The sequence below is a fragment of the Triticum urartu genome, chromosome 2 (assembly GCF_003073215.2).
Source record: "Triticum urartu cultivar G1812 chromosome 2, Tu2.1, whole genome shotgun sequence".
NCBI classification, from domain to species: Eukaryota; Viridiplantae; Streptophyta; class Magnoliopsida; order Poales; family Poaceae; genus Triticum; species Triticum urartu.
In genome coordinates, this window is record NC_053023.1 from 742586397 (window position 1) to 742658485 (window position 72089).

The following is a 72089-nucleotide window of genomic DNA, read 5'->3' on the forward strand; positions in this document are numbered from 1 at the left end:
CGGTTAAGCAAGTTAGGAGTTTCCTTGGCCTAGCCAGTTATTGTCGACGCTTTGTTGAAAACTTCTCCAAAGTGGCCAAACCTCTCACGGAACTTCTCAAGAAAGATAAAAAGTTTGAGTGGTCCCCATAGTGTGAGCACAGTTTTCAGGAACTGAAAAGACGCCTGACTTCTGCTCCCATACTTGTGCCACCGGATTTCACTAAAGACTTTGTTATCTACTGCGACGCCTCACGACAGGGACTAGGTTGCATTCTTATGCAAGATCGCCATGTGATTGCCTATGCATCTCGACAGTTGCATCCACATGAGGAGAATTATCCTACACATGATCTAGAGCTTGCAGCCGTAGTCTATGCACTTAAGACCTGGCGACATTACCTTCTTGGTAAACGTTGCGAGATTTACACCGATCATCAGAGTCTCAAGTATATCTTCACCCAACCTGATTTAAACCTTAGGCAAAGACGTTGGTTGGAGTTGATCTCAGATTACGACTTAGGGATTACCTACACCCCAGGCAAGGGCAATGTCATGGCTGATGCGCTAAGTCGTAAGTCCTATTGCAACAATCTCATGTTGCAACAGGGCCAACCACTTCTCCATAAGGAGTTATGTAAGCTCAACCTTCACCTTGCTCCTCACGGATTCCTTTCTACCTTGGTGGCGAAACCTACCCTTGAGGATCAGATCATTTCTGACCAGAAGTTTGATAGGGGTGTTATCCGCATCAAGAGAAACATTAAGAAGGGAGTTGGTGCATGTTTCTCTATGGATGATCGAGGTGTTGTTTTCTTTGAGAATCGCTTGGTGGTTACCAAGAATCAACATCTGCGACAACTGATTCTTAAGGAGGCTCATGAATCTCCTCTCACGATTCATCCCGGTAGTACTAAGATGTATCAGGACCTACGCCAGAGGTTCTGGTGGACTAGGATGAAGAGAGAAATCGCTGAGTTCATTGCTAACTGTGACGTTTGTCGTCGCGTTAAGGCAGAACATCAAAGACCTGCTGGCACCCTTCAGCCTTTAGTTATTCCTGAGTGGAAATGGGATAAAGTTGGTATGGACTTCATCACCGGCTTTCCCAGGACCAAGAAAGGGAATAATGCTATCTTCGTAGTCATTGATCGTCTTTCCAAAGTGGCTCACTTCCTACCTGTTCGAGAGAGTATCACTGCTAGTCAGCTCGCTGACTTATATATTTCTTGAATAGTGTCACTTCATGGTGTTCCACTAGAGATCAATTCAGACCGTGGTAGTCTTTTCACTTCTCATTTCTGGGAGAGTTTCCAAACTGCCATGGGCACCCATCTTTCCTTCAGTACCGCTTTCCACCCTCAATCAAGTGGTCAGGTGGAAAGGGTCAACCAAATTCTCGAAGACATGCTTAGAGCTTGTGTTATGTCATTCGGTATGGATTGGGAGAAGTGTCTTCCCTTCGCCGAGTTTTCTTATAACAATAGCTGCCAATCCAGCCTCAAGAAAGCTCCTTTTGAGGTTCTGTATGGACGAAGATGTCGAACACCTTTGAACTGGTCAGAAACCGGTGAAAGACAATTCTTTGGACCGGATATGATCTAGGAGGCAGAAGAGCAAGTTCGCATCATTCGTGAGAATTTGAAAACAGCCCAATCTCGTCAAAAGAGCAAGTATGACCGTAGTCATAAGGAAGTGGCTTATGAAGCTGGCGACAAAGCTTACCTTCGGGTTACTCCTTTGAAGGGTACCCATCGTTTCGGTATCAAGGGCAAGTTGGCTCCTCGTTATATTGGTCCCTTTCTCATTCTTGCTAAACGAGGAGAGGTTGCCTACCAGTTGGAACTACCCCCACATCTTTCTCGAGTTCATGATGTCTTCCACGTCTCTCAACTCAGGCGTTGCTTCTCGGATCCCATCCGCGGAGTGGACCACGAAACGCTTGATCTCCAAGATAACCTCACTTATCGAGAGTACCCCGTCCGCATTCTGGATCAAGCAGAGCGTGTCACTCGATGTCATAACATCAAGTTTCTCAAGGTTCAGTGGTCTCATCATTCCAAGAGAGAAGCTACCTGGGAGCGTGAAGATCGTCTTCGACTTGAGTACCCCGCTTTCTTTCCGCCAACCCCTGAATCTCGGGACAAGATTCTTTTGAGTGGGGGCGAGTTGTCACATCCCTAGTTCTGGTATGACCTAGGCTAGCCTTCATGTTTGCATCATGTTTAAATTTCATTTAAATTTGAAATGAGGATTTGTGAAACCCTCAGAATCATCTCTGGAAATGACCCAAGTAAAAAAATTGCTCCAAAAGGGTCCAAGAAAATGCTCATGTTGCTCTCTGAAAATACTGGACACAGATAAAAATCAAACCAATATTTTTAAGATCTCATAAGTATTTATTTTGGGCATTTGGAATTAATCCAGTAATTATTTTCTTTGGATATATATTTGCTATATATATAATATATGTCCAAAAATTCTGAATTTTGGTGAGGGGCTTTGGATTAATCCGTTAGGTCCCTGCAAAATTTGACAGAATTAAATAAAACGATTTAGTATTTTACTAAATCAGAAACAAATGTCAGAAAATAGAAAAGAAAACAAAAATGGAAAAAAACTTACCTGTGCAGCCTGGCCTGGCCCAGTGACCCAACAGGCCGGCCCAGCCGACTGGCAGCGCCAGTCGTCGTCCTCCTGGCGCCAAGAGGACGAGAGGCACGCGCTCGCCGCCCGCGCGCATGGGCGCCACGCCTCCTGCCTGCCTGTCCTTCCCCCCCGTCGCCTGGATGCCCCGCGCGACGCCACGCGCCGCCCCGCACCTCTCTCTCGCTCTCCCGTGGTCTCCCCTCCTCTCCCTCACTCTCTCCCAGTGACCGAGCGCGTTCGTCACCGCCGTTCGCCGTTGCCGCAGCCACCGTCACTGCCTCGCCTCTCCGACAAGCCCGTTAGCTCCGCACTGTCCTCCTCGACCTCTCCGATGACTCACGCAAGCTGGGACGCCCTGCAGAGCTGCCCTCGACATCGTCTTCCTCGTCGGTGCCACAGATCATCGCTGTTGGACCTCCCCCGAGCTCTCTGACGCCTCCACCAGATCTGCGGTGAGCCCCGCCACCGTTCCCCCCTCTCCGCTTAGTCGCTCGCGCGCCGTAGCATCATTCCCCCGCCATGGCCGTAGCGCCTCGCCGCCGTCCATGTCGCCGTCGTCGTCTTGGCCCGCCTCCGCCCAAACCGAGCACCCTATCGTGCTCCTGGTGCCACGAGGGTGCCGCGGAGCCCCTTGGGTGGCCTCCCCGTGCCCCGCAGCCCGTTTTCGCCCGGAGCCGAACTCGGGCCGCCGCCTCGAGCCTCGCTCCGGCGAGCTCCGGCACCCCCGCAGCCTCCCACCAGCTCCCCTGGATGCGGACGACGACGGGCTACGCCCCGGTGGTCTTCGGGCGTCTAGACGCCGCTCGTAGCGCAAGTCCGACGAGTCGCCGCCGCGCTATTGGTCGCCGCTGGCCAGAACTCCGGCGGGCTGATGTGGCATCTTAGTTAGGCACTAACTACCCCCCTAGAGACACTGACACTGGGCCCCAGCGCCACTAATCTAAATTAGATTAGAAATAACCCCTCTGTTAAACTAACTATGACACTGACGTGTGGCCCCACACGTCAGGTTTGACTCGGGTTGACTGCTGACGCAGTGCTGACCTCAAGCTGACGCAATAAATGATTTCTGGAATTATTCTAAAGCAGGAAATTCCAGAAATTAGCCAAAACTTCAAAAATTCATATAAAGTCAACAGTAGCTCAGATTGAAATAATTTATATATGAAAAATTATCAGAAAAATTCAATCTATCCATCTGTACCATTTTCATGCATGACAAACCAACCTATACATGCTGTATATATGAAAACATATAAATGACATATTTAAGAGCTTAATTTGGAGTTGCATTTGAACCCTTGGTTCAAATGGACTTCAACCAAATAAATGCTAGATGCATTAACTCAAACAACATCACATACTCATGCCATGTTCATGCATCATATTATTGTATATGCTTGTGTATTGATTGCCGACACCGTTCCTTCTCGATAGGTCCTGCTCCGGAGAGTGTTCGAGAGTACCTGTCTGAGGAGCAGTGCCCCCTTGTTGATCTACCAGGCAAGCAACCCCCCTTGTTCATTCTGATACAATCCTACTCTCTCGCTCCTGCTCTCATTTGTTGCATTAGGACAACAACGATTCAGCAGCTACTTTATGATGCGGTAGTTGAACCCATTCCTCTGCATGACCTGTCATTGCCACAGTAAATAGTTAAAACCCACTAGCATGTGTAGGAGTTGATTGAGCCATGTTGTGTTCCTACCATGCCATGCCTGCTATTGCTTAGAGTTGTGTCAGGTCTGATTCATTGGGAATGAATTGGAATGTAATGCTATGTTCTGATGTTGAGAGTTAAGTGTATGAACATGATTTGGTAAAGGTAGCGGTGAGAGGCCATGTAGGAGTACATGGTGGGTTGTCTCACTGGAACCGTCCTTAAGCACTGAGTTCCGTGTATGTCGTCCAATGACTAGCTACTACCACACATTGGAATGCTTAAGTGCCCCTCTCGACTTATTAACCAACTTGATCTCTGTCCAGGAGTTGCAAATAGTTTCTGGTGTTTGTAGGTAGTGCTATTTTTCTACCGAGTGGCACCCGGCAGGGTGGACTTGGGACAGACTAGGCACCGTGGCCCGGTGTACCGAGTGGCACCCGGATGGTGGGCTCGGGAATCCTGTACACATCGTTTGGGGCCGTGAGCGAAACCCTGGCCGGATCTCCTTGCGGATGGAACCCGAATAGGCGATAAACCTGGACTAGAGTATTGAGTGGTTAGTCACACCCTCGCCAGGCTTCCGCTTGAAGGTTGCCGAGATACATGACGTGTATATGGTGATAAGTGGTGAGTGCGTGTGTGAAGAAGTACACCCCTGCAGGGTTATCGTGATCTATTCGAATAGCCGTGTCCTCGGTTATGGACTTCTTGGATGCTTACGTGGTACATAGACAACTTAAAGTGGATACTCTAAAATGCTCTAGACAAGTGTGAGTGCTATGGATGGCCTTCTCATAAGGAGACGAGGATGAATCCATAGTAGTGTATTGATGTGGTGATTAGTGGACTCATGTGCGCTGCCTCACCTCAAAGAAGTTTCTCGTTATCGTAGAACAGGATAGCCACTGAGTCAAAGCTGGCTTGCTGCAACTAAACCCCACATTACCTTCTTGATGCAAATGCATGTATGATAGGATCTGATGTAAGTCTTGCTGAGTACCTTTGTACTCACGTTTGCTTTATTTATGTTTTGCAGGTGAGACATCTGTCTCACTAGTAGTACCGCTTGGACTTCGACGTGTAGCTTGTTACCTCAGCTACGATCTTGTACCCTTGGGAGGGACTTGTAGATAGTCAGGCTTCTCAGCCTTTTTCTTTTGTAGTTGTCTGTACTCAGACATGTAATGCTTCCGTTGCTTGTATGCTCTGAATGATGGGTCATGTGACCCCTGTTTGTATTAATTAATGCTATGTGGCTCTTCTGAGCCTTTATCTATATGAGTTTGCGTTATGTTGTGATGCCATGTTGTACAGCACATACTTGCATGTTATGCGTACGTGTGACGTGTATTACTATGTGTGGGATCCGACAATCTAGTTGTTTATCCTTGGCAGCCTCTCTTATGGGGAAATATAGTCTAGTCCTTCCTTGAGCCATAGTAGTCCACTACAGCCCGGTTCACCGGAGTCCTGCTAGCCCAGCACTACTGCTCAGAACACTTGACTGGCCGGCATGTGTTTCACTTCGTTCCTGTGTCTGTCCCTTCGGGGAAATGTCACGCGGTGACATCCGGAGTCCTGCCTAGCCTGCTACAGCCCGGGTTCCCCGGAGTCCTGTTAGCCCAGTGCTACAGCCCGGATTCACACGCTGCTGACCGACATGCTCGATGTGAATCATGTATGCCTGTCCCCATAGGTTAGTGCCGCTTTGGGTTCACGACTAGCCATGTCGGCCCGGGTTCTCTGTCACATGGATGCTAGCGACACAATCATATACGTGAGCCAAAAGGCGCAAACGGTCCCGGGCCAGGGTAAGGCGACACCCGTGGGGATACCGTGTGTGAGGCCGCAAAGTGATATGAGGTGTTACCGGCTAGATCGATGTGACTTGGAATCGGGGTCCCGACAGTTCCTAGAGAAAAATAAGTTGAAAGATGATAGTAGGAATGATGCAGACTTGGTCAGTGATGTGAGGATTATCCTCATTACTGCACAGAAGAATTATGTCCTGGATGCACCGCTAGGTGACAGACCTATTGCAGGAGCAGATGCAGACGTTATGAACGTTTAACAAAGCAAGGTATGATGACTACTTGATAGTTTAGTGCACCATGCTTTACGGCTTAGAACCGGGACTTCAAAAATGTTTTGAATGCCACAGAGCATATGAGATGTTCCAAGAGCTGGAGTTGGTATTTCAGACTCATGCCTTAGCTGAGAGGTATGAGACCTCAGACAAAGTACTTAGCCTACAAAATGGAGGAGAATAGCTCAACTAGTGAGCACGTGCTTAGAATGTCTGAGTACTACAATCGCTTGAATCAAGTGGGAGTTAATCTTCCGGATAAGATAGTGATTGACAAAATTCTCTAGTCACTATCACCAAGTTACTCGAACTTTGTGATGAACTATAATATGCAATGGATGACGAAAATAATCCCCGAGCTCTTCGTGATGCTGAAATCAACGAAGGTAGAAATCAAGAAAGAGCATCAATTGTTGATGGTTAACAAAACCAATAGTTTCAAGAAAAGGGCAAAGGAAAAGAAAGGGAACTTCAAGAAGAATGACAAGCAAGTTGTCACTCCCATGAAGAATTCCAAAGCTAGACCCAAACCTGAAACTGAGTGTTTCTACTGCAAAGGAAATGGTCACTGGAAGCGGAACTGCCCCAAATACTTGGCGGATAAGAAGGATGGCAAAGTGAACAAAAGTATATATGATATACATTTTTTGATGTGTACTTTACTAGTCTTCATAGTAGCCCCTGGGTATTTGATACTCGTTCAGTTGCTATGATTAGTAACTCGAAACAGGAGTTACAAAATGAACAAAGACTAGTTGAGGACGAGGTGACGATGTGTGTTGGAAATGATTCCAAAGGTTGATAAGATCACCATCGCACACTCCCTTTACCTTCGGGATTAGTGTTGAACCTAAAATAAATGTTATTTGGTGTTTGCGTTGAGCATAATATGATTGGATCATGTTTATTGCAATACAGTTATTCATTTAAGTCAAAGAATAATTGTTATTCTGTTTACATGAATAAAACCTTCTGTGGTCGTACACCCAACGTGAATGGTTTATTAAATCTCGATCGTAGTGATACACATATTCATGATATTGATGCCAAAAGATGCAAAGTTAATAATGATAGTGCAACATACTAGTGGCACTGCCGTTTAGGTCATATTGATGTAAAGCGCATGAAGAAACTCCATGCATATGGACTTTTGAAATCACTTGATTATGAATCATTTGATGCTTGCGAACCATGCCTCATGGGAAAGATGACTAAGACTCTATTCTCCGGAACAATGGAGCGAGCCACTGACTTATTGGAAATAATACATACCGATGTATGCGGTCTGATGAGTGTTGAGGCTCACGGCGGGTATCATTGTTTTCTGACATGCACAGATGATTTGAGCAGATATGTGTATATCTACTTAATGGAACATAAATTCTGAAAAATTTGAATAGTTCAAAGAATTTCAGAGTGAAGTGGAAAATCATTGTAACAAGAAAATAAAGTTTATACGATCTGATCGTGGAGGTGAATATTTGAGTTATGAGTTTGGTATTCATTTGAAACAATGTGGAATAGTTTCACAACTCACGCCACCTGGAACACCATGATAACCCACAAGTATAGGGGATCGCAACAGCTTTCAAGGGTAGAGTATTCAACCCAAATTTATTGATTCGACACAAGGGGAGCCAAAGAATATTCTCAAGTATTAGCAGCTGAGTTGTCAATTCAACCACACCTGGAAACTTAGTATCTGCAGCAAGTGTTTAGTAGCACAGTAATATGATAGTGGTGGTAGCAGCAACAAAAGTAAAGACAGCAAAAGTAATGTTTTTGGTATTTTGTAGTGATTGTAACAGTAGCAACGGGAAAGTAAATAAGCGAGAACCAGTATGTGGAAAACTCGTAGGCACCGGATCAGTGATGGATAATTATGCCGGATGCGGTTCATCATGTAACAGTCATAACATAGGGTGACATAGAACTAGCTCCAATTCATCAATGTAATGTAGGCATGTATTCCGTATATAGTCATACGTGCTTATGGAAAAGAACTTGCATGACATCTTTTGTCCTACCCTCCCGTGGCAGCGGGGTCCTATTGGAAACTAAGGGATATTAAGGCCTCCTTTTAATAGAGAACCGGAACAAAGCATTAGCACATAGTGAATACATGAACTCCTCAAACTATGGTCATTACCGGGAGTGGTCCCGATTATTGTCACTTCGGGGTTGCCGGATCATAACACATAGTAGGTGACTATAGACTTGCAAGATAGGATCAAGAACTCACATATATTCATGAAAACATAATAGGTTCAGATTGAAATCATGGCACTCGGGCCCTAGTGACAAGCATTAAGCATAGCAAATTCATAGCAACATCAATCTCAGAACATAGTGGATACTAGGGATCAAACCCTAACAAAACTAACTCGATTACATGATAAATCTCATCCAACCCATCACTGTACAGCAAGCCTACGATGGAATTACTCACGCACGGCGGTGAGCATCATGAAATTGGTGATGGAGGATGGTTGATGATGACGACGGCGACGAATCCCCCTCTCCGGAGCCCTGAACGGACTCCAGATCAGCCCTCCCGAGAGGTTTTAGGGCTTGGCGGCGGCTCCGTATCGTAAAACGCGATGATTTCTTCTCTATGATTTTTTTCTCTCCGAAAGCAAATATATAGAGTTGGAGTTGGCGTCGGAGGGCATCTAGGGGGCCCAGGAGGTAGGGGGCGCGCCCTGGGGGGGGGCGCCCCCCACCCTCGTGAGAAGGGTGTGGGCCCCCTGGTCTTCATCTTTGGCGAGGATTTTTTATTATTTTTTCTAAGATGTTCCGTGGAGTTTCAGGTCATTCCAAGAATATTTGTTTTCTGCACATAAAACAATATCATGGCAATTCTGCTGAAAACAGCGTCAGTCCGAGTTAGTTCCATTCAAATCATACAAGTTAGAGTCCAAAACAAGGGCAAAAGTGTTTGGAAAAGTAGATACGACGGAGACGTATCACACCACAGCGTAATGGTGTGTCCGAACGTTGTAACCGTACTTTCTTGGATATGGTGCGATCTATGATGTCTCTTACCGATTTACCACTATCGTTTTGGGGTTATGCATTAGAGGCAGCTGCAATCACATTAAATAGGGCACCATCTAAATCCTTTGAGGCGACACCGTATGAACTGTGGTTTGGTAAGAAACCTAAGTTGTCGTTTCTTAAAGTTTGGGGCTGCGATGCTTATGTGAAAAAGCTTCAACCTGATAAGCTCCAACCCAAATCAGGGAAATGTGTCTTCATAGGATAGCCAAAGCCCAAAGGAGATTGTTGCGTACACCTTCTATCACAGATCCGAAGGCAAGATATTCGTTGCTAAGAATGGATCCTTTCTAGAGAAGGAGTTTCTCTCGAAAGAAGTGAGTGGGAGGAAAGTAGAACTTGATGAGGTAATTGTACCTGCTCCCGAATTGGAAAGTAGTTCATCACAAAAATCAGTTCCAGTGATTCCTACACCAATTAGTGAGGAAGCTAATGATGATGATCATGAAACTTTAGATCAAGTTACTACGGAACCTCGTAGGTCAACCAGAATATGGTCCGCACTAGAGTCGTACGGTAATCCTGTTCGGGAAGTCATGTTACTTGACCATGACGAACCTACGAACTATGAGGAAGCGATGATGAGTCCAGATTCCACGAAATGGCTTGAGGCCATAAAATCTGAGATGGGATCCATGTATGAGAACAAAGTATGGACTTTGGTTGACTTGCCCGATGATCGGCAAGCCATTGAGAATAAATCGATCTTCAAGAGGAAGATGAACGCTGATAATAGTGTTACTATCTACAAAGCTCAAATTGTCACGAAAAGTTTTCGACAAGTTCAAGGTGTTGACTACGATGAGATTTTCTCACTCGTAGCGATGCTTAAGTATGTCCGAATCATGTTAGCAATTGCCACATTTTATGAAATCTGGCAAATGGATGTCAAAACTGCATTCCTTAATGGATTTATTAAAGAAGAGTTGTATATAGTACAACAAGAAGGTTTTGTCAATCTTAAAGGTGCTAACAAAGTGTGCAAGCTCCAGCGATCCATCTATGGACTGGTGCAAGCATCTCGGAGTTGGAATATACGCTTTGATGAGTTGATCAAAGCATATAGTTTTATAGAGACTTGCGGTGAAACCTGTATTTACAAGAAAGTGAGTGGGAGCACTACAACATTTCTATAAGTATATGTGAATGACATATTGTTGATGGAAATAATGTAGAATTTTTTGGAAAGCATAAAGGAGTGTTTGAAAAGAGTTTTTCAAAGAAAGACCTCGGTGAAGCTGCTTACATATTGAGCATCAAGATCTATAGAGATAGATCAAGACGATTGATAGATTTTTTCAATGAGTACATACCTTGACAAGTTTTTGAAGTAGTTCAAAATGGAACAGTCAAAGAAGGAGTTCTTGCCTGTGTTGCGAGGTGTGAAGTTGAGTAAAGACTAAAAACCCGACCACGGCAGAAAATAGAAAGAGAATGAAAAGTCATTCCCTATGCCTCAGACATAGGTTCTATAAAGTATGCTATGCTGTGTACCAGACCTATTGTGTACCTCACCATGAGTTTGGCAAGAGGGTACAATAGTGATCCAGGAGTGGATCACTGGACAATGGTCAAAATTATCCTTAGTGGAACAAGGAAATGTTTCTTAGTTATGGAGGTGACAAAGATTTCATCGTAAAGAGTTACGTCGATGCAAGCTTTGACACCTATCTGGATGACTCTAAGTCTCGATCTAGATACATATTGAAAGTGGGAGCAATTAGCTAGAGTAGCTCCATGCAGAGTATTGTAGACATAGAAATTTGCAAAATATATACATATCTGAATGTTGCAGACCCATAGACTAAAATTTCTCTCACAGACAAAACATGATCATACCTTATTACTCTTGGGTGTTAATCACATAGCGATGTGAACTAGATTATTGACTCTAGTAAACCTTTTGAGTCTTGGTCACATGGCAATGTGAACTATGGGTGTTAATCACATAAAGATGTGAATTATTGGTGTTAAATCACATGGCGATATGAACTAGATTATTGACTCTAGTGCAAGTGGGAGACTGAAAGAAATATGCCCTAGAGGCAATAATAAAGTTGTTATTTATATTTCCTTATATCATGATAAATGTTTATTATTCATGCTAGAATTGTATTAACCAGAAACTTGATACATGTGTGAATACATAGACAAAACAAAGTGTCCCTAGTACGTCTCTACTAGACTAGCTCGTTAATCAAAGATGGTTAAGTTTCCTGACCATAGACATGTTTTGTCATTTGATGAACAGGATCACATCATTAGAGAATGATGTGATGGACAAGACCCATCCGTTAGCTTAGCATAATGATCGTTTAGTTTTATTGCTATTGCTTTCATCATGACTTATACATGTTCCTCTGACTATGAGATTATGCAACTCCCGAATACCGGAGGAACACTTAGTGTGCTATCAAACGTCACAACGTAACTGGGTGATTATAAATATGCTCTACAGGTGTCTCCGATGGTGTTTGTTGAGTTGGCATAGATCGAGATTAGGATTTTGTCACTCCATGTATCGGAGAGGTATCTCTGGGCCCTCTCGGTAATGCTCATCACTATAAGCCTTGCAAGCAATGTGACTAATGAGTTAGTTGCGAGATGATGCATTACGGAATGAGTAAAGAGACTTGCCAGTAATGAGATTGAACTAGGTATGATGATACCGACGATCGAATCTTGGGCAAGTAACATACCGATGACAAAGGGAACAACATATGTTGTTATGCGGTTTGACCAATAAAGATCTTCGTAGAATATGTAAGAGCCAATATGAGCATCCAGGTTCGGCTATTGGTTATTGACTGGATATGTGTCGCGGTCATGCCTACATAGTTCTCGAACCTGTAGGGTCCGCACGCTTAACGTTTGATGACGATTTGTATTATGAGTTATGTGATTTGACGACCGAAGCTTTTTGGGAGTCCCGGATGAGATCACGGACATGACGGGGAGTCTCAAAATGATCGAGAGGTAAAGATTCATATATTGAAAGGTTGCATTTGGACATCAGAATGGTCTCGAGTGGCTTGGGCATTTTTCCGGAGTACCTGGAGGTTACCGGAAACCCCCGGGAGAAGTTATGGGCCTTATGGGCCATAAGAGGGAAGCACACCAACCCACAAGGCGCTGGTGCGCCCCCCCTTGGGCAGGAGGCCGATTAGGACTATGAGAAGGGGGCGCCCCCCTTTCCTTCTCCTTCTCCCTTCCCTCTTCCTACTTCGTGTGGGAGGTGGAATACTATTAGGACTAGGGAGTCCTAGTAGGACTCCACACCTTGGCGCGCCCCCCTATGGCCGACTGCCTCTCCCTCTCCCTCCTTTATATACGGAGGCAGGGGCACCCCAAAGACACATAAGTTGATCTTTTAGCCGTGTGCGGTGCCCCCCTCCACAATTACAGACCTCGGTCATATTGTCGTAGTGCTTAGGCGAAGCCCTGCGCTGGTAACTTCATCATCACCGTCACCACGCTGTCGTGCTAACGAAACTCTCCCTCGGCCTCAATTGGATCAAGAGTTCGAGGGACGTCACCGAGCTGAATGTGTGCTGATCGCGGAGGTGCCGTGCATTCGGTACTTGGATCGGTTGGATCGCGAAGACGTTCGACTACATCAACCGCGTTACTAAACGCTTCCGCTTTCGGTCTACGAGGGTATGTGGACACACTCTCCCCACTCGTTGCTATGCTTCTCCTAGATAGATCTTGCGTGATCATAGGTAAATTTTTAGAAATACTACGTTCCCCAACACTATTTCACTCATTTCAAACCATAGATACTTTCTAAATCATTGATTTCACTAAATTCAAAACACTAATTCCAGTCAACTAAAAATCACTTATTTTAGAGAAGTGGTTTCACTAATTTCACAAGATTCAAGAAAAAGTTTTCACTCATTTAGCAAAACTTATCCATTCAATTCAAATAACTCTTTTCACTCATTTCAAAATACTTATTTCACTCATTTTAGATAGGAAATTTCACTCATTTTTTTAAAAAAGACCTAGTCTTCTGAAAAAAAAATCTATTTCACTTATTTTGGAAAACTTATTTTGCTCATTAAAAACACAAAGTTCACTCATTTTTTAAAAACCAGGAGTGTGAGATATATTCGAAACACTTATTTCACTCATTTTTTTTAAAAAAAATCACTCGTTATTAGAAAGACCAGTTTCACTCGTTCAAAATGATATATTTCACTCATTTTGGAAACTAGATTTTATTATTTTTTGAATCATTTATTTCACTTAAAGTAAACACTGAATTCATTCAACTCACAAAATAGTTTCAATTATGTCAAAGAAGTGTTTCACTTATTTCACGCAATTAAAAAAGTTTCCAACCATTTCAAAAAACTGATCTTAGTCATTTCAAAAAACTAATTTAACTTAATTTAAAAAATTACTTGTTTCAAAGAAAAAAATGATTTCACTCAATTTACATTTTAGGTAGCAGATTTCACAAATTTAAAAGGAGTGATTTCACTAATTTCACAAGATTCAAGAAAAGGGTTTCACTCATTTCACAAAAATGATTCCTGTCAATTCAAAAAACTCATTTCACTCATTTAAAAAAGGCCACACTTCTAAAAAAATATCATTTCACTCATTTTGAAAACATTATTTGCTCATTTTATAGAAAAAATAGAGTTCACTCATTTCTTAAAAGCCGAGACTGTGAAATACATTAAATATTGTGGTTTCACCCATTTCACAGGAATTGTTTCACTCAGTTCAAAAAAGAAATTCACTCATTATGAGAAATGCCAATTTCAGTCTTGTAAAACAACATATTTCACTCATTTCAAAAAATAGATTTCATAATTTTTCCGAATCCCTGATTTCACTTAATTCAAAGCACCTATTTCACTCAACTCAAACAATAATTTCAATTTTTTCAAAGAAGTGGTTTAACTTATTTCACACAATTAAAAAAATCATTCATTTCAAAAAATCCGATCTCAGACATTTCAAAAAATGGATTTAACTGAATTTGAAAAATCAATCATTTTAAAGAAAACCAATTTCGCTCATTTTACATGTTAGGTAGCAGATTTCAACCATTTCAAAAAATTGATTTCACTCATATGAAAATATTAAATCTCCTGAAATGAAAACTAATTCCACCAAAAAAAACTTTCTCTCATTTTCGAAAATTAGGTTCCGCTCATCTCAAAAGAATAATTTCACTAAACTCAAAAACACTTTTCACTCATTGGTCTTGTTCCTGGCAGTTTCGCACACTGAAATAGACTGAGTGAAACAAGTGGATTGAAACATTGAAGTTTAAACATGTTTGAAATATATCCAAGATTGATCTTGTTTTAAAGGTCTTGCACCATGAGTTGAAATAAATATTCTTAAAAAAATGAGATTATGATTAATAAGATATTCATAATTTAATTAGGTTAACATGAAATAAAGTCCATTTTATTTGTGTGTATGTGTGTGTGTGTGAGAGAGAGAGAGAGAGGAGAGATGCTGCATGCGTACTACGTCATCCCAGTTGCAGGCACGAAGACATACTGATTGTCATCGACAAGGTCAAACTGGCTTCGGTAGGGGAGCGACGACACGGCACATCGGCGGCTCTTTCTAGTGGCAATAGTGGTCGTTCCATAATATTGAAATCTAGATGTAATTTTTATTATGTTTGAGATGTTATGTACTTCCAATGAACTTTTATAAAAGATCTTATTGTTTTCGCAAAAAAGAATGATACTTTGTGACATATATCAAAGGGAGCATCTATTTAATAGGCACCTCATTTTTTGAAACAATAACTTTTCTCTTATCCGGCCCAACAATCCAACATGTGTGTGTTGTTCTTCTTCCACATCTCGTTCTCGTGCAACGATTCCTCCTCCATCAAGCCCTACCGAGCCGTCATGATGGGCATCACTCCGGCCATCTCTCTAAGCCCCCTCCCCTACCTTGACCTGTAGAAACTCCGTCAACCCTTGCGCGAGCCCTGGGATCCGGCGAGGTCCTGGTAAGACCTTGGGGCACCTGACGCTCGTCACTATCGCTCATTATGCCGTCCCTATCTTCGGCCTCGGGCCAAGCAAAAATTGACTGACGCTAAAATATTTTTGGGTTTGTCTAGGGTAGGGCACATCTAGATATGCCCTAGTTGTTGCACATCTAAGTGACTCAATCAAGTATAAGAATGAAGAGAGAGAAAAAAAAGAAAATATCACACGAATCTCCATGTAAAATTAATGACTTAGGACTTAGATGTGCTTTGCACATCTAAATGTGATTTAGCAAAACTGAATAGCAAACGTGTTAAATCAAAATACATGCCAACTCAAAAAGGAAATTCAAAATACATGTAATATTAGTGTCATGAACTTTTCAATATATATAATTAATATTTTTACAATATATGTCTAAAGAAACTTTCAAATACCTTTTCCCCCAAACTTCTTCCTCCTCGGCCCCCGCCTTATCCTCGGCCGCGATTGCGTTGGCATCGTCCTTCTTCCCGGGCCATTCGAACTCCCCGCCGCACCAACTCAGCAATGCCGATGCAGTTCCTCTCGCTGCCCACCGCCCCCGCCGCCTCCCCGGCGCCCCACCTCCTCCCACCCAAGCCCTTCTTCCTCAAGCCCCTCTCCTCCTCCTCCTCCGCCGCCGCCTCCTTCCGCCGCCCCTTCCAGCCCCCGCCACCGCCCCCCAAACCCTCCCCTCCGCCCCCGCCCCCACCGACTCCTCCCCCTCTCCCCAACCCGCTCTCCTCCAAGCTATGGCTCTCCAGCAAGCTCTCCCCGCCCCCGCCTCCCCCTCCCCCACCCCCAACGCGGCAACACCACCCTCCCCCGCCTCCGCCAGTGGAGCCGGAGCCCGAGGAAGAGGAGGATGTGGAGGACGCGGAGGGGGATTTCCGGCAGAAGGGGAAGGTGTTCGTCGGGAACCTGCCGCCGCGGGCTCGGAAGGCGGAGGTGGCCGACTTCTTCCGCCAGTTCGGGCCGCTCCACAAGGTGGAGCTCGTGCGCGCCCACGACGACCCGGAGCGCAACGCCGGCTTCTGCTTCCTCTACTACGCCGACGCCGAGGGCCAGGGCGCCGACGCCGCCGCGGAGCGCGCGGCGGAGGTCGACGGGGTGGACTTCCGGGGCAGGTCGCTCACGGTGCGGCTCGACGACGGGAGGAAGGGGCGGGCCAGGGCGGAGGACCGGGCGCGCTGGGTGGACCACGGCCAAGGGAAGGAGGCGCCGTCGCCGTGGCACCACGGCAGGGACGAGGCCTGCCGCGAGTTCCGCAGGGTGGTGGAGTCGCGGCCCGAGGACTGGCAGGCCGTCGTCTCCGCCTTCGAGAGGATCCCCAAGGTGGGCGGCTCCTCTCCTCGTACCACCTCGCCCTTGTTATCTGCCACTCCTAGTTGCAGTGCTCCTCCACTTATATAACATGCCAATTGCATATATCATCTTAACATGTGGTAATACTGATATGGTACTGAATAGTTCCTCTAGGATGCGAATTGCACACTGAATAGTTCCTCTAGGATGCGAATTGCACGATAACGCGAGGATGGTCTAGTTGTCCATTCAATGGCAGATGATCTGTGATTGCACACACTGAAAATTCACCTTCTGTAAATCCTCATTTGCCTAATGTAGTTGCTGCACAGCTTGCCTCTGTAATTTCAATCTGCTGTTTACTTTGACGTCACCTGCAATTTCAATCAAAGTTCAAGTTCCCAAATATTTGGCCAGTTGACTGTTGAAAAATTAGCTGCTCAACAAGGTGTTCTTCATTTACACGAACAATTATTGTACTCATTCTGCATTTTCTGTATATTTTGTAAGCTGTAACCATGTGCAGGAATAGATATTATATGAGTTGATTAAGAGTTAGCGACCCTATATTTTTGTGTGTGCAAGCGACTGTGTTTCAACTCATATCGTTCCTTTCTTATTCGAAAGCCTGGATATTGATATTTATGCACCCAAGACCTCCTATGGAAGTTGCACAGCAATTTACTTGATACGCAGGGCCGAAAAAGTAAAATAATGTTGGTTTAGTTGATGCTTGCTGCTTTTTTTATTGCGCAGAAGATAGAATCGCCTGAGTCTCATTGTGATTGAATTCTTTTGATATGATCCATTTATATTCGTTGTTTTGATTGTTTCAGCCATCAAGGAGAGAATTTGGTCTGATGATTGTGTATTATGCCAAGCGGGGTGATAAGCATCATGCTCGTGCAACCTTTGAGAACATGAGAGCAAGAGGAATAGAACCCAATGCCTTTGTCTTCACAAGGTAGGCGCATTTTAGCTGTTACTTACATTTTTTAGGCCGTTTCTTTCCCGTGATAGACAGACTAATGTAGGATAAAATAAAAGCCAGAGGTCTTGTGCAAACAACTTTATGAAATAGACAAACTGCAAAACTTATTACATGTAAATTGACTGATTGAGCATGAACATGTTTCTGCATGGTACCAGAATGAAAGGTGACTGAGGAAATATTAGTAGTGAACCGACCCAGAAACAGAATAGGCTGCCACCTTAATGCCAGTTTGCCAATGTGAAATAAAGATGTTTATCGATGCAGATAGTGAGATACAAAGGCAGGTGGTTCTCAAGGTCACATCTAGAAAAAAATTGCTTTGCATAGATAGTGTGCTCCCGTCATAATTCTCTTTAAACATAAAATAGCAATCCTTGAATAATGTGTTGTAGTCACATTGCTATTATACTTCTACATTTGCGGTGTTGCTAGATATAATCTTCATGGTTGCTTCACTTTGCTGGCTTCTCCCCTGCATTAAATTTTATTCATTTCATGCAGCCTTGTTCACGCTTATGCAGTTGCTAGAGATATGCGTGGAGCGCTGTCATGTGTTGAAGAAATGAAAGCTGAGGGCATTGAGCTGACAATTGTTACTTACAGTATCCTTATTTCAGGATTCGGCAAAATCAATGATGCTCAGTGAGTAGCCAACCCCCTACCCTCTCCTCCCTCAAGCAATGGAGCCATGCTCTATGTGCTCCTTATGTCCTTCATTCAGAACTTCTGATATTTATAACAATACTTTTGCATTTGACAGATTCAGACATTTTCTTTATGTACCATGTCACTTGACTTCTCATGTCTCTATTTCTCAGCCCAAGACGGCTTCTTGCTAATATCTTTTCTCTTGTTTCGGAAGATCTGCAGACAACTTGTTCAAAGAGGCTAAGACCAACCTAGGGGATCTCAATGGGATCATATATAGCAACATCATACATGCCCACTGGTTAGTGTTACCAGATTCATCAGGCCCTTCAAAATTCAAATGGAGATAACTATTATATGGGAAATGATTATGATGCTAATATGTTACCTATTTGGCGATGTAGTAATATCAGCTTGTAGCTCATATAGTATTGATCTAGCACTCAAGTATATGTACTTTCTGCAGCCAGTCTGGCAATATGGATAGAGCTGAAGAGCTGGTCCGTGAAATGGAAGAGGATGGGATAGACGCTCCCATAGATGCATATCACAGTATGATGCATGGATATACTATCATTCAAGATGAAAAGAAATGTCTAATTGTGTTTGAAAGGCTGAAGGTATAGTCTATAGTGGGAAATGACATCTCATGGCTAATTGAGCTGGCTGGCATTCTTACATTATTGTTTTCTCCTTCCTGAACCTACAATACATTTTGAAGCTCTTGGGTTTGGGGTGGATTAAGTATTGTGTGTCACATCCTTTTTGATCTGGTTATTTACTTTTCATTTTGCAGGAATGTTGCTTTACACCATCAATAATTTCTTATGGATGCCTTATTAATTTGTATGTCAAGGTAAAATTCTAGCTTATACCTTTCCAGTTTTTTCATTGCCTGCGTGGGTCGCTGCCTGGCTGCCTTGCGGAATAGCCTTTTACTTCCCCGCAAAAAAAGCCTTTTACTATCTTTTTCCCTTTGTGTTAAATGTGTAAAACTAGCTGATTTAGGGTTTTCTCTTTTGCTTTCTATTGCTCTTTGTTCTTTATACTAGTGTCTGGCAGCTTTAATGGAAGAAAGATTTCTTATATAAGATATTTGAAGTGCAACTGTTGTTCAGATACTGTGCAAGTGATGCTATCTGAGGATTGTCCCAGGCTGGGGCCGTAAAGTTGATAAAGCTATTACGTGCTTGATAGTTATTGATGAACTTATCTGCTTCATAATGTCTTATACATCCAGTACTCTCTAGCATGTTCACAAATCATAGTTTCAACTTCCAAGTAGGTAAATGAAACAAAAATAAAAAGAAAACAAATATCTAGCCCTACAGTATAGACCAACAATATATGAGCATCATTTTTGTGCATGTTGCATTGCACTCTATGATGACAGTCGCTGATGCCACTTTTTGGTGTGTTTTCTTACAGATTGGTAAGGTCGCTAAAGCTATAGCTATTAGCAAAGAAATGGAGTCATATGGAATCAAGCATAACAACAAAACTTACTCTATGCTGATAAGTGGATTTATCCATTTACACGACTTCACAAATGCTTTCCACATATTTGAGGAAATGCTAAAATCTGGTCTTCAGCCTGATCGTGCCATATACAATTTGCTGATAGAAGCATTTTGTAAGATGGGAAATATGGATCGAGCTATTCGCATTCTGGAAAAAATGCAGAAGGAACGAATGCAACCATCAAATAGGGCATTTAGGCCAATCATAGAGGGGTTTGCGGTTGCTGGAGATATGAAAAGGGCTCTGGATATTCTTGATCTGATGCGACGAAGTGGTTGTGCTCCCACTATAATGACCTACAATGCTCTTATTCATGGGCTAATTAGAAAGAACCAGGTATTTTTCAAATACGTCGTGGCTCTTCAAACTTAAACCATGCACTGTTATCATTTCCTTTATTTGTCTTTGTAGGTTGAAAGGGCCGTTTCTGTGCTTAACAAGATGTATATTGCTGGTATTACGCCAAATGAACATACATACACAATCATTATGAGAGGTTATGCTGCTACTGGGGATATCGCAAAGGCATTTGAATATTTCACGAAGATCAAAGAGGGTGGTCTAAAACTTGATGTCTACATTTACGAGACGCTGCTAAGGGCCTGTTGCAAATCAGGGAGAATGCAGAGTGCTTTAGCAGTCACCCGTGAGATGAGCTCTCAGAAGATATCAAGGAATACATTTGTATATAACATTCTGATTGATGGGTAGGTACTCTATATAAGCCCTTAATTTGACCAATATCCGTTAACCTTGTTCTCCTACAGTTCTGCTGGGTTATTATTTGTGGGCTGTCTCAGTAACTCAGGTACACCTGTATTCATTTCATGACTAGTGGAGCTTGTAGAACTAGTAAGCCAAGTTCTAATTCAGAGAGATGAAGAAACTATCATGATAGGTCTTTATTGAATTAGTTCTACAGTATTTTGCAAGGGCATACTGCAGAATAATTTATGGTCTGTTTCACAAAGTATTTTAGGCAATTCCTTTTGCTTGTCTATAATCATTGATCTTTTTCTCTAGGTGGGCTCGGAGGGGAGATGTTTGGGAGGCAGCAGACTTGATGAAGCAAATGAAAGAAGATGGAGTCCCACCGAACATTCATACATATACCTCCTACATAAATGCATGCTGCAAAGCAGGAGACATGCAGGTACAATTTTTTTGCATTATTTAATTTGTAGCCTATTGTTACTGGATGCTGGAGATAGACCGACAAGGATAGTACAATTCCTTGTGACAATCATGACTACATATTTTCTAGTACAATGAGCTTTATCCTGCATGGCTTCATCTCATTAGAATTAGAAATTTGCGAATGGAGAAATATTTCTCTTGGGCATTTCATTGCACACTATCCATTGATATATCTTAATTAAATGATTTATTTGTAGAGGGCACAAACGGTGATAGAAGAAATGGCAGATGTCGGACTGAAACCTAATCTCAAGACATATACTACCTTGATTAAAGGTTGGGCAAGGGCGTCACTTCCAGACAGAGCATTGAAATGTTTTGAAGAGATGAAGCTGGCGGGGCTGAAGCCTGATGAGGCCGCTTATCATTGCTTGGTAACTTCACTTCTCTCCAGGGCAACTGTGATGGAGGGAAGCACCTACACAGGAATCTTGAGTGTTTGTAGAGAAATGTTTGAGAATGATTTGACTGTTGATATGCGCACTGCTGTTCACTGGTCAAGATGGCTTCACAAGATTGAGATGACGGGTGGCGCACTAACTGAAGCACTTCAGAGAATATTTCCTCCTGATTGGAATTCATTAGAAGTTCTAGGAGAGGTTTCTGATTCTGTAAGCACTGGGGACTCAGATTATTCCAGTGATTCTGATTTTAGCGATGGTGACGAGAATCAAGAAGCTGATGACAGCTGACAATCTGTAAACAACTTTCGACGGTATGCACTCCCAAGCTGCTTTTGCGTGAGCTGTGCCAGAGTTTACCTAACAAGGTATGTGTATGCTTGTGGGAAATATACCACTACCTTCTGTGGATGCTAATAAATACACAAACATTATGTTTATATTTCTATCATTAATTGTCTGTCCAAAATTTTATCTAGAATGATTTAATAGGAAAAGGAAGTTTGCAATGATCTTTAGTAATGATAATTATTATAGTTTCTGAAAGCAGTGTTCCAGAGAAACTAATATTCTTTTGTCTGAAACGACAGCATCGTTAACAAACCCTGTTCTTGAATTACAGGTCGGCAGTTTGTGGACGACCCAAAAGTTGGGTTTGGAATCTTACAGTGCAGTAAGCATGGGCTGTCTGTCTTCTGCTGTATTTTTTCAAGAGCTGCCGACAGTCAGCAACAGTTCTACTGGCGCTAAGGACTCAGTCTGTCATTGCAAGTTAGCAGCAGACCAAGCTTGCTCAGTTATGTGTGTTCCTGTACAGAACAGTGACTGCCGTAGGTAAATATTCGTGAGGTATGGGCAAGTTTGTTTTTGTTATGCTATCCTTGACTAGAGTCCAACTTGTTTATACTCGTAAATGAAGTTTAAAGCCAGACATTTGCATAATTTTTTTAGCGTATTAGTCACCCACAACCAATTTTTAGCTTGCTTTTGATTTGCTATGGGAAAATCTGGGTGCTCACTTCACAGCATTCAAATGTTAGGAATCGGACGCAAGGAGCTCATATATCTATGTTTCTCTGTAGGACTTTTAGGCCTATGGCTGAGTAGTGAGTACCACTGCTTTGACGGGCATTTAGTAAAGCATTTCATAGCACATGACTCCTAACTGGTGTAAGGCAGTACATTATTTGTACTACCCCCGTCTCGGTGAATAAGTCATTCGCGAAATTCTAGGTCGACGATTTAACTATCTAAATATGTATCATATGTGACAAAAAATATATATTTAGAAACTACATCCGTGTAGAAATCTACTGATATACTTTTTATGACATATAACACATATTTGATTTCTCAAATCGATGACCTAGAACTACGCGAATGACTTATTCACCTAGACAGAGGTAGTACAATTGTTCTGTAATCTCAGCACTTGACAAGCCGTGGGCAGCTTATTAGCTGAATACCACACAAAGCAACTGTGGTGTAGTACTGGCTGTACGCCTATAAAATGCGAGATAATCTGAATACTGATAATATGTCGCGGAATGAAGCTTCTCATTGCCTCCATGAGGAGATATTAATTTTATTGTTTTGATAAATAGGAGCATAGATTGTTGTCTCGTCGGTGTCTTAGAGTAGTATACATTATTGTGGTTTTGGGCAGATTCAATGGAGGAATTCCCCTCTTAGAGTTTGAAGTACAGGTCCAAGTCCAATCAAGTGCTAGATGATGGCTGCTCTCTCATTAAAGATTTGGCATCTTCCAGTACAGCAGCTTCAATAAAACGAGCCTTAACTTGGCACAGCCCGGCTCAGCATCACTTGGAAATGCACGCCCCTGAGTCCAAGCTGGGCTGAACTGAATGCCTGCACAAGCCGGCATTAATACGGTTCTTATGAGCCCAGTTTCTTGAGATTGGCGTGTGTCTGTAAACTCGTAGCTGGCTGGTAGGAGTAGTCCATCTTTCTTCATTGATTCAAGCAAGAGTGGTCTCCATCCCACCCCCCATTCAAGTCCTGCCCACAATATAACACAGTGCTCCATTTATGCCACGTGAATAGTAAAATCAGAAAGAAAAAAAAAACTAGAATATTAATAAAAAAAATTCTAAAATTTTGGGGTATCAAACTTGATCGACCATTCTACTCATGTGTGAAGTTTTGTGAAGTAATGATACCCGTGGTATCCTTATTGAAGAAAATACAATCAGGGCCTTACCATTCATCAAACTGTGTTTCTTAGTATATAGCTTTGAGTTTGTCAGTTTTGCCCAGAATACGACGGATGTCATATCTTCATGAAACTTCATATGCGAGTATACGGTAGACTATGTATGTTACAAAAGAAATATCATTATTTTATTTTTCCTAGTATTTTTTTTCTTTCGAATTTACTGTTCTATCGGGTGCGCGTGGAACCATGTTCCAAAAATTCCTGTCCTCCATTTAAGCCCGTTATTTAAGCTTGCCTATTTAAGCTGCATTCATCTCCATTCATGCGCACCATAAATTCCGGCTAGGAAACCTTAATGTGGCTGCAGTATTTTGTATTCAGTGTGCCACTTAATGTTCTTTGAATGATAAGGATGTACCGGAGTACTGTACAGAATATTTTTAGACCACCAATACTGCTAAGAATTTCTTTCTCCTTGCACATTTTTCTGAATATTTTTTCTTTTGGCATTGCAGCCTCTTCCTTGTGAGACAGTTAAGGTGGCAAAGGCTTGAGGCTGTGTCTAGTTTCGTGAAGTTGTTAGATGTTGCCCTATCCTAATGAGCGGAAGATGGAAGGGCCTGGAAATATGTTTGTTCATATAGGGCCAGTAACTGGAAATGGCACCACAGGTGGGCAACAATCAAAATCTCCCTTCTTGTTTTAATTTCCTTTGGAAATAGACTTTTGGAATCTCTACTTGGATTGTAACTGCGATCCAGAAGGTAGCCACAGTGGCGGCAGTGCTGTACAAAGACTTGTCTGCTATAGTGATATATTTGAACAGATAAAATATATATCTGTTTCCTCTGTTCTGATGAATTTGAAAGTTCAGATAGAGCGTGCGAATCGTTAGTTGGCTCTTACTTTGGCATGACTCAGCTGTTGTATAACTAAATCTATTTTGAGTGATTCCGAGAGCACAAGCCAGTAAATATCATTTACTCCCTCCGTCCCATAATGTAAGAGCATTTTTGACACCGTTACGCTCTTATGAGGGAGTAGTTATCTCTAGTTCTGTTCTGTGGCCAACTACTCCTGCAGTGACACTAATTATGACCACCTCTGTTGTGAAGTGTCAACTGTATATCTTTGCGGGTATTTTTGGTTCTTCACCCTTAATTTTAGTGAAGGGAAACACATAGCGGTACATGTATCTCTAGTTCAATTTCGTTTTCAGTGCTCTGTTTTATTTCCGCATTTCCATTTTATCCACTTGTTTGGAGAAGAAAAGAAAAAGAGCAAGGAGAAGTACACGTATTTGAACCAAAGTCGAGCGGGACAGGGAAGGACGCAAACATTCAAGCCGTTCGCTGTTGATGCATTCAAGTGACCCCCTCTTCTTGATGCACAACAGAAGCACTATATATATACCGCAAGGTGGCACACCATTCTTCCGCAGCACAAGCACGGACGCACGCACTCATCTCCCCTTTCTCCCTGTTAGTGGTCGCCAGTACACAGCACCCACCTACCTAACCTAGATAGATAGATAGGCAGGAGCTGATATCCATGGCCAGCATGGCACCGTCGCCGGCGAGCTCCTGCGTGTCCTCCGACGAGGAGGAGGCCGCGGCGGCCAAGGCGATGGTGGTGGCGGGGTGCCCGCGGTGCCTCATGTACGTGATGCTCTCGTCGGAGCCGCCTCGGTGCCCTCGCTGCAACAGCCCCGTGCTCCTGCAATTCCTCCACGGCGCCGACGCCAACACCGCCAACGCCAACGCCGACGCCAACACCAACATGCACGGCGGCAAGAGCTAGCCTGCCTGCTTGCTACTCCTTTCTTACCCACTGTAGCCGTGATGATCTGCATGGGATTTTCAGGTCGTAGTCAGGAAGTAGCTAGCTTTCGAATCGACTTGCAGCATCGTTGACCAACCAAATCTAGAATTTGAGCGGACTGCGAGAAAGAGCGTTTGCAATGTGGCTTGTGACCAATCACCGTGTGGCTGGATGATTGGATTGCACGACTATTTCTGCTTTGTTTTGATTCTAGTATTGAAGATGGGTTCGTGACCGATCAACCTCCAGCTAATTATATAGCACAGCAGTATAGCCAGCCCGGATGCTGACTGGGAATGATCAAAGTCAGGATGCCTTATTATGAGGGATGGACGACAGAAGTCGGGATCGATCGATAATCCGTGACGGTTTTAATGAGGGATCACCAAGTAGTAGTACTAGCAGATGGAATGAATACGAGTTACAATTGAATCGGGATCGGTGGTTGACAAGAGGTGTTTGTTAACACCATCTAAACGCATGAACTAACCCATAATGTGTTGTTACTTGAACAAACAACATACTTATGATAATAATAACATCTACTATGTAATTAAGCATCCGCGGATACATGAAAGTAATTAAGATAACATCCAACCATAGCAATAAATCTAGAGTTGCAACACCCCTCATGCAACAGTTCATAAACTTATAGTATACACTATACAGGAGAACCGTAGGAGATGCAGGATAACATCTAACCATAGCAATAAAACATGGTTATTTTCCTACTGCTGCCTTCAAAAAAGTTAAGGTTGTGTCATGGAAGAAGAAAGAGTTTGAAGATTTCCTCGTTTCTTTTAGACTTTATTTTGTAATAGATTCATACGAATACGATGGTATCAAGTGTACGACACGCACAGATTTAAATGAGTCATAGGGTTTCAATAGGGTTAAACTTGACTTAATTATTTCTTAATGCCCATCATGCCTTTAATTATAAAGGGGTACAAGCCGGTCTCAACCGTTGATGTGTTTAGGGGGTGTGGTAAAGCAGAAGTGTTATCGTTGTATGTCGTTAGCAGACACACAAGGCAAATGTAAATGCAAAACGAACATGGTCACTTCCACATAGTTCACGAGAAACATCCTTCAAATAGTTCACATAAATCCTTGGTTGCATTTGTTTTCTGTCCCTTTGTGGATCATTCATAAAAATATGTTGTTCGTAAGGTGCTTCGCTTCTTGGCTGCAATTGGTCTTTGCGCCAATGACGTGACTACACAGAAGTGCATGGCGCATGCCTTTGTGTATGAATGGACCGTATCTGAATTCCAGGAATTCATTCGTCATATTGTTTCATGTAACAAGCTTACCTTCTTTGTTGTAGCTAGCCTCGCCTCAAACGGCTAGTGGGTCACTGATAAGTTTGAGTAAAAACATTCTAACTTGGTACCAAATGTTTGATATTGTTACCACAAGCTTGCCTCACGTCTGCATTGTTACTAATTGCGGGTCATCACTTATCAGATATTTTTTCATGTAGCATACTTACCACAAACATTCTTATTAGTAATGTTGAGGCGAGGCGAGCTTGTTTCATTACGCAGCGAGTTATTAACAAGTTTGAGTAAAAACATTCTTCAAATAGTCATTGATCAAACGCAATGCAAACGTCGGGCTTCCTTTTGCTTGTGTTCTAATAAGTGGGGTGTGCGTGTTTTGCCAAGTTTGCCCGGATTTTGATCGTTGCGGCTGCCGTGTGGTGTATTCTCCAAGCTATTCCACTTTGACCGGTGTGGCGGGCCAAATGGCGTGTTTTGGCTTTTCAACTGGCTTTTCACTGCTGTGATTGGCCGGATGGCGTGTTTTGCCATCTCTCCTAGCTTTCATCCCCTGCGGCATGGCCGGATGCCGTGTTTTCTCACCTCTCCCAGCTTTTTATCACTGCTCATGTGATTCTGGGAGGGGATCAATTTTCAGTTTCGATGCTTTAGCTCATTTGGCTTGGAGGGTGTGGTTGGGTTTTCTATCATCCTGGCTGGAGTATGAAAAAAAAACTTAGAATCGATTTGGTTTTTCAATCAAACGGCTTATGTATCACCAAAGAAATAGATAGGCAACGATCATCGTCGTTTGTCATTACTAAGTACAAGGCAAATATAAAATGGAATACAAACATAATCACTTGTAGATAATTCATGAAAAACGTCCTTCAAATAGTTCATGTAAGTCCCCACTTGTCTTTTTCTGCATGTTCATAAGTTGCTTCGTTTCTTGGCTCCAGTTGAGCTTTGCGCCAATGACACAATGGTCATCTGGTGAACATAAAGAGAAGAAGCATAAATGGACGTTGACACGCTCCGTCCCACGTCTCATCGACTATATTATGTTCCAAGTGTTGTATAAAAATATGATTAATTTCCTTCCATCCGAATTGGTCCGAGTTTGATTCGTTGAGAACCGTCGATCCAGTCTCCGTCCACGTCTGAGAGCCTCCCCTTGGTCCCTCTGCCCACAAATCCAGCCTCCTACAGATCCGTGCCGTACATTACTTGAACCAAATCGAGGTCTCGATCGCCCGTTCTCGTTTGGGAGCGGTTGTGTGCCGCCTGCGGCGAAACACAAGCTCGCCTCACCTCAGCATTGTTCCTAATGGACCGGCCCAAGTAGCTTCATGAAGGTTAATTCATTTTCCTTCTCTGTTTTCTTACTTGTTTGTTTTTTAATATTTTTCACATTATAAAAATGTTTTAAATTCATATATTTAAAGAACTAAATTACTTAACAAAAACTTAAACTATGAATTTTAGAAATGTTAACACAGTGTAAAAAATTGTTAGAGTAATCTTAGAAAATATTGATAGCATTAAGTTTTTAATGACATTTGAAAATATTCACACATTTCAAAAATGGATGTGATAATTAAAAAATTGGTTATACAATGTAAAAAATGTTTTTGTGATTCACATAAATATTTTGTGCAATTCAAAGAAAATATATGATACATCGCACGTTCCAAAATATGTTTATGACATTTAAATAAATGTTTATACAATGTAGCAAATATTCACATAGTTCAAGAAAATGTTTCATATCATTAAAAAAAATCACATATATTTGAAATTTTTTAACACGTATTTAAAAATGTTCAAAAAACATGTGTTGAAATTTTTTAATCATGTGCTTCAAAATGTTAAACATGAATTCATATGTACAATGTGTATAAAAAAGTAGACATTAAAAGATATATTTTTAAAAGTGTTATGATGTATTCGAACAATGTTTAATGTGCATAGAAATGTTCTTGATGCATGCAAAAATGCACAATGTGTATGAAATAAGTAGGCATGTATTGAAAAAACAAAAAGAAAAAAGGGAAAATAACCGAAAAACAAAAATTCAGTGAAGAAGCACATAAAAGTGAAACCCAACCGAAAACCGTTAAACACCGATACACAAAAAAGGTGTATAAAAACACAGAAGAAGAAAGAAGATAAATACAATGAAAATCATAAAGAAAGCCACAGAAAAAGAAAGATGTGTTTGTGTGTCTACAGGTTGGATCCTTCTTATTTACGATTGTTTTCATCAACGATGATTGATATTCTGGTGTGTTTGTCCTTTGGGTGTTAGCACGACGACTTCCTGAGGGAGGGGGGCCATCCTTTGGCTCGCTTCAGTGCTTGTAGTCGTCGTTAGGTGGTATATGAATCTGAATATATTTTATTTTATTTTTGGTGTTCTTTGTACTATCATGATGTTTGATGAATAAATTGGTATTTTTTTCAAAAAAAGAAAATAGGCTGAAAGGATGGAGAGGAAACAAGGGATTTAGGCCTGTTAAATAACCCGGCTCCACTTGACCAACATGCCAGCCGCCGCAGCGTTGAACAAGGGAACGATGGCACGGCGGTTCGTGAACGTGGCGACGAAGAATCTCGGCGGCGGCGGCTTGTACTCGGTGCGCCGCATCAAGCCCGATGAGCACCTCTTCTACCCATCCACGTCGGAAGCACAAGCGGCGGCGGCTCGACAGGCGCCATGGCTGGAGACCTTGCCGCGGCTCCCCGCGCCCAAGATCAAGCTCCAGGCGTACCGCTCCAAGGACACGCGGCTCGACTTCCTGCCCATCTACGGCGCCGGCGGTGGCAGTGGCGGCACGGAGAGCAGGATGGTCTGCACCGACCGGGCGGGCAGCAGCATCCTCTGCGACGCCGGGATCCGCTCCGTCGAGCCGGTGCCCTCCCTCAACTGGCCCAAAGGCCCCAGCCCCGTCTCCTTCTCCGTCGCCCTCGCCGACGCCGCCGACCCCAGGCGCGCCCGCGCTCTCTACGTGCTCGACAGGTTCCCCGCGAGCCGCAGCCCGTGCAACTTCGAGGCACTCGTCTACGCGTACGGCGAGGTGCCGGGACTTGGCTACGGCGAGAAGTGCTGGCGGTGGCAGTGGCAGCGGCTCCCGCAGCCGCCCTTCGTCAGCGATACCAACTACGAATGCACGGACATCCGGTCCTACGCGCTGCTCGACGGCGGCTCCACCGTCTGCATCTCTGGGGCCGCCGCCGCCGTCGGCACCTACTGCTTCGACACGGCCAGTGGCGAGTGGGACAAGGCCGGCCGCTGGACGCTGCCGTTCCACGGCCGCGCCGAGCACGTCCCCGAGCTCCACAACCTCTGGTTCGGCCTCGCCTGCGGCAACGCTCACCACCGCGTGTGCGCGCTTGACCTTGACGGGGTCCGCCGCGCTCGGCCGAGACTGCTGCACGAGTGGCAAGACCTCGAGCCGCCGGAGGGCTGGCTGCAGGTCAAGCAGTGGCGGTGCCAGGAATCCAATCGTGTGTAGTCAATTGAATGTTGTGTGGTCAGATGTATGTATTTATAAGATTGTTTGGCATGAATTCTACTTGAGGTATGTAGTTTTTGGAAAAAGTTGTGTAGTCAATTGACTACCCAGCTCAAGTGTGGCTTCGCCACTGAGGTCAAGGGCAGTCTACTGTACCTGGGAGGCGGCAGGTTCTGCGTCACCAGAATCTTCGATGTCGGGCACCAAGAGACGCAGATCGCGGCGGTGATCACCGGCGTGGAGGTCGTGCGCGGCGGCGGAGGGCCAACGGAGCTCCAAATGATCAAGCACAAGTCATTTATCAGCAATGAGATCCCGTGTGTCGTCTAAATAAATATAGATGGCATACAGACATACTCACATTAACACAATAACACTACAAATTATATATATGAACCCAAAGCTTTCTGTTTTAGGTGCATATAATAACAGTAATATTGATGAAAAGTGGAACACCAGAAAGTCTGATATCAGTCCGGTGTAACATCACATTGCTGCTTGCCTTTCAGTAAAAACCTTGGCATTCCCATACAAATCAAACGATTTTCTCAAAGAAATTAAAGTTTAGTTCAGTGTTTCAGATTTGTAACTGCATGCTCTCATTTCACTAGATCGAAATATGTCAACATACATTGGTGTTTCTCCGAATTAAGCTTCCCAAACGGAGTGGTTGGTTTGGGAATGATTCAACTCCATCGATCGGATCTCTCTCTCTCTCTCTAGTCGGTAAGGTTGTATAATCCTTTGACAAAAGAAACAAGGTTACATGGATTTTAAAATAAATGGGTCCATCAATAACAGATTTATTCGCCTATGTTGGCATGATTTACTTCTGTGCATTGCAAATTAGATGATATATATGTTCGACTTATATACTCAAACTAGCTGCATTACATACTTTTTGGTACATTTCTGATCATAATTCTTGGATTTTTAGTCTCATAGAAATTTTGTATAATTATGCATGAAGACATTAATAATGTAACAATGGACTAGAATTAAAATGGATGATATATAGACACACACCATGCATAAACATTATCTCCTTGGTTCGAGCATCCTAGCCCTTCCTCTATCCAACCCCCTAACCTTCCTAGCACCCTAAACTTAACTCCTCAACTAAGCTTGACCCCACATGGAAGTCTCTCTATGTTCTTCCTTCCATATGGCCAACAACTATTTCTGGTTAGTAGATGATATCTAGGAGCTAGTTTGGGCCTAGGTTAGATGATCTACAAGTAATTTGATTAAGGCTTGCCGAGCGTGGCGTGCGCGTGCGAGGAAGGAGTCGAGAACGTTAACGAAATTCGTCGTTCACAGGACATGGTTTGGGCACATCTTCGTATCAATGGGTTCTCCTCCTCCTCGTTCTATTCGTGGCACGATAGCGTGGTCTAAGACGAAAAGATTTGTCAGGATCGGCAACGCTGGATGTTGGCCATGTGTTTCATTGTAAGTGCTTCTCTTTTTAGATGATTCTATCTCTGCCATGTACATCATCATGATCAAAACAACGTCCTTGTCTTCATCCATCTCATATTCTTCGGAGGAAAAGGAATTATCCCACTGAGAGGATTCAAACAAACTCATCTACAACATAATACTTTCCATTACAATTTACTCCTATATAGCAAAAAAAGATAAACATATTTTTTACCTTTGAGGCTTTTCGTCGAACACCTAGTGCGCAAGGAGGAGAAATCCGGTTGGTTGATCACCGAGGCCGAGTGACAGTGTCATACACCGGGGGTGGCTCACCCAAGGGAGTCTGGCCTCAGGCTTGACAAGATGCCCACGAGGCCCAGGGTTAAAGGAAACCCTAAAAAGGGCGCCAGAGGCCTTCTTGCCCTCCAAGTCAAGGGCGGCGACATCAAAGATCGCATCCACCTTCGTGTAAACCCTAGCCTCCTCTGTGTATATAAGAAGAGGCTAAGGGACTCTCATTCACATCTATACTCGTTAGCAATCTCATACACCATTGTAAACCCTTTGCATGAGGCATCCCTTCATGAATAACAAAAGCAAGCAGGATGTAGGGTATTACTCTCCGGTGGCCTGAACCTAGGTAAAACCCTCGTGTGATATCCGATCTAAGACTTCCAGCTGCGCTTGGACCCCAACCGATGGATATGATGGTATTTGACAGTATCATCGATGTGGTCGGGCACCAGCTAGGAATGGCCTAGAGGAGGTCTTCTCGACACCTCCACCCTTGCAGCGTAATATGAAATTCATCATCGCGTCGTCCGAAAACCAAACGCTTCGAACGAGAAGCAGCTCGGCTCGGCCGCGACAATCAAGTAGTGGTCGAGGTGGACGCTAATCGACCTCCTCGGCAAGTAGTGGTGCCGCGGTGGCCATTAAGGGCGGCAAAGGGGCGGTGAATGGCCGAAATCAGCACAGTTCAAGGTAGCGATGGATCCCGAATTGGCAGCGGCACCGAGGCTGTTATGGGCATCTCGAGCGGCGGGATTCAACAGCGAAGTCGTGTCTGGGCCATGGGAGGATGGAGGATTAGCAGTGGTGGTGTAGAACAACGAGATTCCGCTGACGATATGATCGCATTGGAGAGGCGAGTGCGGCGGTGAGAAACTTCCGGGTGGTAGTTGGGTTGCACGCGTCAGCTGTTATATTTTGTGGCCGTAGGTTGGAGTGTTTTAAATATGCAACACTTGACCGCAAAATATGGGGCTGCCCTAAAAAAATCATATCAAGATTTAAAGATACATCATCAGCTGGAACACTTATCAGGGCTTGCGCATGTCAACTGGAATAGCAGCTATTTTCATTTTTACAGACTTTCTCTACTACTCATGAGAATATGATACCAACTAAATCAAATGGATTTGTATTACTAAAAAACGAATGACCTAACATAAATGAGATGGACGAGGATTGGAGTATGAACTAGCAAGGATATGACATACATGGAATGAAGATGACATCTATAATGTGAATTTCATAACATTGAGGCCCTCATAATGACATAAGAAGACATGGACAAAATATACAAGATCACACCTCATAATTTTGTGTGTAATATCCCATATGTGTTGCACCATCTCACCTTTGTGTCAAGCCCGTGTAAATTCTAAATACACGACAATAGACAATTTTGAAGGTCGTATTAGTGGAGAAAACCGATTTAGGGTGGATTTTGGCTCCCCTTCATGTGCAGACCGAATTTCCCCTATGACCCTCGATAAGCTCCACTCATATGGCATTTGGCTTTTGTTTAAATAAAAGTTAGCATAATGCATGTCTTACATGGGCGAAGAAAGACATTCAGTGACCTAGTAACCAAGCTACTATATAAGCTAACTAAGTGGCTATAGTCTCACTACAACCAAATAAGTAAGTGTTATTAATTTCGCGGGTACTGGCGAGATATTTCATCCAAATATATCAATATTTGATCAACTTTTTTAGTCTCGTCGTAGGTAATTCAACGGCGAAAACAAAGCGTTAATCGGATTGATGTTTAACAGATAAGTATTTTGAAGATTCAAAACTTAAAATATCTTCATTGATACCATGTTTACATATATTGTCTACAAGTTCATTTAGTTGCACGTGTATGTGCGAGAGAGACGGGGGGGGGGGGGGGGGGGGGGGGGGGGGGGGGGGGGGGAGGAAATAGGAGCCACACCGTAAAACACTAATATGAAGTGTGGCTATATATGAAGTTGCCATCCTCACGTCAGTAAACTTGCCATAAAAAACGTTAAGAGTTGCCACATGTTCGTGCCACACGTGTAGCACTTATCAGGATCCTTGATTAAAACAACACTGGTTGTTCGATCCCGTACCTTATCCCCTCATACACTTTGCACGTCTTCCTTGCAAAAGCCAAGCAGCGAACGCAACTTATCTCGATCCCTGCATAAAAAATTCCATGCCGAAGAGGCCCCCCACTACTAGGAAAAAGCCTAGTAATAGAGCGGGTTAAAAGCTAGTAGTAGCGCGGGTGCCTGCGCTACTACTACGGCGCTACAGCTAACTAGTAGTAGTGTAGTAGCGCGGTGCATCCCGCGCTACTACTACTGACTATCTGTAGCGCGTGTGTATGACCTGCGCTACTACTATTAATTTGAAAAACCAAAAAAACATATCGACCCCGTGCGTGCTGTCAATGGTGTCAATGGTTCGGTCGACGGCGCCGACAACCATGGCGACGGGGCGGCGGACGGCGGCGACGCGCACGTTGGTCGGGAGCAGGGAGATCTCGGCCATGACGCGCGCCTCGTGGAGGCCGCGGAGGCCAGCCCGGCATGGGCCGGGAGCTGGAGGACCTGGACATTAGCGTCGTGCGTGAGGAGCAGCACCTCACGGCGGCCCTCGTGCTGTCCAAGGAGGAGGGGGATGGGTCAGCTAGGGTTCCAGATCGAATCAGAGAGGGGGGGAGGAGGAGGGCTGACCTGGAGCGAGAAGAAGACGGCGAAGGCGGCAAAGAGGAGGATGCTGAGGTCGTGCTTCCGCATCTTGGCGGCGACGAGGAGCTCCAGCAACCTCCCACCGGAGGGATCTCGGAGAGGGAGGGGGAAGAAAGCAGAGTGTACCAGCGGCGGCCACCGCTGGAGTACGAGGGAGAGAGGAGGAAAGTGAGAGAGGGGGAAAGTGAGGGAGAGAGGAGGGATTCGGCCGAGGATATGGGGATTTCACCTACCTCGTACTTAGTAGTAGCGAGGGGTATAAAACCGCGCTACTACTATCAACTTAGTAGTAGCGCGGTTTTGTACCCCTCACTACTACTATGGCATGTCCCGGGAGGGCACGGTAGAGACCGCTTAGTAGTAGCGCGGGGTAAAAACCCGCGCTACTAGTATCAACTTAGTAGTAGCGAGGGGTAAAAACCCGCGCTACTAGTAAGTAGCAGTAGTAAGCGTCTGCCTATAAGCTTTTCCCTGGTAGTGCCCAAGCACCTCTCAACTGCTTGGAGAATCGTCGGAGCAACCGCCAGGAGCTGCCCCTCAACACCCTCACGCCCCCTTGATCCTAGCATCGTCTCCGGCTTGTAACACCTATGTCAGCGGCTTCAGAATGCGTCCATCTTGGCAGCAGCTCATCGTTGCCACGCTACACACGGGCACCACCATTGCAGCTTCAGACCGCCGGTTGCTGGTGAACTCCCCATGGTTGCAACACATCGCCTCATGCAAAAAAGCTCATTGTACCATCGGCTGTCGCCAGTCCTGGCAAATCGACTCCCCGGTCACAACTTTCCATCTCGTTGGTCACAGAAAAAATCATACCTTGTGTAGAAGGCTGTCATCTCGCTCGGTCCCAACAAAAAGAACTAAGCGAAATGGTTGTAGCATTTACAAATGCAGGTCGCAGCTTTCCCAGCCGCCGGTCACAGTCGTCTTCTCGCTGCTTGTAGTTTTTGTTGTCGTAGATCGTAGGAGGCACATATTAAATCTTTTTGCTTCTTCGATCACAACTTTCAGCACTGACGATTGAAACATTCAGTGGTTGGCTACTCTTGCCTCATCTTGCACCGCCGCTGGTTGCAACTTTCGTTGTCATCAGTCGTAGCTTCACCATTGCTGATTGTAGTACCCATAGTCATTGGCTCCATCAAACACAAAACCCACGGTCACCGCCGTTGTAGCTTCTCCCAGCCATTGCTGGTAGTAGATCCCCCAACATCGAGTGATACTGTTTGCAGCACTGGTGGTCGTTGTTTCTAGCACCGACAGATGCTGGTTACAACATCGAGCTTCGGAGCCGCTTCCAGCGGCAGCATCAATGTTGCAACATGACACATCCTAGCCATGATTTCGCAGCATCAGCAGTGCCTCGGCTCGTGCCGTCGCCGGTATGACTAAGTACCAACGGTTTTCTCTCGGTGTCACCAGTGACGTAGTGGCGGCGTGTGGTGCAGGCCCATCCTCATCATCTTGTGCGACAGTGTGGGGAGTAGAGGAAAAAGCTAGCAATGCGCCTCGAGATGGTGAATTGGTGAGGAAGAAAGAGATGGATACGATCGAGGGTGAGAGGAAAGAGTGGATGAGGATGGTGCGTGGATCCCAGCCACATGGCACATCGTGTGCGAATGTCATTTCATGATGAAAGTTTACAAAAAAATAAAAAATTATCAATGTTTGGCACAAAAAGTCAGTATTTTTTATATAGTTTGCAACACGCAATGTTGTCGCGGCTGCGAAATTTTTATTTTGGCCATGCAACCATTTCAGTGGCGGGCGTTGCGAAAGGCCCGCCCCTGAAACTGATTACATGAGTAGTGGGCGCCCTGCCCACCACTGATGTCATGTTACCAATGGCGGGCGTCCCTGAGAGCCTCGCCCGCCACTGGTAGGCATTCCCGCAGTAGTGTGTGCATGGGATAGAGTTGGAGGCTTTACACAAAGATCAAAAGTACTATTATTTATACATGCATTAGGGTCGAATCTCGACCCCTTTTGTCAAATAGCATTTCACCATGGAGAGTGGTCTTTCTTTCATTCCATGCACCTGGCCTAGAGCATTTACAATCGGGTGCCTCAAAACCCCCATACACCCAGACGGTCCGCCACATCGAGCTGACCCCAAGGACCCACGTGGAAACACTCAAAAACCCATCTGTCCGACGGGCATCTTCTTCGATTCTTGATGGAGCCTCATGGCACCACTCGGACGCGTTGCTCGAGGGCCCTGGCCCTGATATATAAGCAGGATGTCGGCACCCAAACCCTATCCCATCCCATTCCAATCCACTGGTTGTCTGCTAGCCATGCCCCGAAGCCGGATCACTACGCGCACCATGTTCACGCCGGAGCGGCAGCTCGAGCTCCTTGAGTAGATCCGGGCTAGGTGCGAAGCTCGGATCACAACCAGCCTACCTCCTAACTCGTTGGAGCCAAAGGAGGGGGAGGTGGAGGAGGAGCAGGACATGGACATGGAGAACGCGGAGCAGGGGAAGCAGATCTGGCACCTCCAGCTGTAGGCTTCACCATGCCTAAGATGCTGGCGAAGTTCGAGGTGGCCTAAGCGGAGGAGGCGCACTAGTGCAAAATCAGGCTATAGTCCCGGTTTGTAAGGACCTTTAGTCCCGGTTTTGCAACCGGCACTAAAGGGTGGGGACTGAAGGTCCCCTCCTTTAGTCCCGGTTCAACACGAACTGGGACCAAAGGCCCACCATGTGTGCCGGGGGCTGTGGGACCTTTAGTCCCGGTTGGTAACACCAAGCGGGACTAAAAGAATTTTTTATTTTTTCTTCGGATTTTCAAATTTCTGAAATATTTAACAATTTAATCTTTAATCACCCTCACTGCTCAAGTGTGGAGCACTCATTATTTCAAATCATCTAACTTACCGTCCGGTCACCCATCCCTCTCACTACTCCAGCCTAAGCACGCTTAACTTTCGAGTTTTATTCCCCCTAGTTTCCAACTCTGCACTTGTTGTTTTCCTGATAATAGCAAGCTGTCAATCCTATTAACCCTTAGGAGTTTAGCTTGAGTATGAAGTCACACATTTCACCATTTGAGTTTGAAACTATTATTGTAAAAAACAATAATTATTTATTAACACTAATATTTCTTGAATAAGTAGTTTGACCATAGTTAGACCAAATTAAAAAAACTAAAAATTTGAGCATAACTTTTTTTCCTTTCAGAATTTCAGGATTCTAAAAATTTGCAACACGGTCTACGGCCGTCGAAATCGGAACCGGATTTTTGTGCTGAACATTTTGATATATTATACATTTTTTCCACATCGTATGCAAAAGTTATGGTCTTTTTACTTTTTCATAACACTTTTTTGCAAAACATGTCGAAATTTATGTTTTTAAATTTCCCTAACTAGTAGATGTAGTAACATAACTACATCTCAAAGGATTTTAATGTTTGAAGTTTTTATCATTTTGTTTTTTTTTCAAAACTGAAAAGGCGATGTGGGGGGGTAGAGTTTGAAAATTGCAGAACCCCTTTAGTCCGGGTTGGAGCCACCAACCGGGACTACACCCCTTTAGTCCCGGTTGGTGGCTCCAACCCGGACTAAAGGTCTAACCTATAGTCTCGGTTTGTGTCACAAACCGGGACTAAAGGGGTTGCCACCACCCCTTTAGTCCCGGTTTGTGACACAAACCAGGACTAATGATGCCGTAATTGAACTAGGACTAATGGTCACATTAGTACCGGTCTATAACTGAACCGGGACTAATGTGCTGAACATTAGGTCGTTTTTCTACTAGTGGCAGTGGAGCAGCAGGCCATCCTCAACTCCATCCAGCTGGAGGCGGAGGTGGAGGTGGAGGCCAATCACCCATTCCTCCGCTAGGGGAACGTGGAGCTCGATGATATCTTCTCCGAGATTTAGTTCTACGAGGATCTGGAGGTGCGGCAGGCGACCATCCACCCGGAGGCAGGTCCGTCTGGCACTGCCGGTACAAAGGTGGTTGACATCTCCGTCGACGTGTAGTCTAGTCTAGTTTTAGGTTATCTACGTAGTACATAGATTTTGTGATCCATGCTATTGTATGCATTCAGGTATGAAATATGAGAGGTAGTTGGCTGCAATGGAGGAAAAATGCGGGGTGGTCGAACACTGGGCGCGCTGCCCGGGTGCGTCCATGGACTTATAGGGTGTTCGATTTGCCAAGTTCGTCTGTAGATGCTCTTAGCCCATGGATTACTTTGAAGGGGGCCTTCTCGTTTTTTCAGTTCCCATGTAAATTTGAATCTATTATATCTTTTGAACTGAAAGTCCAGTTTTATGATGCATTTGCTGTTGGGTTCTATGGTAGGGTGCGTCGACTGCAAATTAAAATTTTCCTACGTGCAGAACAACCAAGAACATGCTACGGGAGATGGATCACAGATCATTACCACTAGACGCGCAGTGCCGTGCAGCGGAAGAAGAGTTGGGGTAGCGCGTCCGCGCGACTCGTCTCCTCCTCGTTCGATCTCCCTCGAACAACCGGTTGTCGGATCCCACATACAAGTTCGCCGGAGCGGCGCAGGTGCACCGCCTCTAACGGTATCCGCGCGTGCAGGAGGAACGTCGTGCGCGGACTGCTAGGTCCAATCACACAACCAGCGGCGAGTGGAGGTGTCTATTCGCAACACATGCAAACCCTAGTGACAGCGCCAAAGCGATCAATCGCATGAGTGTGCCGCACCCCACTTTATGTACGCGTCCGTCGCGGACTCAACACTTGGGCCTCGCACGGACCCTAAAGCCCATAGTCTACTCGGCCACAATCCGAATACAGCTCGGATCACATCCGACCAGTGTCCCCGGATCCGACCTCGTAGGTCCCTTCTCTTAAGCGCGCAGCCCCTTAGGTTCAAGCCGGCTTGGTCACAGTTCAGATCACCTCCAAACTGCACGGTTGGTAGCGGCCCCTAGCAAGGCATGCCGAACACCAAGCAGACTATGAAGCTGGTTAGGCGAACCTGTACATTATACTTCCATTCCTTTTTCCACACGATATATGTTGTCGGGCTCAAGGCGAGTTTGTCATCCTTGTGCTAGCCCAACATCTTTCTCGTTCCAGTGATGCCGACCACAAACCAGATTATCTCATAATCCTTGTCGCATGGCCATGCTTATCCTGGTCGGATCACACGAGGGGCCCAGAGCATATCTCTCCTGATTGGAGGGGCAAATCCCATTTTGCTCGACCATGTCTCGCAGCATGGGTCTGGACAAGCCCGAAACCTACCTTTGTAACTACCCAGTCACGGAGTAGCGTTTGGTTGGCCCAAAGCAAGCCCGCCACCATCCCGAGTACATGCGCCAGCTCAGGTCTTAGGACATAGAACGTATGTTATACTAGAGACTCACATATGACATATCGCTGCGTCTCATAGTTGGGTCTGTCCGACTCGGACCTTATCTCAACTCGGATCCGACTACGTCGAATCCGACCAGATCCTTCCGAGTCCATATTACCCGGTTAGTATTCAATGCTCCATGGCTAGTGAGACCAGACCATCGACCGTGTCATATGCTAGTCTAGTCGGCTGCGCGTCCACACAGCCCCTTCGACTAGGGACCTTTAAGGACGTTCATCATACAATGCATAGTCCCACAAACAAGTCACGTACTTGTTGATACACATCATTGATAATGTCCAAAGACTATCTTTATTCATAAACACATAGGAAATATCATTATACATGATTGCCTCTAGGGCATATCTCCAACATTTGCATATTTGTTTTCCTTGTGATGAGGTGTTTCAAATATGGCCACTTTTAAACCCATTTGAAAAAATTCATCTTGTCTCAATTGTTAAACTTGTAAAGAAAGGGATAAATTCACCAAGTTTCAAATACTAAAACCCTAAACCTAGACTACTAAAACTCTAAACCCTAATCCTAAGGCCTAAACCCTAAGAGCATATGGAACTTCGTGAAACTTGGCAAAAACTTAATATTACTATTATCAAGTTTGAATATTGGTAAAATTTGCATCTGTCAAAATGTATTCATGTGTGATCTTGTTTCAAAGCCCTCGTCGCCAGGAACATGAATATGAAAACAAAATATAAATTGGACTTTTGGTTCATAAAGATATAATAAAATTCAAATTAAAAGTCAAAAGAAAAGGCATGGGAAATGAGATGGGTGGACCATGCAATCTCTGAAGAAGAAAAACATCCATACATGGGACACCCCAAACATAATGACAAAGGTATGCAGTCCACACAGTCCGGCCATTTAGTAGTGTTTTGATGCACGTCGTCGAAGTTGACCCACATCCACATGGGAGCTGCGCTTAAGGTTGACCCGTCGGATCCGAGCGGCTGCTCCTAATTGGCGCCTTATGCCCCAGTTAGGGATACTGGCGCTCACATCCTCCCGCTCATGGGCCTGCCCAATCAACCTTTCGAGCTTAGGCTCAGTTACTGGATCGATCATTAAAAGAAGAAAAAAGTTCCTGGTTCGTTCGGTTTTTTATTTCCTAGTTCGGTTGGTTCCTAGTTGACCGGGCGCTGTTCACCATTGAGTAGGGGCTACGTTGATAGTTGACTATTCAGAAAAGTTCACAAAATAAAAAAATCAGGAAAGTAAAAAAAATCATGAATTGGAAAAAAGTTCATCGATTTCGAAAATGGTTCATGGATTTTGAAAAAAGTTCATAGATTTTTAAAAATAAAGATAATCGATTTTGGAAAAAGTTCATCGATTTTGAAAAAAGTTCATCGATTGGAACAAAAGTTCACAAATTTTTAAAAAGTTCATTGATTTTTTTAAAAAATTACGAATATATGAAAAAAACTTCACACATTTGCAACAGAAAAAGAAAACAAAAAGGAAACAGAAAAATAAAATAAAAAACCAAACAAAACCATCCGAAAAAGTTAAAAAAAAACTGGTTTAGGAAGTTTCCCAAAACCGGGGGATTCGCGAACTGGAGAAAGAGAATTGAAGGCATAAAACAAAGTTAGTACGCACAAGTAGTGTGATAGCGTAGTTTTTTGTTTTTGTTTGAGGGGTTGTGTGCTAGCCAAGTGGTTGGTGAGTTACCCTGTGAAGGTTAAAGTCCCAGGAGAAAGTGAAAATTTTGAAATGGGCCAGCCCAAGCGCACAGGGGGTTGTTTGCCGGTTTATAATGAAATTACTAATTAAGGAGTACTCGTTGTAAAGAACACTTCACTTTCCCAGGTTGCGACAAGTGGCGCGCTGTCGCAATCTGGAAGTTTTCCCTTTTTTGTAGATTCGTTTATTCAAAACGTTTTATCTCTTAAACCGTGCGTCCAAATCTCGAACCGTTTTCATCATTGAATTCCTCGCGTCGAGATCTTCAAAACTAGATTCCATATTGATAGGTTTTGACGATTTTTTTTTTACGAAAAAAATCCAGACAAAAAATACCGGGCGAAAAAACCGAACCGGGAACATGATTTTTTCCCTTTCCGAAAGAGGCATGCCCGTGCCTCTCGCGAAATCACAACCGTGCCTCTCGTGAAAGCAAAACCGTGACTCTCGTGGAAGGAAAAAAATACAGAAAACGCGTTTTTTTTTCGTTTCCGAGAGGCATGGCCGTGACTCTCGCGAAGGCACAACCATGCCTCTCGTGAAAGCAAACCGTGACTCTCGCGAAAGAAAAAAAACAAAAAACACGTATTTTTTCCCTTTCCTAGAGGCACGGTCGTGACTTTCGCGAAAGTACAACCATGCCTCTCGCGGAAGCAAAACCGTGACTCTCATGAAAGAAAGAAAAACAGAAAACGCGTTTTTTTTCCCTTTCCTAGAGACACGGCCATGACTTTCGCGAAAGCACAACCGTGCCTCTCGCTTAAGCAAAACCGTGACTCTCACGAAAGAAAAAAAAACAGAAAACGCGTTTTATTTTTTCCTTTTCCGAGAGGCACGGCCATGACTCTCGCAAAAGCACAACCGTGCCTCTCGCGGAAGCAAAACCGTGACTCTCGCGAAAGAAAAAAAAACCAGAAAACGCGTTTTTTTTCGTTTCCGAAAGGCACAACCGTGACTCTCGCTAAAGCACAACCGTGCCTCTCGCGGAAGAAAACCGTGACTTTCGCGAAAGGAAAATAAAAGAAAACGCGTTTTTTCACCCAAAAATTTTTTTTTGGATTTTTTTTGAACGAAAAGCTAAGAAAGACCGGGGGAAAAATCAAAACGTCGAAAAAACCTAGAAAAAAAAACCGTTTAAAAAGCCGAAAACGCGTGCGGAAAAATAAAAAAATCCGAAGGGAGCGTCCAGAGCGCGACACGTGGCGAATGGCTGAGAGCGCGCCAAGTGACACTAATCGTTGCGAGGCTCCCGAAGGAGCGCTCGTTAACTAGTTGCTCCCGGTTAGGATTCATCTAGATGAGATATAATTTGGTCTCATTCACCTGAAAACAAAAACAGATAAAAATAGTACTACAAACCACATTAGCACACACGCATCTTATAATATCAATCCAATGGCTATAAAAATGAATGAGACATAACTAAAACTCAGCTAGATGATTTCTAGCAAAGCCGTTGAACAAATCCAGCTTCCACCCCGTTCGGTCTTCCTCCCTGCCAGAGCCCAGAGGTAAGCTTGGATCCGACATGCTCGCCTGCCGCATGTTTACATTTGTGGATTTAAGTGGAAGGGGTTTCTACGATTCATTTTTGTTATCTCGTTCGATCACGAGGGCGAAGTGAGAAGTATATAATCTTGTGTTATTTTTTGTTTTTCTGAGCAGAATTTCTAATCTTTCGCTGAAAATTCTAATCCTTGTTTTCTCGTATGATTCGATAGGCCATGTTCTCCCGGCAGTTCATCAACCTGGTGGTGAAGGATTTTCGAGTCGGCGGCTCGTATTGGCTTAGCCGCTTGATGCCCGAGGAGAATATCTTCTACCCCTCAGCGGCAGAGGCAATTACGGCGCGCGCGGAAACCAATACGATGTCCCTTCCGTATCGGAGCACCCTGGATCTCACGCCGCCGGTTGTCAGTTTCAAAACATCCCGCACAGATTGTTCGACGCTAGAGTTCATGCCTTTCTATGGACGAGGTGGTGGCCAAGGCAAGATCGTCGCGGTCGACATGGCTGGGCAAAGCGTGCTGTATGACGCCGATGCTCCTGGCGGCTCCATTGAGATGTTGCCCCGCCTCAACGCCTCCAAGTGGCGGAGTCCCATCTCCCTCTGCGTCAAGGCCAACGCTAATGGTGACCAGGACTCTCTCTACGCCATCAACAGGGCCTACCCCAGCGAATTTGAGACTCTTGTCCATTGCAACCCATATGGGCTTGGGAGGCGTGATGAAAATAAGGCTTGGCACTGGCGGAAGCTCCCGCTGCCGCCCTACCTTGACCATCCAGACTGCGAAGACCGCACCATCCAGTCATACACGCTGCTTGAAGACGGCAAGACCATCTGCTTCTCTTCAGTCCGTGACAAAGGTGGCTTTGGCACCTACTTCTTCGACACGTCCAACCACCAGTGGGCCAAGGCAGGCGGCTGGGTGCTGCCCTTCTATGGTCGTGCTCTGCAAGTCCCAGAGCTCCATCGCCTCTGGTTTGGCATCGGTGACAACCAGCATGAGCTCTGTGCCGCTGACCTATCTTCTCTAGACTGTGCTCCCGAGGTGCTGCACAGGTGGCAAAGCTCCAACCCTCCCAAGCACTGGCTCTTGATTGGTAGCAGCATGGTGTACCTGGGGGCCAACAGGTTTTGCGTGGCCAAAACCTTTGGCGTTTATAGCAAACCCCAGAAGCATGATGAAGAACTAGCACCTCATACGGCTGCTATCCTCACTGGCGTGGAGATTGTGAATGGAGAAGCAAATAAAGGCAAGCTGCGCATGGTCGAGCACAAGAGCAGAACATACATCTTTGAGCGCTGTGGCATTATGTCTGTGTTCTAGCTGTCTGCTTCTATCCTCATCAGTGTGGAGACTGTGAACGGGGGAAAAAGAAAATAAAGACTTGCTGACCGTATGGTCGAGCACAAGAGCAGAACCCTGATAGGAAGGTTAAAGTTCCACCTCCATCAATGTAATATGAAACTTTCTTCTAGTAGTATTTATCATGATTTTTCTTTTACATCTTCATAAATGTTAGTATATCATCGCTGTAACTTGAAAATTTTATAAAGAGTCTGTCCACCATGTATTATCATTACTCAGTTGACCATTATTTTCCTAGAAAGAAACTACTAGTAGTTTTGAGTATAGCCTGTGGTTGTGGTACATAGCTTTTGCCTCTGGCCAGATTGAGCTGACCTCAACCATCTTACCGATCAAGGATTTAGAGTGCAAGCATCTGAGCCTGGTGCTGTCCAATTCTCACCCTCGGTTCATTGTTTTTATAGGTTGGGTTGGCTATCATGCAGTTCGCTTTTTTTTTGAAAGGATCCAGCTTTAGGCTGGTTTCATTGATTCATAAGCAGGGAGCAGGTGGACAAATGACAAGGGCGATGATCCAAGGATCAAGGATGTAAGAAAAGGAAAGAAAAGGGAAGTGCCCAACAGGCACGGCCTCAAGACTAACTACTCAGGGCGGGTCCCCGAAGGGGCTCTGCAAGGATCGACCGCCGCACTGTTGCCAGAGGTTTAGGTTGCGCCGGATTGCGTTTATGATCTCCCTAACATCAGCTTCCTTGTCTCTGAAGGTGCAGTTGTTTCTTTCTCGCCAGACTTCCCAGAGAGCTAGCATTGCTAGCGATTTCAAACCCTTTCTGAAAGCTGGTTGTGTTGATTTTATCATGGTAGCCATCCTCTCTAGCGAGTTGTTGCAGTTGCTCCAGGTTGCTGGGTGATATGCCTGGCAGTGCTGCCAAGATGCCAATTCGTTCCAGACGGCCTTTGTGGTGCTGCATTCCCAGAACAGGTGTTCTGCACTCTCCAGGTTTTTGTGGCAGAATTGGCAGAAATAGCTGTTGGTCCACCCTCTGCGTTGGAGCCGATCGTTGCACCATAGCCGATCTTGGTGAAGAAGCCAGGCGAAGATTTTAAGCTTTGCCGGTGCCCAACTGTCCCAGATGGCGCTCTTGAGTTGACTCGTTGGTGATCCCAGGAACTGCAAAGCATATGCCGAGCGAGCGGTGTACTTGCCGGAGCCTTCAAAGTTCCATCTGACCCTGTCAGGGATATCTACCTGCAGTGCCCCATGTTGCTGCTGGATCTGTCGATGTAGGGAAACAGCGTCGATGAGCAAATCGCTGGTGTCGCCGTGTGCGAGGTCCGCGATCCATTGATCACCAGTAATTGCTTGGGCCACCGTTCTGTTTTTTCTTCTCGAGTGCACAAATAGAGCTGGGTAACTGATCTTTAGGGGCGCCGATCCGAGCCAGATGGCGTGCCAGAACCTTGATGTCTGACCATTGCCGATGGTGACCGTCGTGGCAGCGTTGAAAAGGGTTTGATCCAGCTCATCACAGGGCGTCTCCCCACCTACCCATGGCCTGATCGGGTGCTGCCAGGATTGCCATAACCAACGCAGGCACAGCGCCCTGCTGAATTTTTGCAAGTTCAGAATTCCGAGCCCTCCCAGATCGATCGGGGAGCAGATTCGGTGCCAATTTATTTTGCAGCTTCCCCCAGAGAGTTCTTGATCTCTTCCCCAAAGGAAACGACGTCTACTTTTGTCAATTTCCTTTAGCAGCTTGGAAGGAAACTTCAGGGCCGTCAGGGCAAAGGTTGGCAGGGCAGAGAGCACGCACCGGACCAGGACTCGGCGACCAGCAATAGAGAGCATCTTTCCTTTCCATCCTGCAAGTCTGCTCCTGACGCGGTCCAGGATGAACTGAAGATGGACCAGCCGGATCCGACCGAGGACGAGGGGGAGCCCCAAGTATCTGATCGGGAACTGCTCTATTTGCCCGCCGAAGGATTGCAGAACCATGGTGAGGCCGATCTCATCACAGCTGATCGGCGTTGCTGTTGATTTGGCCGTGTTGATCCGTAGTCCAGTGGCATCACCGAAACCTTTTAGGATGCACATCAGGTAGTCGATATCCTCCTTGATCGGATTTGCGAAGATGATTGCGTCATCCGCATACAGGCTGACCCTCAGTTTCACTTCCGGCCCTGAATCAGGGTGATGTCGAGCGATTCTTCCGCTGCCTGGAGGAGACGGTGGATGGGGTCGATGGCTATGATGAACAACAGAGGGGATAGCGGGTCGCCCTATCGCAGCCCCCTCCTATGCCTAATCTTTCTGCCTGGTGATCCGTTGAGGAGGAACGCTGAAGAGGATGTTGATAGGAGCAGTGATATCCAATCCCGCCAACGAGCGCTAAAACCTAGCCTCGCCAGGAGCTCAAGTAGGTACTCCCAGGAGATGTTGTCGAAGGCCCTAGAGATGTCTAGTTTTAGCAGCACTGCCGGCGTTTTTCTACGATGAAGCGCTTGGACGCAGTTTTGCACATAGATGAAGCTGTCGTGCAGACACCTTGTCTTCAGAAATGCCGTTTGCGCAGGCGAGATGATGGTCTGAACCACTACAGTTAGGTGAATTGACAGCACCTTGGAGATTAACTTAGCTATGGAGTGGATGAGGCTAATTGGCCTGTAATCGTTGATGCAGTCAGCTCCATCTTTTTTAGGGATCAAGGCGACTATTGCGGTGTTTAGGAGGTTGAAGTTGTGGCCAGCCAGGTTGTAGAACTGGTTGAAAGCTAGCATGATGTCTTCTTTGATGATGGGCCAGCAGGATCTGAAAAAAGTGCTGGAGAAGCCGTCCAGTCCTGGCGATTTTTCTGCCGGAGATGCCTTTATCGCTGCCCAAACTTCGTCTTCAGTAAAAGGGTTATCGAGACCTCCTCCCTGAATTTGTGGCATCTGAAGTTGGCTCCAGTTGATCGAGGTGGGGCGGTGTTGGGTGGCTCCAAGGATGTCGCTGAAATGATCGTGGATGGCTTCTGCTTTCTCTTCGTGTGTGGTGGTGATGGAGCCGTTGATCTTCAGGGCATGGATAAAAATTTTGCGCCTTCTTGAGTTGATTTTGGCCATGAAGAACTTTGTCGTTGCGTCCCCCGATCGCAGCCAGGTCAGCCTTGAAGCTTGCCTCTTTCTGCAGTGCTCAATCGCAGCCAGACCGAGCAGCCTGAGTTTCAGCCCTTTTCTAAGCTCGGCCTCAGCCGGCGTGAGCTGTCGCCGCTCCTGAGCGACATCGAGGCGTAGGATTACTTCATAGGCGATGTGGAACTGGAGCTTGGCGTCTCCAAAGAGCGATCTGCTCCAAATGCGCAAGTCTCTGGCTGCTCGCTCCATCTTGGCGTGAAGGCGCGCGAAAGGGCAGGGATCCGGCACTGGCCGCGCCCAGGCCGCGGTCACCGTGTCGAGGAAGCGCGGGAAGCGAGGCCAAAATGATTCAAATTTGAACGTGGCTCTCCTTCGAGTTCCGGCCGCGTCGGCGAGGAGGAGCGGGCAGTGGTCAGAGCACGAAGTGGAGGCCGCCATGAGGAGGGTATGCGGAAACAGGGTCTCCCAGTGGATGTTGCAGAAGAACTTATCAATGCTCACAAGCGTGGGGTTTTCTCGCTCGTTGCTCCAAGTAAACGTACGGTTGCTGCACTTGATTTGACGTAGGCCTGCGTTGTCGATAGCCGCCCTAAAACGACCTAACATCCTCCTGTTTAGGTTGTGATTGTTCTTGTCTCTAGCCTCATAGATGAGGTTGAAGTCGTCGTTGATGAGCCAAGGATCGTCTGGCGGGGGAGCTGTTCTAGCTAGTTCGGCGAGGAACGCATCCTTGTGAGCCAGAAGGTTGCTCGATTACAGGCCACCACTACTTTCGTCGCGATCGCGAATTCTCCTACTGCGTGCGTGTCGATGGAGACTACATCTTTGTTCCAAAGGATCGCCGCGCTGCCGCGCGTGCCGATGGCAGGGAGCACCGCGCAGCCTAGCAGCGCGGCTCCGCCGACGTCGCGAACCAGACTTGGGTTCCACGCGTCCAGTTTGGTCTCCTGGAGGCAAAGGATAGCCGTGCGGTGAGCCGCAACAACCTCCCGGACTGCCTCGCGCTTGGCCAGCGAGTTGAGCCCGCGCACGTTCCAGCTCATGATGTGTGGAGTTTTGTTGTTGTCCTTCATAGGGGAACATAAGAGGATCGCCGACAACTAACAATACTACTGAAACAAATGCACTGATACACCATCCCTCTCGCCGGGGGGCGTCGTCGACCTCCAATAGGCCCCAAGCTTCGACGGCGCGCAACTAACCTCAAACTAATACATCTACTGGGAGAATGAAGACCTAACTCGAACCAGCTGAGCACTGGTCGTCGCCGGCAACTACAGCTACTACTATTAAGAAGAGCTAACATGACTACACCAAGGCCTACCCGGCAACATCTTCAGGCCCGTTGAGCCCTGCCGCGATGCGGAGGGCGTCCTTGCCCATCCTGGTGAGCCTTGCGATGATGGCAATGTCGTCGTCGGTGAGCGGCTCCTCAAACCTGCGGACGAGCGCTTCTGCGGCCTTCTTTGTCATGCGCTCTCTGGGACCGAGCAGGCCTAGGCCTTGCACCAGGCGGAGTGTGCTGCGCTGCGCCACCGGGACCTGGCAGTTCTGCGCTGCCTGGCACACGCTCTGGCGAGGTGGAGGGACGGAGGTAGCGCGTGTCTTGGGTGGAGCAGATTTGTGCTTGGATGGTGGCAGGGGGAACAGTGGGGCTGGCTTGTCGCAGAAGAGACGGCGTGGCGCGATGTCGAGGGGTGCTTGGATCTCCAGGTGCTGGACTTGTTCGGTGACCGCTCCAAGTTGGACGGCGATCGTGTCTGCTTGTGTGGGCGTCTGGCAGCTGAAATGCTCTGGTGCATGGCGCGGGCCTGACAGGGTGGGGCCGAAAATGTCGGGGACGTCCATCGCTTGCTTGCCCTTCTCGTCCTCGCCGTCGTGGAAGTCGAGTGGCGAAGCCGTAGCGGCCGCAACCACCGCCTCTAGGTGATTGGCATCAGAAACGCCCGGGGCCAGGGGAGGAGCGAGGGCGTGCCCATTGGTGGTGAAGAACTCCGTGACCATGTCCGTGGCAGCCACACTGTTGGTCGAGGCCGGCGTGGAGGTGCGCATGGCAGTGCATGGCGTGGGTACGTGGACTTGGCTTGCTAGCTTCGGTCTGCCCTTCTTCTTCGTCTTGTCGGGGTATGCCGGAGCAGCGGATCGACCACCGTGTCGCCCGCTGCCCTTGGAGCTGTCCTTGCGGCGAGGCGGGGGGGGAGCGGCTGCGCTGGCGCACCTTGCTCGTGGCACCGTCGTCGCCTGTCTTGGAGGTGCTGCCGCGCCCCCTCCCGAGGAGGGTGTCTTTCTAGGAGCGCCGCCCACCGCCCTGGTCGTCATGGTCACGGCGCGGCCCGCCCCTCGGGAGGCCTCCGTAGCTCGTGTCCACCACGGGCGGCCGCCGCTGTCTGCGGTGGGGCTCTTCCGGTTGGCCATCCTCAACGTGCATCGTCCAGGCACCAGGGAAGGTGCGCAGCAGTTTGTCGTCGTGGTCGGAGTCGGAAGACGACAGTCCACTCTGGGCCGAGTGCGAGGAGCGGGGCGATCTGGGCGACCAGTCCTCCACCCGGTCCACATGGATGAGCAAGTCGTAGCGCTCGGCGCCGGGCGGCGGAGCCACGCGACGGTCAGGCGGCGAAAAGCCCTCCATCTCCTCCACCCGGCCGGCGCCTTGTGGCAGCTTCCAGTAGGTGTGGCGGGTTGGGATGAACGCCATGTCCCAGACCCACACCCAGCACGCGAAAGTTTTGATGTGGTCGCGCTCCAGGGTGCGGCTGTCCAGCCGATCGACGCGCACCTTGTCGCCGAAGACCTCCTCGACGCCCTCAAGTGTCCAGTACTGCTGGGGGAGGTGCTCGATGACGCAACGAACATGGAGGTTGAAAGTGTCGTAGCCTGCGTGGTCGTTCTCCCTCCAGGGCGCGATGGCGAAGGCGGCACCGTCGACGCGCAGCGTACCGCGGCGAACCGCGTTGTCGTGGTGGGCCGGCTGCGTGAAGACGACAAAGAAATCCTCCGGGTTGTACGCGGTGACCTGCAGCTGGTGGGGGGGACGCAGAGCTGCGACTCCAAGGCACGGCCCACCGCCATTGGTGAGGTGGCACAGACTCCGTCGATGATGCGCAGCGTGATGGCGTGGCGACGCAGGAAGAAGATGCTCTGCTCGACAGCTAGGGAGGAGACGCCCACTCTGTGGCTAGAACGAGGCCGGCGTGCTGGATCGACCAGGCTGAGCTCCGCCATGGCCTCTGCCAGGTGCTGGGGGTGTAGGAGGAGGTGGTGTAGGGAAACGCAGGCGTTAGTGGATCGGAGGGCGGGGTGGGAGAGGACCTAGCCGACAAGGAGCAGGGCCGCCGCGACCATTGCGAGGGTTCTGGGGATACTCGCGGCCGTACTGACCGAAGAGCCCGCAGACTACACAGCGGAGCGGGTCACGGCAGTCTTTTCGGTGGTGGAGCTTGCTCTGGCAGCGAAAGCAGCGGCCGCGGAAGCGGCTTAAGAAAGCCTCGCGGCCATCTACCGCATTGAAGCCGGGGCGCTGGTCCGAACGGAGAGCTAAGCGATCCGCCCCAAAGACTGCCAGATCTAGAGCCGGCTTGCGGTTTTTCCGGGAGTTGACCTTGGTCCATCCACCGTCCATGCCGGAAAGGGAAAGACTGACATCTGGTGATGGGGCGACAACGATGGATTGAAGGCGACGGGGAGCAGCAGGCGGACTAGAGACCGCCGGATCTACAGATGCACCCACCCCAGAGCATTCACCTCTCTGCAGGAGACGCGGCGGAGATGCGGGGGCTGATGACGGGGCCGGGTCCGAGGCGGCTTCGCGGGAGGGCGCGGTGGTGCCCCGCTGTCCAAAGCCAGCGCCCGCGGGCGGAGAGGGCGGCAAGCCCATGCTGGGCGGTGGGGGTGGCCGCCGCGGCCGGAGCGGCCCGCGGCACGAGGTGGGAGGGGATGGAAGCTCGGCTCTCAACCCTTCAGAGAATCGGTTTATATGTGCCACCTGCAGTTCGCTTCTAACCATGACAAGTTGATCCTCTTTGATTATTAGCCAGCTGCTGAGGCTCTCCAAACAGCAGCTCTCCAAACTAAACTGCTGACTTGTTAGTCTGTCTTTTGTGTCCGAACGTTCTGAATCCAATATTCATGCATGTCTCTGTCTCCAAAACAGTGTATGAACTGTCTTCATCTCGGAAGTATGGCTTCCCCCTAAGTTTAAAAAGATTGCTTACCTTTCTAAACTAGATGATACCTTGCGCATTGCGGCGGGAAATTAAGAAATGATTTATAGAGATATGAACAAAAAAGATAAATGGTAATGTGAGATATTTATCAGTTGGCACATTCCAGTGCAGAAAATATAACATTGATACATCTTCTCAAACTCCAATGTCCTCAAAGTACTGTTGCAGCGTACATGGATAGCTACGACGACTAAAAGGCGTCGTATCTAATGCATCCGGGATGCTTCATGAATCCCTGTATCCGCCCACTCCTCGACCGGCCGATTGCCATCCCACGCACACGATCAAAATCTCTAGGGATTTGCAAAGAAACGCCCGCAGCAACTCTTAGTTAAGCCTGCTATTTTGCTAATAACCCCTCGGCCGAAATACCTCTCCTAGTCCCCGCTCGTCTCCCTCCCAATCCCTAATCACGGCCGCAACATGCATCCCGACGACAGCCACGGCCGGGACGGCATGCATCCGGACGGACAATCGCCAGGACGTCATTCATCTGCCCTGACGATCTCCGCAACGACCATGATGGGATGCATCTCTGATTTTGAACGCCCCATCAGCATGATGGAAAAATCTCCGGAAGTGATCGTGGCGGCTCCTGCTGTTATGGATGTCCGATATGCATCAGCAGTGATCCATAGTTCAAGTGCTGATCCTGTGTATGCCTCTGCGTCTAGCCAGTTGGAGGCCCATCTCGCTGTAGAAACTGCTATGGCTGTAGAAAATATTAGTACTGCAGAATGCGAATCAGATGTCAGTACTGTGCATGGAGCTTCAGGTAACATTGGTAAAGCCTAGCCATTTTATGTATGACCCAGACTATTTGTGTATGTTGTACGTACTACTTGTTATCTGGAGACTAATCATGTTGATGCATGTGCAGCTACAGAATTAGGTAAAAGCTTGGAAACTCAAGTGAAGGAGGGAGAATTTGCTACGCTGAAAAAGAAAGAAAGCATTCCTCTATTTGTGAGTTTATTAAATTTTTGTTTGCCATATCCCTATTCAGTTTTGAGAGTTATGCATGATGGTGGTTATTGTCATTGATTATTTACTTTTTAGTGCTCCTCTTTCACGCCGAGATGTGACGAGAAGTTGGCCTAAAGTAGGGATGGAATTTGAAGGCCTTGATGTCGTGGAGGAGTTCTACAAGTCATATGCACATCATGTGGGTTTTGGAGTTCGTGTCAGACAACAGAAAAAGTTGGACAATAATGTGGTTCGTACAAAACGTTTCATGTGAAACAGGGAAGGATTCAGGTCTGAGAAGAGCAAGGAGATTAAAGATCCAGCAAAGAAATTCCGTAAGAATACAACCACACGATGTGGTTGTGATGCACATATCTTCGTCAAGTTATGTGGCGATAACACCTACAAGATACACTCATGGATTGAGCGCCACACTCATGGCCTTGTATCGCCTGATAAATGCCATTTGATCAGATCAAATCGCAGAGTTAGCGAGAGGGCAAAAAAAATACACTGTACACATGCCACAAAGCAAGCATAGGCACATGTCAGGCATACAGGCTCCTTCAAGTCAGCGAAGGTGGGATTCCTAATGTTGGATGCTCAAAGAGGGACCTACAAAATTACTACCGCGACCTCAGGCTAAAAATCAGGGACGCAGATGCTCAAATGTTTGTTGCTCAGCTAGCTAGAAAGCAAGAAGTCAATCCAGCTTTTTTCTACGATTTTGTTGTCAGCCATGAGGGGAAGTTGATGTATGTGTTTTGGGCAGATGCCATGAGTAGGAAAAACTACAATCACTTCAGTGGTGATGGTGTGGTATCCTTTGATTCTACTTACACTACTAATCAATACAACATGATCGTTGCACCATTTACGGGGGTCAACCATCACTTACTAAGTGTGTTTTTTAGCGCGGCATTCTTGATAAATGAGCAGACTCAGTCATATGTTTGGTTATTTGAGACCTTCCTTACAGCAATGGGAGGGGTAGCACCTAGACTCATTATAACCGATGAAGCTGTTAGCATGAAGAATGCGATTGACAAAGTTTTTCCGACCACTGTGCATAGGTTATGTATGTGGCACATAATGGAGAAACTTCCGGAGAAGATTGGACCATTAATTCGTGTGTATGGGGTTCCGAAACTCCAGCTGAGTTTGAGTTGCAGTGGAATTCAGTCATTAAGGACTTTGGCTTGCAGGAGAATGAGTGGTTGACTAAAAGGTTTAGCATTCGTGAGTCATGGATACCAGCTTAGTTTATGGATATACCATTGGCAGGCATTCTCCGAACAACATCAAGGTCTGAAAGTGCAAATTCCTTTTTTAACCGTTTTATTAATCGTAAGCTTGCTCTTGTTGAGTTTTGGCTTAGATTTGACACGACATTAGAATGCCAGCAAGAAGAGGAGTTGATTGCCGACAGCTCAAGCATTCATACGACCCCACAACTACTGACACCATGGGAAATAGAAAAACAAGGCAGAGAAGTGTTTACATATGAGGTGTTTGAGATATTTCAGAAAGAGATTATTGCAGCAAGAGATCATTGTTGCATCCAAGGCATTGCACAAGATGAAACAATAAAAATTGTGAGCTTGAGAGGTCGATCCCATAGGATTAGGGAAGTTCGGTGCGACACCACAACCATGATAGCTAATTGTTCATGCAAGTTATTTGAGAAAATTGGAGTCCCGTGCCGACATATCATCCAGGTGTTGAGGGTTGAAAATCAAAATGAACTTCCATCCTACTACATTATGAAAAGATGGGAGAAACGGTGCAAAAGGTATAAAAATGTATACAATTGATATTCTAATTGGAAATCAAATGACTGACATCATTTTTTTAATTGATAGGGAAAATGTGTATGATGAGCATGGGCATTTACTAGAAGAGAAGGCAACTGACTCCTTGAATTCGGCTACTAGGAAGAAGATTGCAATTGTGCGCAACAGGTTGGAGGATCTAATTCAGAAGGCGAAACAGTCGGATGAAGGCATGGACTTTTTAACATCAAGTGTATTGAATATTGAAGCTCCTCTAGACAAAATGGTTCCTACATCAGGTGTGAAGCACACTAGACAATAGGAATACGAGGCTTTCATTGGTTGTGATATTCCTACTGAAATTGACATACACCCACCGACTGATGTTCGTACGGTGTGAAGATGCAAACAAATAAAGAGTGGAAAGGAAACAAATGAGGACAAACAAAAAAAGAAGAAGAAGAAAGCCAAGGTAAAGGTCGCACGTATGTGCAAGACGTGCAAACAAATAGTATTTCATGATAGTCGCAATTGCCCTAGCAAAAAAGTTCAAGGCAAAGGAACCGAGATTGTGCAACAGATGAAGCCAAATGGCGTTCTATGATGGCCTTAGTCTATTACAAAACATGAATTTATATGACTTATTACTGTTTATTTCTCCATGCACTGGATTATTGTAATCGATGGAATTATGTGTTTTGTCAAACTGTCTTCCTTTTATTTACTCTGGCTTGATGTGTATTGAATGGAGTGTAGCAATCTGCAAGAGCACCAGCTTACATCATGTTCACATTTACCTGAAGCATGCTCTGTTCTTTTATGCAAACAATCAGCAGCTATCACCCAGGAGAATATAAATGTACAAGAAACTTTGCGAGACTGTGAGCGTACATCCCTTTATTCAGTTGTATAACAGTATAGGCATCGAGTTCATTGAGTCGTCAATTATTACCAGATGTCTTTACCAGCAGTAGTATGTTTCAAGTTTGAAAGCTTAACAGTAGCATATGAATCAGGCAGGGAACAACTCAGTTGGCAAACCCATGTCCACCTCCACAATAGCATTCAGCAAAAGAAATTAAACAATGGTAGGTGTTCAGAATTTTGACAGTGCTTGGGAAGGTTGCAGCAGAAGCAACATCTTCTTGTTTGTGCATACGTAAAGGACAAATAAGAATGCAGAATCACAAGGAATGATAAGCACCTAGCTATACTATGCCGTCGTTCAACTGTATTGCATCACATATCACAGAACACTACAAAATCATCAGGGCAATACGAAATTTGTTTATTTCTGAATTGTGCATTCACACCAAGGTACATTCTCTTGTCTTTGAACTCACAAGCAGTCTGCAATGGATAAACTCACAAGCTACAATCCGCATGTACTGGAAACATTAAACAGGAACAATAAAATTCAGAACGTGGTCCTTGTTTGCTATCCAACGAGTTGTGCTCGCTTCCCACACGAGTCTTGCAGCAGGCGAAGGTCGTCAGGTGGAGCAGCAACCGACTGGATGCAGGTGCAGTGCGGTAGATGGCGTGCAGGTTGCGGCCAGCGGCGGACCGACAAGAAGGTGGACGAGCGCGGTGGTACGCCAAACGTGGTGGATCCCGCCACGGCCGCCGAACGGATCACCGAGGGCGTTCAGCAATTTGAGGCGAACAAACATGTAGGCAGGCCAAGGGCGGCCATCATCGTTGGGATCACCAGGCCATGGAGCCGTTTGAGGCGGACAAACGCAGAGGTGGGCATGCGCTGCTGCCGTCCAAGGATTCATGGGTCCGATGTATGTGCCGCCATCAAAATCTCCAGGGATTTGCAAAGAAACGCCCGCAGCAACTCTTAGTTAAGCCTGCTATTTTGCTAATAACCCCTCGGCCGAAATACCTCTCCTAATCCCCGCTCGTCTCCCTCCCAATCCCTAATCACGGCCGCAACATGCATCCCGACGACAGCCACGGCCCGGACGGCATGCATCTGGACGGACAATCGCCAGGACGGCATTCATCTGCCCTGACGATCTCCGCAACGACCATGATGGGATGCATCTCTGATTCTGAACGCCCCATCAGCATGATGGAAAAATCTCCGGAAGTGATCGTGGCGGCTCCTGCTGTTATCGATGTCCGATATGCATCAGCAGTGATCCATAGTTCAAGTGCTGATCTTGTGTATGCCTCTGCGATTTGATCTGATCAAATGGCATTTATCAGGCGACGCAAAGGCATTTATGCAGAGATCGTCAGGGCAGATGAATGCCGTCCTGGCGATTGTCCGTCCGGATGCATGCCGTCCCGGTCGTGGCTGTCGTCGGGATGCATGTTGCGGCCGTGATTAGGGATTGGGAGGGAGACGAGCGGGGATTAGCAGAGGTATTCCGGCCGAGGGGTTATTAGCAAAATGGCAGGCATAACTAAGAGTTGCTGCGGGCGTTTCTTTGCAAATCCCTGGAGATTTTGATCGCGTGCGTGGGATGGCAATCGGTCGGTCGAGGAGTCGGCGGATACAGGGATTCACGAAGCATCCCGGATGCAAGGCGTCAAGACCCCTCGCACCCCTCGCGTGACCTCCCCCCGGGCGACGCCAGGGGCCCCAACCCTAGCGCCGCCAGCACCTCTCCCTCCACCCCCTCCTGCCGCTGCTGCCGCCGGCGTGGGCGGCGGTGGCGGCGGGCCCGGTGCCAAAGGTCCTGGGCGGGGGGAGGCAGCGGATCCCATCTGAGGCGGCGGGGGCGGCCCTTCTCATGAGATCCAACGGCGGCGACTAGGACGGAGTATCCGGGCTGTATGGCGGGGGCCCGAGCACCATTGCCGGTGGAGCGGCGGCCCTGCATGGACAGCGGCGGTGGCAGTGCCCCATCCGGCGAGGTGGGCTGTCCTGCTCGTGATCGTGAAGACGGCTACTGCGGATCCAACGCCCCGTTTGGATCCGTCGCGGGGAGGCCTTTCGCCGACCGGCGGCGTGTGGGGGGACCGGTGAGGAGATGCCGGATCTCCGCCGGAGTACCGACGGCAACATACGTCTTCGTGGCGAGGTTCCGTTCGGTTCCAGCCAACCACGAGGTCGGGAAGACGTGGCTTCCGATGAAAATCGTGTTGGAAATATGCCCTAGAGGCAATAATAAATTGGTTATTATTATATTTCCTTGTTCATGATAATCGTTTGTTATCCATGCTAGAATTGTATTGATAGGAAACTCAGATACATGTGTGGATACATAGACAACACCATGTCCCTAGTAAGCCTCTAGTTGACTAGCTCGTTGATCAATAGATGGTTACGGTTTCCTGACCATGGACATTGGATGTCGTTGATAACGGGATCACATCATTAGGAGAATGATGTGATGGACAAGACCCAATCCTAAGCCTGGCACAAGATCATGTAGTTCGTATGCTAAAGCTTTTCTAATGTCAAGTATCATTTCCTTAGACCATGAGATTGTGCAACTCCCGGATACCGTAGGAGTGCTTTGGGTGTGCCAAACATCACAACGTAACTGGGTGGATATAAAGGTACACTACAGGTATCTCCGAAAGTGTCTGTTGGGTTGGCATGAATCGAGACTGGGATTTGTCACTCCGTGTAAACGGAGAGGTATCTCTGGGCCCACTCGGTAGGACATCATCATAATGTGCACAATGTGATCAAGGAGTTGATCACGGGATGATGTGTTACGAAACGAGTAAAGAGACTTGCCGGTAACGAGATTGAACAAGGTATCGGGATACCGACGATCGAATCTCGGGCAAGTATCGTACCGCTAGACAAAGGGAATTGTATACGAGATTGATTAAGTCCTTGACATCGTGGTTCGTCTGATGAGATCATCGTGGAGCATGTGGGAGCCAGCATGGGTATCCAGATCCCGCTGTTGGTTATTGACCGGAGAGTTGTCTCGGCCATGTCTGCATGACTCCCGAACCCGTAGGGTCTACACACTTAAGGTTCGATGACGCTAGGGTTATAGGGAAAGTATGTACGCGGTTACCGAATGTTGTTCGGAGTCCCGGATGAGATCCCGGACGTCACGAGGAGTTCCGGAATGGTCCGGAGGTAAAGATTGATATATAGGAAGTATGGTTTTGGCCACCGGAAGTGTTCCGGGCATCACCGGTAGTGTACCGGGACCACCGGAGGGGTCCGGGGGTCCACCAGGTGGGGCCACCAGCCCCGAAGGCCTACATGGGCCAATAGTGGGAAGGGACCAGCCCCTAGATGGGCTAGGGCGCCTTCCACCAAGGCCCAAGGCGCCTCCAATAGGGGAAGGGGGCAAACCCTAGGGCAGATGGGCCCTAAGGCCCACCCTAGGTGCGCCTCCCCCTCTCCCCCTTGTGGCCACCACCCTAGATGGGATCTAGGGCTGCCGCACCCCTTGGGGTGGGAACCCTAGGTGGGGGCGCAGCCCTCCCTCTCCCCTATATATAGTGGAGGCAAAGGGGCAGCCCAACACACGATTCAATCTCCCTGTTGGCGCAGCCCTACCCCTCTTCCTCCTCGTCTCTCGTAGTGCTTGGCGAAGCCCTGCTGGAGTCCCGCGCTCCTCCACCACCACCACGCCGTCGTGCTGCTGCTGGATGGAGTCTTCCCAGCCTCTCCTTCTCCCCTTGCTGGATCAAGGCGTAGGAGACGTCACCGGGCTGTACGTGTGTTGAACACGGAGGTGTCGTCCGTTCGGCACTAGGATCATCGGTGATTTGGATCACGACGAGTACGACTCCATCAACCCGTTCACTTGAACGCTTCCGCTTAGCGATCTACAAGGGTATGTAGATGCACTCTCCTTCCCCTCGTTGCTAGATTACTCCATAGATTGATCTTGGTGATGCGTAGAAAATTTTGAATTTCTGCTACGTTCCCCAACAGTGGCATCATGAGCCAGGTTTATGCGTAGTTACTATGCACGAGTAGAACACAAAATAGTTGTGGGCGTCGATATTGTCAATTATCTTGTCGTTACTAGTCTTATCTTGATTCGGCGGCATCATGGGATGAAGCGGCCCGGACCAACCTTACACGTACGCTTACGTGAGACCAGTTCCACCGACTGACATGCACTAGTTGCATAAGGTGGCTGGCGGGTGTCTGTCTCTCCCACTTTAGTCGGATCGGATTCGATGAACATGGTCCTTATGAAGGGTAAATAGAAATTGGCAATTCACGTTGTGGTTTTGGCGTAGGTAAGAAACGTTCTTGCTAGCAACCTATAGCAGCCACGTAAAAACTTGCAACAACAATTAGAGGACGTCTAACTTGTTTTTGCAGCATATGCGTTGTAATGTGATATGGCCAAAAGGATGTGATGAATGATATATGTGATGTATGAGATTGATCATGTTCTTGTAATAGGAATCACGACTTGCATGTCGATGAGTATGACAACCGGCAGGAGCCATAGGAGTTGTCTTAATTTATTTATGACCTGCGTGTCAACATAAACGTCATGTAATTACTTTACTTTATTGCTAACCGTTAGTTGTAGTAGTAGAAGTAATAGTTGGCGAGACAACTTCATGAAGACACGATGATGGAGATCATGATGATGGAGATCATGGTGTCATGCCGGTGACAACGATGATCATGCAGCCCCGAAGATGGAGATCAAAAGGAGCAAAATGATATTGGCCATATCATGTCACTTTTTGATTGCATGTGATGTTTATCATGTTTTTGCATCTTATTTGCTTAGAACGACGGTAGTAAATAAGATGATCCCTCATTAAAATTTCAAGAAAGTGTTCCCCCTAACTGTGCACCGTTGCGAAGGTTCGTTGTTTCGAAGCACCACGTGATGATCGGGTGTGATAGATTCTAACGTTCGAATACAACGGGTGTTGACGAGCCTAGCATGTACAGACATGGCCTCGGGACACATGCGAAACACTTAGGTTGACTTGACGAGCCTAGCATGTACAGACATGGCCTCGGAACACGGAGGACCGAAAGGTCGAGCATGAGTCGTATGGTAGATACGATCAACATGAAGATATTCACCGATGATGACTAGTCCGTCTCACGTGATGATCGGACATGGCCTAGTTGACTCGGATCATGTAATCACTTAGATGACTAGAGAGATGTCTATCTGAGTGGGAGTTCATAAGATGAACTTAATTATCCTGAACATAGTCAAAAGATCTTCGCAAATTATGTCGTGGCTCGCACTTTAGTTCTACTGTTTAGATATGTTCCTAGAGAAAATTTAGTTGAAATTTGATAGTAGCAATTATGCGGACTAGGTCCGTAAACTGAGGATTGTCCTCATCGCTTCATAGAAGGCTTATGTCCTTAATGCACCGCTCAGTGTGCTGAACCTCGAACGTCGTCTGTGGATGTTGCGAACATCTGACATACACATTTTGATAACTACGTGATAGTTCAATTAAACGGTTTAGAGTTGAGGCACCGAACACGTTTTGAAACGTCGCGAAACATACGAGATGTTTTGAGGGCTGAAATTGGGATTTCAGGCTCGTGCCCACGTCAAGAGGTATAAGACCTCCGACGATTTTCTTAGCCTGCAAACTAAGGGAGAAAAGCTCAATTGTTGAGTTTGTGCTCAGATTGTCTAAGTACAACAATCATTTGAATCGAGTGGGAGTTGATCTTCTAGATGAGATAGTGATGTTTCTCCGAAGTCATTACCACCAAGCTGCTAGAGCTTCGTGATGAACTATAATATATCAGGGACATATATGATGATCCTTGAGATATTCGCGATGTTTGACACCACAAAAGTAGAAATCAAGAAGGAGCATCAATTGTTGATGGTGGGTGAAACCACTAGTTTCAAGAAGGGCAAGGGCAAAAAGGGATACTTCATGAAACGGCAAATCAGCTGCTGCTCTAGTGAAGAAACCCAAGGTTGAACCCAAACCCGAGACTAAGTGCTTCTGTAATAAGGGGAACAACACTGGAGCAGAATTACCCTAGATACTTGGTAGATGAGAAGGTGGCAAGGTTGATAGAAGTATATTGGATATACATTGTGTTAATGTGTACTTTACTAGTACTCCTAGTAGCACCATGGTATTAGATACCGGTTCGGTTGCTAAATGTTAGTAAACTCGAAATAAAAGGCTGCGGAGTAAACGGAGACTAGCTAAAGGTGAGCTGGCAATATGTGTTGGAAGTTTTTCCAAGCTTGATGTGATCAAGCATCGCACACTCCCTCTACCATCGAGATTGGTGTTTGCGTTGAGCATAGACATGATTGGATTATGTCTATCGCAATACGGTTATTCATTTAAGGAGAATAATGGTTACTCTGTTTATTTGAATAATACCTTCAATGGTCTTGCACCTAAAATGAATGGTTTATTGAGTCTCGATCGTAGTGATACACATGTTCATGCCAAAAGATATAAGATAGTAATGATAGTACCACCTACTTGTGGCACTGCCACGTAAGTCATATCGGTATAAAACGCATGAAGAAGCTCCATGTTGATGGATCTTTGGGCTCACTCGTTTTGAAAAGTTTGAGACATGCGAACCATGTCTATTGGTGTATATGCATGAAGAAACTCCATGCAAATGGACCGTTTGGACTCACTTGATTTTGAATCACTTGAGACATGCAAATCATACCACATGGGCAAGATGACCGAAAGCCTCGTTTTCAGTAAAATGGAACTAGAAAGCAACTTGTTGGAAGTAATACATTTTGATGTGTGCAGTCCAATGAGTGCTGAGGCGTGTAGTGGATATCGTTATGTTCTTACTTCACAAATGATTTGAGTAGATGTTGAGTATATTTACTTGATGAATCACGAGTCTGAATTATTGAAAGGTTCAAGTAATTTCAGGGTGAAGTTGAAAGATCGTCGTGACAAGAGGATAAAATATCTATGATATGATCATAGAGATGAATATCTGAATTACGAGTTTGGCACAAAATTAAGACATTGTGGAAATTGTTTCACAACTAATACAGCCTGAAACACCATAGTATGATGGTGTGTCTGAACATCATAACCGCACCCTATTGGATATGATGCATACCATGATGTCTCTTATTGAATTACCACGATAGTTTATGGGTTAGGCATTAGAGACAACCACATTCACTTTAAATAGGGCACCACGTAATTCCGATGAGATGACACCGTATGAACTATGGTTTAGAGAAACCTAAGCTGTCATTTCTTAAAAGTTTGGGGCTGCGACGCTTATGTGAAAAAGTTTCAGGCTGATAAGCTCGAACCCAAAGCGGATAAATGCATCTTCATAGGACACCCAAAACAGTTGGGTATACCTCCTGTCTCAGATCCGAAAGCAATAAGGGATTGTTTCTAGAATCGGGACCTTTCTCGAGGAAAAGTTTCTCTCGAAAGAATTGAGTGGGAGGATGGTGGAGACTTGATGAGGTTATTGAACCGTCTCTTCAACTAGTGTGTGGCAGGGCACAGGGAGTTGTTCCTGTGGCACCTACACCAATTGAAGTGGAAGCTTATGATAGTGATCATGAAACTTCAGATCAAGTCACTACCAAACCTCGTGGGATGACAAGGATGCGTACTACTTCAGAGTGGTACGTAATCCTGTCTTGGAAGTCATGTTGCTAGACAACAATGAACCTACGAGCTATGGAGAAGCGATGGTGGGCCTGGATTCCAAAATGGCTCGAGGCCATATAATCCGAGAGAGGATCCATATATGAAAACAAAGTGTAGACTTTGGAAGAACTACTTGATGGTCGTAAGGCTGTTAGGTAGATATGAATTTTAAAAGGAAGACGGACAATGATGGTAAGTATCACCATTAAGAAAGCTCGACTTGTCGTTAAGATGTTTTCCGACAAGTTCAAGGAGTTGACTACGATGAGACTTTCTCACTCGTAGCGATGCTAAGAGTCTGTTGGAATTATATTAGCGATTACTGCATTATTTATGAAATCTTGCAGATAGGATGTCAAAACATTGTTTCCTCGACGATTTTCTTGAGGAAAGGTTGTATGTGATACAACCGGAAGGTTTTGTCAATCCTGAAAGATGCTAATAAGTATGCAAAGCTCCAGCAATCCTTCTAAGGACTGGAGTAAGCATCTCGGAGTTGGAATGTATGCTTTGATGAGATGATCAAAGATTTTGGGTGTATACAAAGTTTATGAGAAATTTGTATTTCCAAAGAAGTGAGTGAGAGCACTATAGAATTTCTGATGAGTATATGTTGTTGACATATTGTTGATCAGAAATGACATAGAATTTCTGGAAAGCATATAGGGTTATTTGGAAAGTGTTTTTCAATGGAAAGCCTGGATTAAGCTACTTGAACATTGAGCATCAAGATCTATAAGGATAGATCAAAATGCTTAATGGTACTTTCAAATGAGCACATACCTTGACATGATCTTGAAGGTGTTCAAGATGGATCAGTCAAAGAAGGAGTTCTTGCCTGAGTTGTAAGGTATGAAGTTAAGACTTAAAGCACGACCACGGCAGAAGAAAGAGGAAGGACGAAGGTCGTCCCCTATGCTTTTGTCATAGGCTCTATACGGTGTGCCATGCTGAGTACCGCACCTGATGTGTGCCTTGCCACATATCTGGCAAGAGGGTACAAAGGTAATCTAGGAGTAGATCACCAGATAGCGGTCTAAATTATCCTTAGAGGAATAAGGATATGTTTCTCGGTTATGGAGGTGATAAAGAGTTCGACGTAAAGAGTTACGTCGATGCAAGCTTAACACCTATCCGGATAGCTCTGAGTAGAGATACCGGATACGTATAATGGAGCAACAATTTAGAATAGCTCCAAGTAGAACAGTTATTTGAAATGGCTCCAAATGTAGCATAGTAGTTGCATCTACAAGATGACATAGAAATTTGCGAAGTACATACGGATCTGAATGTTGCAGACACGTTGACTGAAACCTCTCTCACAAGCATAACATGATCAAACCCAGAACTCTTTGGGTGTTAGTAACATGGGGATGTGACCTTGAGTGTTAATCACATATCGATGTGAACTGGATTATTGACTCTAGTGCAAGTGGGAGACTGTTGGAAATATGCCCTAGAGGCAATAATAAATTGGTTATTATTATATTTCCTTGTTCATGATAATCGTTTATTATCCATGCTAGAATTGTATTGATAGGAAACTCAGATACATGTGTGGATACATAGACAACAACATGTTCCTAGTAAGCCTCTAGTTGACTAGCTCGTTGATCAATAGATGGTTACGGTTTCCTGACCATGGACATTGGATGTCGTTGATAACGGGATCACATCATTAGGAGAATGATGTGATGGACAAGACCCAATCCTAAGCCTAGCACAAGATCATGTAGTTCGTATGCTAAAGCTTTTCTAATGTCAAGTATCATTTCCTTAGACCATGAGATTGTGCAACTCCCGGATACCGTAGGAGTGCTTTGGGTGTGCCAAACATCACAACGTAACTGGGTGGCTATAAAGGTACACTACAGGTATCTCCGAAAGTGTCTGTTGGGTTGGCATGAATCGAGACTGGGATTTGTCACTCCGTGTAAACGGAGAGGTATCTCTGGGCCCACTCGGTAGGACATCATCATAATGTGCACAATGTGATCAAGGAGTTGATCACGGGATGATGTGTTACGAAACGAGTAAAGAGACTTGCCGGTAACGAGATTGAACAAGGTATCGGGATACCGACGATCGAATCTCGGGCAAGTATCGTACCGCTAGACAAAGGGAATTGTATACGGGATTGATTAAGTCCTTGACATCGTGGTTCATCCGATGAGATCATCGTGGAGCATGTGGGAGCCAGCATGGGTATCCAGATCCCGATGTTGGTTATTGACCGGAGAGTTGCCTCGGCCATGTCTGCATGACTCCCGAACCCGTAGGGTCTACACACTTAAGGTTCGATGACGCTAGGGTTATAGGGAAAGTATGTACGCAGTTACCGAATGTTGTTCGGAGTCCCGGATGAGATCCCGGACGTCACGAGGAGTTCCAGAATGGTGCTAAGGTAAAGATTGATATATAGAAAGTATGGTTTTGGCCACCGGAAGTGTTCTGGGCATCACCGGTAGTGTACCGGGACCACCGGAGGGGTCCGGGGGTCCACCAGGTGGGGCGCCTCCCACCAAGGCCCAAGGCGCCTCCAATAGGGGAAGGGGACAAACCCTAGGGCAGATGGGCCCTAAGGCCCACCCTAGGTGCGCCTCCCCCTCTCCCCCTTGTGGCCGCCACCCTAGATGGGATCTAGGGCTGCCGCACCCCTTGGGGTGGGAACCCTAGGTGGGGGCGCAGCCCTCCCTCTCCCCTATATATAGTGGAGGCAAAGGGGCAGCCCAACACACGATTCAATCTCCCTGTTGGCGCAGCCCTACCCCTCTTCCTCCTCGTCTCTCGTAGTGCTTGGCGAAGCCCTGCTGGAGTCCCGCGCTCCTCCACCACCACCACGCCGTCGTGTTGCTGCTGGATGGAGTCTTCCCAACCTCTCCTTCTCCCCTTGCTGGATCAAGGCGTAGGAGACGTCACCAGGCTGTACGTGTGTTGAACACGGAGGTGCCGTCCGTTCAGCACTAGGATCATCGGTGATTTGGATCACGACGAGTACGACTCCATTAACCCGTTCACTTGAACGCTTCCGCTTAGCGATCTACAAGGGTATGTAGATGCACTCTCCTTCCCCTCGTTGCTAGATTACTCCATAGATTGATCTTGGTGATGCGTAGAAAATTTTGAATTTCTGCTACGTTCCCCAACAAATCGCGCCAGACTGTGGTCTTGGCGGACGATGGCGGAGTCTCAGACGTCGTTTCCTTCTGGAGGCATCGTCGTTGCAGGTCTCATCAACCTGATCGGAAAGTTTCGGGGGAAACCCTAGATCTAGGTCTACCGGATCGGACGATGAAGGTGCTATCGGTATCGTTCTCCCTCATGGGGGCATCGTTTTGGAGCGAGTGCTGGTTGGAGGGGACAAGAGGAGCGGTGTTTCATCTGCTTCATTGATGACGGCGGATCTCGGCGGCGTGGCGCAGTGGAGACTCGGCGCCTGATGAGCAGAGATGGGACTCGCGCAGGAGGGTGACGCTGCCTGGCGTCATGGTGGCATCGGCGGCAGTTGGACCGGCCAAGGTTGATGCAGCAGTACAGCTCTGAAGATGAATTCGTGGCAGGTGGCTGCGGCGGCCTCATACCCGGCAGGGCCTGGTTGAGAAGCACGCCGGACTGGTGGGTGCCCATACCCGGCAGGCGTCCTGGGTGGGACCTCAAGTCTTTAGATGTTTAGGTTTGCCTGGTTTGGTATTAGACCCAGACTTTCAGCGCCCCTACATCAACTGGATAGGGATAGCGACAGTTGTTGCTTAGTTTGGTGGTTTTAGTCTTATTATTGTATGACTCTGTACGGTCTTGTGTCAATAATTAATAAAGTGGCCATATGCATCGTCCAGATGCAGAGGCCAGGGGTCGTCTTCCTTTTCTAAAAAAAAAGCCATGCATGCAAAGAAGATAATCATGTATGCACGAGAATCTCCAACGAAATCCGATATCCCATGCATGGTAGAGTTTAATTTCTCTTTCACCACGGTCGTCGACAATTTGTCCCAATGTGAGCAACACCATCCGATAAAAAGGTTTGCCCAATGACCCATTCATGCGAAAGGTGCGCAGCGCGCATGAAGCCACGCCCCTAATATAGTCCTTCTCCATCTCAAAGTAGCAGAAAGCCGCACGTGCATGTAATATGCACCCTTATTTTGGTTCTGCCTGAGACGAGTCATGCGTCCCCATTCCGGTGAAGCGGGGAAGCCAAAGCTATTGCCCGCATCCCCGCGGCTGCTTCTTCCCACGTCCACACAACCACAAGAAACGTCGGGGACTCGCCGGTGATCAATCCCCATCACTCGCCGGTGATTGGTCTGGACGCGACCAATGGCAGAAACCGCAGCGATAGCACCACCACCACAACCAATGGCACCACCGCAACCAGTGGAGGAAAACGCAACGGCGGCACCGCCACAACCAATGGCACCACCGCAACCAATGGCGGAAAACGCAACGGCGGCACCACCGCAACCAATGGCGGAAAGCGCAACTGTCGTTGTGGTGGTGCCACCACCACCGCCAAACGGCGCCACAACATTCCTCTGCCTCATCCTCGCCTTCTTCATCCCTCCCCTCGGCGTTTTCCTCAAGTACAAATGTGAGGTAAGTGTGCGCTCACCCACATCATCTCAAGGTTGTCGATGTGACACAATAGCTTCTATTTTTTTAACGTGTGTGACACAATAGCTTTACCATTGCCATGGATATATGCATGCATTTCAACATTCTGGGGCTCCTGATCGGATCGCTTCTTGCTGGTGTTTCTGCTGCAGATTGAATTCTGGATCTGCCTCATCCTAACATTCTTGGCCTACGCGCCGGGCATCATCTACGCCGTCTGGGTGATCGTGAAGTAGAGATTACGCCCGTGAACGTTGGGACAACAGGGATTTGATTCTTCTCTTCGAATCCCAGACATAGAAGAAAAGAAAGACTTCACAGAGGCAAGAACACTTTGGGAAATCCCAGGGGGAAATGATGCCGTTGGAATGGGAGGACTAAAGGATTTGTCGCCTCAGTTTTAGGCTATGTCTCTTTTTCACCTTCCATTTTTTGGTGCTGAGAATTAGTTATTGTTATCTGGGAAATTAACAATAACAGGTTGTGTTGTCATTGACATATCGTGGCTGCAAAATTCCAGAGAAACATGTCATTCTCTCTTTTCCAAAAACTGACTTAGGGGGGCAAGATATGTTTCATTACGACTCAAGTGGCCTGGGACACTAACATATCAAGGTATGGCGCGCACGTACGTCAGTGCCGATGAAGTCACTTGTTCGTTTGAGGTGTAAAGACAAAATTAATGTGTTACCCACTGCCATCCCGCAATTTTCCAACCCAAACTCTCGTCTCTCATTTCTATTCTACTACAACACATTTTATTGAACCACATTTGTTCCATGGTAAATATTATTGAGGTGAGGTGCATATAGTTCAACAAAGAAATTCAAACCACAGAATTACAATTAAAATTAAGTTGTATTCCAAAAAGGAAATCCTAAATACACAAACATATATAGTTCAATCACAAGCACCACAAACTATTGTTCGCCCGTACCTGCAAATGCACAAAATGCATGTCAATTAAATTGAAAATGCTCAAACCATAAGCAAACAAGGAAATAAATAAGTAAACGTGTGCACTCTTCGGTCACTGGCAAAGGGCCACACCACACCCTCCCACACCTTTTCACGTGGCCATGACACTCTCCGTGTCACCATGGCCGGCCAACCTCACCTTCAGAGACAATGAATGCAGCTCGCTTTGCTTACTAACTGGCCGAGTGATCAAAGTCTGAATCCTAACACGCACAAACAGTGTTCAAGACGAAACATGCAAGATTGATTCGGGTAGTCAGTTTGTTCTTGGAAACTAGATCAGAAAGGAAGATAAACATGTCTCCAAACAACAAAATACAATGGTGTGCAGCTGCAGCTCAAGGCCAGGGACGGTCGCCTGGCCTGCTGGCGTGCCGTTGAGGGCAGGACACGGGGAAACAAGGGCAGAGCATTCAACTAACTAGAATCCCGAAAATGTTGCTTGGGACCATAGTCCATCCGAACCCATGCTCAGAACCGTTCATCTCAGGACACCGCGTATGGAGATATGTGCATGGTGAGTAAACTATTGCATGGTGGAAACAGTTTAGTGTGATGGCGGGAACAATTTAGAGGGTTAGAAACCATGCATGTGCCAAATATGATCGTATTTAATGCTATACCATAGCTAATAAAATAGTCATGTTGCATCGGACAATGAAATGTTGTCTCATATGCACACTGTTCACTATTGTTTATTGCCTCGTTATGCTTGTCGAGCTCTGTCCCCAACACATGCATGAAGTAGGCTGGCTAGGAATGCTATGCAATTGAAACTTGAAAATACGCTCAAGATAATTCGTGCATAGATAATTTTTCGTAGATATTTCTGCAACTCTTTTTCCTTCAATTTTGTATCCCATGAAACCTACAATCTTCTTGTGCATGATTGATGACCTGCTGTTCAGACATATAGCGTTGATGTGTCTACATCTCTTTTTCCAAAATATCAGTACTAATTTCCTACTTAATATTGTATTGAAAGTATTATGGGTACATGCTATATTCCTCTCACCTGACATAAGCTTATCAAAGACTTTAAAATTGTCTCCATGCAGCCGCACTGTTCACAATTGTTTAATGCACGCCAATTCTGCCCCCAGGACATGCATGCCAACATAAAATTCAGTTTTTCTTTGTTTTTCAAAAAATCATGAAAAAATTCACACATGTAGTAACCTGAATGTTCAGTGAACTAATTTTTTTAACATTTTTTCCAAATGGATGCGATCTGTGGAAGAATATTTTTTTCCATAACCATATGAAACAATAATAATAGATAGAAAAACAGATTGCTTCAGATGTTGCCACAGTAACATAGAGGCGTGTGCCAGCCCTTCCCTTAAAAAATGCAAGCCTACGCAGGCCTAGAGCAAGCTGCCAAGAGAAGGATTAAGCTAATCAAAGAAATTTGAATGCTAACCAAGCCCAAATCCACATGAAGACCATTACTATATCTAACGGCATTGACCATAGGTTCCGCTGGACCATGGTCCTAAATATCTCCTAGAATCCCTGCCCCAAATTTCCTACATGTGCATGCAATTTTCTTCCACGATCAGCTTCTAGATCATGTTTTCATATGAATAAAAGTATTAGTATCCATATCCTGGTAGCCTGCTACAGATAGGTACAGACACAAAGATGATCCCTTTCCTATGTCATCATCTCAGTAAAGAAACGCCACTCGCAGTTCATCCCACACGCAGTTCACGGCCCCTCCAGACCTGCAAAACTCACAACCAAACCATGGAAATGTGTCATCACATACTCGACCATGTCGGAGCAAGAATTTCTAGTTGCACGAAAGCTAGCACCGGATCATTGACAGACTGGCTGCCATGTCCATCATCTGGATAAAACAATGTCTGACTGACCACTTTGTTGAGGCCCCGAATGGCGTCCTTCAACCCCTCGCGCGTCGCCATTGTGACGACGCCGAATTCCTTGGACTCCCACCGAGCTCCTGTGTGATGGTAGATGACTTTAGCATGGACCACTTCGCCGAACTCGCTGAACAGCCGCTTCAGCTCATATCCGTTCACTTCCGGCGACAGATTGTTCACGAAGAGCATGAACATAGAGGACACGGATCGACGGGGAGACGGTGTTTCTTCTGCCCGACCTCCAGTTGCAGCTGCCTTGCTCACAGTAACGAGTCTGCCGCACAACTCCTGCATGTCCAAATAAAAAGGTCGATCAGAATCATAAAGTGTTCTACATTCTTCAGCACAGAAATTGCACATAACCCTGACGTCGAGACCTAAAAGAAACAAATTATGTCGAAAGAACACCAAATTAGCAGAACGAAGAGGGCGATTAGTTTGGCTTCACTTCAGACAATGGTGTTCCTCAAATCAGAAACAAAGGGCAGTGTCCTGAAATCAATTTACTTTGTATGCAAACCAGAAACCAATACCACATCACACAACCATAGGATCCTATTACATTACAGGAAAGGTATGGAAATGCAAACTGGGGGAAGACCTTATATCCATACTATAATCATATACTCTCTCCGTTCCTAAATACTTGTCTTTCTAGGCATTTCAACAAGTGACTACATACGGAGCAAAATGAGTGAATCTACACTCTAAAATATGTCTACATACATCCGTATGTAGTAGTTATTTGAAATGTCTAGAAAGACAAATATTTAGGAACGGAGGGAGTAGTACTTGCTCAACTATGAGCACAGGAGATGCAGCTAAGATAGGAGAATAGGTCCAGTTTTAACTTGAGGAGACTGGCCGCATCAGGTTATCATTTATCAAATATACTCACGCTATGATGGTACAACTCCACAGCCTTCTCGGCCTCTTCAACAGTATTCATGGTGACAAGCCCACATCCAAGGCTCTGGCCTGTTTCCCTGTCGTAAAATACCTGCACAGGCACAACGTAGAAACTGTATTTCAGAACAATGAGTGATAACACTACCAACTGCAACCTAAACGTATCACAAAAGCACAAAAGGCAGCCAATTACTGCTAGACTCCAGCAGCTCCACCCTACAGACTTCAACAACGCACATCACCACATACAACAAGGAAAGTCCAGAACTGTGTGATGTTGCTATAGTAGTTGCAGGCCATTTTTAGGTAGTGCATACATTACTGATGAATCAAGAATTTGAGGCACTATTTCACATATCGATGAGCGGACAAGGATAATGAAGAGATAAGAATGCTCACCTCTGATAGCACAACACTGCCAGCATGATAGAAGAGCCCGGGAAGGTCCTCCCGGTCCATGTGATACGGTAGGTTCTCCACGC

The 72089-nt window shown here is 46.2% G+C and overlaps 3 protein-coding genes across 4 annotated transcripts; all 3 read left to right on the forward strand.

The window, feature by feature from the left end:
- The first annotated feature begins 15861 nt into the window (after window positions 1-15861).
- On the forward strand, window positions 15862-24528 carry LOC125540400 (pentatricopeptide repeat-containing protein At5g04810, chloroplastic). 2 transcript variants are annotated; one of them, XM_048704012.1, is made up of 13 exons: window positions 15862-16477; window positions 16691-16767; window positions 17574-17701; window positions 18233-18373; window positions 18594-18680; window positions 18846-18999; window positions 19176-19235; window positions 19808-20236; window positions 20312-20607; window positions 20924-21053; window positions 21295-21866; window positions 22121-22347; window positions 24190-24528. In XM_048704012.1, the coding sequence occupies exons 1-11, from the start codon at window positions 15961-15963 to the stop codon at window positions 21787-21789; spliced, it is 2514 nt and encodes an 837-aa protein (XP_048559969.1). In that variant the 5' UTR covers window positions 15862-15960; the 3' UTR covers window positions 21790-21866; window positions 22121-22347; window positions 24190-24528. The 2 variants fall into 2 exon arrangements, with proteins under 2 accessions (XP_048559969.1, XP_048559968.1); XM_048704011.1 differs by having other exon boundaries at window positions 15863-16767.
- A 599-nt stretch (window positions 24529-25127) lies between these two features.
- On the forward strand, window positions 25128-25799 carry LOC125540401 (protein GL2-INTERACTING REPRESSOR 1-like). Its single transcript, XM_048704013.1, has one exon. The coding sequence runs from the start codon at window positions 25226-25228 to the stop codon at window positions 25472-25474; it is 249 nt and encodes an 82-aa protein (XP_048559970.1). The 5' UTR covers window positions 25128-25225; the 3' UTR covers window positions 25475-25799.
- Window positions 25800-67540: 41741 nt separating this feature from the next.
- LOC125534579 (oleosin-B6-like) lies at window positions 67541-68070 on the forward strand. The gene is made up of 2 exons (XM_048697765.1): window positions 67541-67816; window positions 67987-68070. Exons 1-2 carry the CDS (start codon window positions 67541-67543, stop codon window positions 68068-68070), a joined length of 360 nt encoding a protein of 119 aa, XP_048553722.1.
- The last annotated feature ends 4019 nt before the right edge of the window (window positions 68071-72089 follow it).

What these genes read in the sequence shown, in the direction of transcription:
- LOC125534579 (XM_048697765.1), top strand. Translation starts at nt 67,541, where the DNA reads ATGGCAGAAACCGCAGCGATAGCACCACCACCACAACCAATGGCACCA. An exon ending in TCCTCAAGTACAAATGTGAG is followed by an intron (nt 67,817 to 67,986) that starts GTAAGTGTGCGC and finishes TTTCTGCTGCAG; the next exon opens with ATTGAATTCTGGATCTGCCT.
- LOC125540400 (XM_048704011.1), top strand. Translation starts at nt 15,961, where the DNA reads ATGCCGATGCAGTTCCTCTCGCTGCCCACCGCCCCCGCCGCCTCCCCG. An exon ending in TTATTAATTTGTATGTCAAG is followed by an intron (nt 19,236 to 19,807) that starts GTAAAATTCTAG and finishes GTTTTCTTACAG; the next exon opens with ATTGGTAAGGTCGCTAAAGC. An exon ending in TATAACATTCTGATTGATGG is followed by an intron (nt 20,608 to 20,923) that starts GTAGGTACTCTA and finishes CTTTTTCTCTAG; the next exon opens with GTGGGCTCGGAGGGGAGATG.
- LOC125540401 (XM_048704013.1), top strand. Translation starts at nt 25,226, where the DNA reads ATGGCCAGCATGGCACCGTCGCCGGCGAGCTCCTGCGTGTCCTCCGAC.